This window comes from Rutidosis leptorrhynchoides, chromosome 8 (genome assembly GCF_046630445.1).
Source record: "Rutidosis leptorrhynchoides isolate AG116_Rl617_1_P2 chromosome 8, CSIRO_AGI_Rlap_v1, whole genome shotgun sequence".
NCBI classification, from domain to species: Eukaryota; Viridiplantae; Streptophyta; class Magnoliopsida; order Asterales; family Asteraceae; genus Rutidosis; species Rutidosis leptorrhynchoides.
Window position 1 is genome coordinate 63,064,432 of NC_092340.1, and position 72,089 is coordinate 63,136,520.

Consider the following 72,089-nt stretch of genomic DNA (forward strand, 5'->3'; position numbering starts at 1 on the left):
GCCATGTTTACAATGTGAACATGAGAAGATCATCGATCAACTCTTCTCTTCTTTTGATTGTAAAAGGGAAGAAGAAAAAAAGAAGAGTCCATAATCCCATGAAAAAATACTCTTGGGAAATTATGGAGAGAAAGAAAAAACAATGCCTTCTAGTTATCTTACTAAAAAGATAGTAAAAAAACCCCATGTTTATTTTATTATACATGAGAAATTGCATCTTCTTTTGTTTATGAAAGAAGATAGAGAAGAGAGAAAAAAAGTTGATGATTGGACTTCGTCAATCAAAGAAGAAAAAAAGTCTACTATGTATCTTTGTTTATTACAAATTAATAAAAGATTGCAGAAGAAAGCCCGTGTTTTATGCTTATATGATACTACATGAAGAAAGAATCATCCTTTTTTTATTCATAAAAGAGGGAAAAAAAAAAAAATTAAAGCCTTCCATTTGTTTGTTGTTTTTACAATAGCATGAAAGAGAATTGCCTAGAGAACAAAACCATTGTAATTGAAAAGAAAAGAAAAAAAACAATGGGAATTTTATGATCTCCAGAGAAAAAGATAAACCATCAATTGAAGACAGTTGTGAAAAAGAAGATCTACAGGAGTCGATCTTGCCGGAGAAGGGGAGGTATGATCCGAGACGATCTACTTGCCGAATCCGAGAAACAAGGAATACGAGTTGGATTCAAATTTGTGTTGGGTTCAACTTCAAACAATGAATATTACTTCTTGGAAAAGTAATAATAATAAAAAGGAATAAAACACTTCTATTTGTTTTAGGAGTCTAACCTTTTAAAAGTCCTAGTCATGTTAGGATTAGGATTAGTGGTTATATAAATAAATATTCATGCATGTAACCAAAAGGGGGAGGCCTCTACTTTTATATTTTCGTTATATGTAATAGTAGAGAGAAAAAGATCAAGGGATCTGACTTTACTATTATTTAATTGTGAAGAGAATTATAAACATATCTTGTTCCCATATTTGTTAATCAATTACGTGCAAACTCAAACCCCTATATTATTATTCCTATTCTTCTACGGAGTATTATTAACTCTTGTTTACGTTGTTTCGGTTACACCAACAACTAACCATAACAATCCCATTAGTTTATATCCTTACGAAGAGCGTCGTGTTCATCTTCTTTTCGTAATAGATCATTGCTCCACGAACTAGTTTTAAGATCAAAGACATCATACGTAAATAAGCAACGGTCACATCTCGCAAACCTAACAATTTTGAAGTCGTCAACACCAAATCCAAATACATACGAGTGTCTCAATGTGGGAGCTGGATCCATAACCGAAAGCAACTTTGATGCAGTAGTTAGGGGATTGTATAGATACATATGACTAGGTAATTTATACATAACATCATCAGCAACAACCAAAATCAGTATGCCGTCAAATGTTCCAACAATCGAGACCCTTGTACCTTTTGTAAGTTCTAATGGAGAATGGATCTTGAATATGGAGTGATCAGGGTTGTCTTCCTCCTCAACTTCATCAAGTACAGCATGGGGATGTTGGTTTGGAAGAAGAATCATTGGACGTGATCTCGACTTCATAAAATAAGGCCATTCCAGTGCTTTGATACGCTTCGAAAACGCAGTAAAGCTTTTCCGGAAAGCCGTGAAAGTATGTTTATAAGAATTTCGTCAGGTATATGGACATGCATCCTCTTCATCATCATCAGCATCGTATATATATCGATCGATCTGTATACATATATAAATAATTAAGCTAGTACTTGAGTATATATCTATCAACGAGTGAGATGAATTGAAGCAAATTAATAAATAAGAAACAGAGAGAAGAGAAAAACTTACATAAAATAAGAGAGACGGATGATCGTATTGATGGAAAACCGCGTGTACTTTTAAATTTTATAAACGCAGCGGAACATGAAAAATAAACATCTTTTATTAACTTTAAAATAAACATCATTTATTTTATTATAATAAACTTTCAAGTAAAACATTCACACGATTAACGACCCCAACAAGATCCAATTACACTACTAATAATTGTCAAGTAATAAATTCAAAAGAGGAGTTTAGATATACCTTTAGCGAGCGATGCAAGAACAGTAGAAAGAACTCTCTTTGTCTAGGATGAAACATATATTAAAAGTGTATGAATATCTCTATGGTTGATCCACACAACACGTCGAACAACACCAATCGGATGCTAGTCCGTTATAACGCGAAAATAATATCATATATTAATTTCACCTATTGAAAAGCATAATCACAAGAAAAAGGAATCTCCATGGTTTCCTATGTTTATTCTGACCAATTCATCAAAACCACATCCTTTGTATATCTTATTTAAATAATCAAACAACAATCGATTATTTAGACTTTTTAACAATAGCACATATGTGTTAGACTACCGATGAAGAGTAAATAATATTTTAGTTTCTTTTGTGATGCAGTGTCAATGACCCATCATGAGTTAACCTTTCATCACATATATATATTAGTATATATGTGCCATATCTTTTTGTATTTGATCACGGACCAAAAACTTTAGAAAGAAAACAACAATTATTTTAGTTCACGGGCCATAAAGTTTATTTATATTCTATTCCAAAAACTTTAGAAAGAAAACAACAAATAATTTAGTTCACGGGTCATAAAGTTTATTTATATTTTATTATTAAATTAAATTATAATTAAATCATATTTAATTAAATTAAATTATGCTTTCTTAAAACTATAGATTATATATCAACAATATATAATAATTGGTCTAAATGCTAAAGTGTGTGACCCCATAGGCCTGTATATAAGCGATATTATAGATTTGTGTTATGACGTGTACACTAAACCAACACGTATTAGGGGGGTTTTGATGGGAAAGGAGAAGATATAATTAATCATAGTATGGGTTTTTATCACTTTTTGCCCGTGGTATCTTAAAAATTTATTAAAAAATTAAAATATATAGGTAAAATGTTAAAAGAAAAACTAAAATAAAAAATGTAAAATGTAAACATAAGATGTAAAGCGTATACGTAAATACAACAACAACAACAACAACAATACCCAATCCCACACTTGTAGGGTATGGGGGAGGTGAGACGTAGACAATCCTTCCTCTACCCTAGGACAAAGAGAAGTCATTTCACCACCCCGAGTGAAACACTCACAAGAGTAGAGAAAGTCCTTCCTCTCTATGTTCGACGGATAAAGAGATTGCTTGCAACGGACCTCCGGCCAAAAAAAAAAAAATAAAATAAAATGCCAACGCCATGAAAATGGTGGGACAAATTTCCATGGGTTTTAAAATGTTGCCTGGAATTCGATTTAGGCTCTAAGCGACAGTCAAGTCGCCAATAAGTAGACGCTTGCTGATGGCTCCCGAAACAGCGCCGTATAAAAAAAAAACGTACCTTAGAGTGTACTGCGGAGCACATGACGAATAAAGTAAAGCTGCACTAAATGAGAAATAAACATATATGTCCACAAACAGATAAAATCACATCATAGCAAGCCAGTCTATAAAAATAAACATACAAACATACATAAAACCGTATCTACTCAAACCTACATAAACATACAAACGTACATTTATAGATATCCACCTACACGCATAGATACGGGAAAACCTACATACGCATACATAGATATAAAACATACAAACATACGAATATACATACCAACATACGGATATACATACAAACATACGAATATACATACAACCAAACATATAACAATACATACATATAAACATACAAACGTACATAAATACATAAATACAATCATAGGCAAGCAGAAATGCAAAACAAGCGTACATACAAACAAACATACATAAACCTGCGCACAAACTTAAATACATACATACAAACACGAACATCCATACATACACATTGAAACCCACATGACCACACTTACACCATCTATGCATGGGTCTAGGGGAAAAAAAAAAAAAAAGGTCGCACAACAAAAAAAGCATACAAAAAAAAAAACAAACCAGCAAAGAGCAAAGAACATAGTGAAAGAAGACACCCACACAGACCCACAAAACCACAAACACACAAACAAAACCAAACAACCTACTCATCTATTCTAATTCTAGTCCTCCACGCAACCCTATCAGAGGTCATGTCCTTGATCAATAAGAGCTCCTTCAAGTCTATCTTTATCCTATCTTCCCACCTACGCGTAGGTCTACCCCTTCTTCGTACGCCCTCAACCGTAAGTGTCTCGACCCTCCTAACAGGGGCAGTAGGAGGCCGTCTTCTCACATGCCCAAACTGTAGTGACCCGAACTTTTCCATGTTTATATATATTAATTGAGATTGATATTTACATGATTAAATGTTTCCAACATGTTAAGCAATCAAACTTGTTAAGACTTGATTAATTGAAATATGTTTCATATAGACAATTGACCACCCAAGTTGACCGGCGATTCAAGAACGTTAAAACTTGTAAAAACGACATGACGATATATATATAGATATACATATGGTTAACATGAGATTATGATAAGTAAGTATCTCCATAAGTATATTAACAATGAGTTATATACATATAAACAAGACTACTAACTTAAGGATTTCGAAACGAGACATATATGTAACGATTATCATTGTAACGACATTTAAATGTATATATATCATATTAAGATATATTAATATACCATAATATCATGATAATATAATAATTTAACATCTCATTAGATATAATAAACAATGGGTTAACAATATTAATTGAGATCGTTAACTTAAAGGTTTCAAAACAACACTTACATGTAACGACTAACGATGACTTAACGACTCAATTAAAATGTATATACATGTAGTGTATTTAGATGTATTAAAATACTTTTGTAAGACTTCAAGACATATATCAAAACACTCATACTTAACGAAAATGGTTACAGTTACTTTCCCATTCTTTTCTTTCATCAAGAATTCTAGTCGTATTCTTACCCGTATTATACACAGCTTCAAAACGTACTTACTATGGGTATATACCAATAGGAACTAGCATGGGATTCCACTCTTGATTATGTCATGTATGACTAATCAATTTTAACTTCTACCATGAGCTAGTCAACTAACTAGAACTCCTTTTAACCCCACTCACCACTCACCAATTACCACTCATCATTCACTCCATTTCACTTCCAATTCTCTTTCTAATTCTCTCTCAACACACACACACTATTATGAATGTATTTTTCCAGTAGTTAATCATCATCTTCATCAAAAATCACTTCAAGAATCAAGTTATAATCATCATAGGAAGAACACTTCAAGAACACTTCAAAAATCCCTTCAAGTTTACTAATTTACTTCCAAGCTTTCTAATCCATTCCAAGTAATCATCTAAGATCAAGAAACCTTTGTTATATACAGTAGGTTATCTTTCTTATTCAAGGTAATATTCATATTCAAACTTTGATTCAATTTCTATAACTATAAACTATCTTATTTCGAGTAAAAATCTTACTTGAACTTGTTTTTGTGTCATGATCCTACTTCAAGAACTTTCAAGCCATCCAAGATCCTTTGAAGCTAGATCATTTCTTGTCACTTTTAGTAGGTTTACCTACTAAACTTGAGGTAGTAATGATGTTCATAACATCATTCGATTCATATATATAAAACTATCTTATTCGAATGTTTAAACTCGTAATCACTAGAACATAGTTTAGTTAATTCTAAACTTGTTCGCAAACAAAAGTTAATCCTTCTAACTTGACTTTTAAAATTAACTAAACACATGTTCTATATCTATATGATATGCTAACTTAATGATTTAAAATCTGGAAACACGAAAAACACCGTAAAACCGGATTTACGCCGTCGTAGTAACACCGCGGGCTGTTTTGGGTTAGTTAATTAAAAACTATGATAAACTTTGATTTAAAAGTTGTTATTCTGAGAAAATAATTTTTATTATGAACATGAAACTATATCCAAAAATTATGGTTAAACTCAAAGTGGAAGTATGTTTTCTAAAATGGTCATCTAGACGTCGTTCTTTCGACTGAAATGACTACCTTTACAAAAACGACTTGTAACTTATTTTTTCGACTATAAACCTATACTTTTTCTGTTTAGATTCATAAAATAGAGTTCAATATGAAACCATAGCAATTTGATTCACTCAAAACGGATTTAAAATGAAGAAGTTATGGGTAAAACAAGATTGGATAATTTTTCTCATTTTAGCTACGTGAAAATTGGTAACAAATCTATTCCAACCATAACTTAATCAACTTGTATTGTATATTATGTAATCTTGAGATACCATAGAAACGTATACAATGTTTCGACCTATCATGTCGACACATCTATATATATTTCGGAACAACCATAGACACTCTATATGTGAATGTTGGAGTTAGCTATACAGGGTTGAGGTTGATTCCAAAATATATATAGTTTGAGTTGTGATCAATACTGAGATACGTATACACTGGGTCGTGGATTGATTCAAGATAATATTTATCGATTTATTTCTGTACATCTAACTGTGGACAACTAGTTGTAGGTTACTAACGAGGACAGCTGACTTAATAAACTTAAAACATCAAAATATATTAAAAGTGTTGTAAATATATTTTGAACATACTTTGATATATATGTATATATTGTTATAGGTTCGTGAATCAACCAGTGGCCAAGTCTTACTTCCCGACGAAGTAAAAATATGTGAAAGTGAGTTATAGTCCCACTTTTAAAATCTAATATTTTTGGGATGAGAATACATGCAGGTTTTATAAATGATTTACAAAATAGACACAAGTACGTGAAACTACATTCTATGGTTGAATTATCGAAATCGAATATGCCCCTTTTTATTAAGTCTGGTAATCTAAGAATTAGGGAACAGACACCCTAATTGACGCGAATCCTAAAGATAGATCTATTGGGCCTAACAAACCCCATCCAAAGTATCGGATGCTTTAGTACTTCGAAATTTATATCATATCCGAAGGGTGTCCCAGAATGATGGGGATATTCTTATATATGCATCTTGTTAATGTCGGTTACCAGGTGTTCACCATATGAATGATTTTTATCTCTATGTATGGGATGTATATTGAAATATGAAATCTTGTGGTCTATTGTTACAATTTGATATATATAGGTTAAACCTATAACTCACCAACATTTTTGTTGACGTTCAAAGCATGTTTATTCTCAGGTGAATACTAAGAGCTTCCGCTGTTGCATACTAAAATAAGGACAAGATTTGGAGTCCATGTTTGTATGATACTGTGTAAAAACTGCATTCAAGAAACTGATTTCGATGTAACATATTTGTATTGTAAACCATTATGTAATGGTCGTGTGTAAACAGGATATTTTAGATTATCATTATTTGATAATCTACGTAAAGCTTTTTAAACCTTTATTTATGAAATAAAGGTTATGGTTTGTTTTAAAAATGAATGCAGTCTTTGAAAAACGTCTCATATAGAGGTCAAAACCTCGCAACGAAATCAATTAATATGGAACGTTTTTAATCAATAAGAACGGGACATTTCAGTTGGTATCCGAGCGTTGGTCTTAGAGAACCAGAATTTTGCATTAGTGTGTCTTATCGAGTTTGTTAGGATGCATTAGTGAGTCTGGACTTCGACCGTGTTTACTTGAAAAATGATTGCTTAACAAATTTTGTTGGAAACTATATATTTTTAACATGTGAATATTATGTGATATATTAATCTCTTAACGCGTTTGATATTATGTGATAGATGTCTACCTCTAGAACAAGTCCCATTGACTCACCTAATAATAATGAAGAGTCAAATATAAATTGGAATGATTCGTGGACTGATTCACAAGTTCCCGAAGAGGAACCGGAAGAAGAGTCGGAACCGGAAGAAGAATCGGAACCGGAAGAAGAATCGGAACCGGATGAAGAAATAGAACCGGTGGGGGAAATAATAAAACAGTTAAGTAAAAGAAAATTCTCAACCAACCGACCAAGGTTAATTATGGTTAATGGTGTTTCCGCCAAGGAAGCAAAATATTGGGAGGATTACCAATTCTCCGATGAATCGGATTCCGACGAGAATTCTGATGATGTTATAGAAATTACCCCAACTGAATTTAAAAAGGCAAAAGAAAATAATAAGGGAAAGGGCATAAAAATAGAGAAATCTAATTCCAACCCCAATGAACTTTATATGTATCGTCAACCCCCGAAGTCCTTAAGTTGTAACAATGACCCGGGAACCTCTAAACCACCAGGTTTTTCTAAACCAATGTGGAAAACGACGGCTCATATTAGGGGAACATCATATATCCCTAGAAACTTGGTAAAACGAACCAAAACCGAAGAAGAAGAAACAAGCGAGTCGGAATAAGATAGTTGTATTCGTGTGGTGTAATATATGTAATATAGTGTGCTTATGCTTTATGATATATGTAAAAATTGCTTGTATTCATAAGTATTTTTTTTATGAATCTAACTCTTGTTCTATTTTACAGTATAAAAACACAAAATGGATAGACAACCCAATATTTTAAGAGACCTACCCGGAGACATGGTTGATGAAATCTTGTCTAGAGTCGGTCAGAATTCTTCGGCACAACTATTTAAGGCGAGATCAGTTTGTAAGACATTCGAAGAACGTTCCAAGAATGCCTTGATTTATAAAAGGCTTTCGTTTGAAAGATGGGGGATATCACATTGGGAAATCCATAAGTTACGATGTGTTTACTTTGACGCATATATTGCGGGGAACCCAAATGTTATTTTACGCAATGGGTTAAGAAATTATTTTGACTCAATATATCCGAATATTGGACTTCGTGATTTAGAAAAAGCGGCTAACATGCAACATAAAGAAGCATGTTATGCTTACGGATTAGTAATGTTCGCTTCTCACCAAAGTGAGAACAAGAACATCGGCCTACAACTATTAAACAAAACGTTCCCACAAGTGACGGAGTCGGTAATTGGGGTAAGAAATGAGGTTTTTAGATTGTTACGGGACTGTTGGACATTACGTAACCCTCGTCCCATTGACGACGTTACAACACGTTGTCTTATCAACGGCCATAACGGTTATGTTCCACAAGACCAAGGATGGGAAGTAATCCTAGTAAAACCAGAATGCATGACTTGTTTCTGGACGTATGAATTACGTGTCTTTAGTGCCTTTGCTGAACGACTTGTGTACTAGCTAGAATTATCTTCACAACCATCTTGTATCAAATTTATTGTGTGCTATATTTCATGCTATATGTAAAATAAGCGGTATTGTAAGTTTGTAAAATATTGTGTAAAAGTTTGAACGCGAAATATTATTATAATCAGTTTTTCATATAGAATTGTAGTAGTTGAATTGTATATTAGCTACTAAGTATGAACTTAACGGGTAGGTACTACCCGAATTTAAACTTATAAAACGCTAATATGAAGAAAAAGCTTTTATAAATGAGTTCATATTATGCTACGAAATACTATTAACTACTCTTAATATTCTGTATGATTAACTTGTTCCATTTGAGTATTTTGAAGGAAATGGCACCGACTACTCGACACACCGTGAATATGAATGAAGAGGAATTCCGTACTTTTCTAACTTCAAACATAGCCGCAGTACAGGCTGCGCTACATACCAACAATAACCTTGGATCTAGCAGTACAGGAAATCGTGTAGGATGCACCTACAAAGAATTCACTGCCTGCAAACCTTTGGAATTTAATGGAACCGAAGGACCGATCGGATTGAAACGGTGGACCGAGAAGGTCGAATCGGTGTTTGCCATAAGTAAGTGTACTGAAGAGGACAAAGTGAAGTACGCTACGCATACCTTCACAGGTTCTGCGTTAACATGGTGGAATACCTATCTAGAGCAAGTGGGACAAGACGATGCGTACGCACTACCATGGTCAGCATTCAAGCACTTGATGAACGAGAAGTACCATCCCAGAACCGAGGTCAATAAGCTCAAGACAGAACTTAGAGGGTTACGAACCCAAGGATTTGATATTACCACGTACGAAAGACGATTCACAGAATTGTGCCTATTATGTCCGGGAGCATTCGAAGATGAGGAAGAGAAGATCGACGCGTTTGTGAAAGGATTACCGGAAAGAATCCAAGAAGATATAAGTTCACACGAGCCCGCCTCCATACAACAGGCATGTAGAATGGCTCACAAACTAGTGAACCAGATTGAAGAAAGAATTAAAGAACAGACTGCTGAAGAGGCCAATGTGAAGCAAGTCAAAAGAAAGTGGGAGGAAAACGGTGATAAGAATCACCAATACAACAACAACAGCAATTACAACAATAATCGCAACAATTATCCCAACAATCGCAACATCAATCGCAACTACAACAAACGGCCCAACAACAACAACAACAACAACAACAACAACAACAACAACAACTACAACTACAACTACAACAATCATCCCAACAACAATAATAACTGCAACAACAACAACAACAATCAGAAGCAGCTATGCCAAAGGTGTGAAAAATATCACTCGGGGTTCTGCACCAAATTTTGCAACAAGTGTAAAAGAAATGGTCATAGCGCGGCGAAGTGTGAGGTCTACGGACCAGGGGTTAATAGAACGAAAGGAACAAATGGTGTCGGAACGAGTAATGGCGGAGCAAGTAGTGTCAGAGCAAGTTATGCCAATGTAGTTTGTTATAAATGTGGAAAACCAGGCCACATTATTAGAAATTGCCCGAACTGAAATGTCCCGTTCTTATTGATTAAAAACGTTCCATATTAATTGATTTCGTTGCGAGGTTTTGACCTCTATATGAGACGTTTTTCAAAGACTGCATTCATTTTTAAAACAAACCATAACCTTTATTTCATAAATAAAGGTTTAAAAAGCTTTACGTAGATTATCAAATAATGATAATCTAAAATATCCTGTTTACACACGACCATTACATAATGGTTTACAATACAAATATGTTACATCGAAATCAGTTTCTTGAATGCAGTTTTTACACAATATCATACAAACATGGACTCCAAATCTTGTCCTTATTTTAGTATGCAACAGCGGAAGCTCTTAATATTCACCTGAGAATAAACATGCTTTAAACGTCAACAAAAATGTTGGTGAGTTATAGGTTTAACCTATATATATCAAATCGTAACAATAGACCACAAGATTTCATATTTCAATACACATCCCATACATAGAGATAAAAATCATTCATATGGTGAACACCTGGTAACCGACATTAACAAGATGCATATATAAGAATATCCCCATCATTTCGGGACACCCTTCGGATATGATATAAATTTCGAAGTACTAAAGCATCCGGTACTTTGGATGGGGTTTGTTAGGCCCAATAGATCTATCTTTAGGATTCGCGTCAATTAGGGTGTCTATTCCCTAATTCTTAGATTACCAGACTTAATAAAAAGGGGCATATTCGATTTCGATAATTCAACCATAGAATGTAGTTTCAAGTACTTGTGTCTATTTTGTAAATCATTTATAAAACCTGCATGTATTCTCATCCCAAAAATATTAGATTTTAAAAGTGGGACTATAACTCACTTTCACAGATTTTTACTTCGTCGGGAAGTAAGACTTGGCCACTGGTTGATTCACGAACCCATAACAATATATACATATATATCAAAGTATGTTCAAAATATATTTACAACACTTTTAATATATTTTGATGTTTTAAGTTTATTAAGTCAGATGTCCTCGTTAGTAACCTACAACTAGTTGTCCACAGTTAGATGTACAGAAATAAATCGATAAATATTATCTTGAATCAATCCACGACCCAGTGTATACGTATCTCAGTATTGATCACAACTCAAACTATATATATTTTGGAATCAACCTCAACCCAGTATAGCTAACTCCAACATTCACATATAGAGTGTCTATGGTTGTTCCGAAATATATATAGATGTGTCGACATGATAGGTCGAAATATTGTATACGTGTCTATGGTATCTCAAGATTACATAATATACAATACAAGTTGATTAAGTTATGGTTGGAATAGATTTGTTACCAATTTTCACGTAGCTAAAATGAGAAAAATTATACAAACTTGTTTTACCCATAACTTCTTCATTTTAAATCCGTTTTGAGTGAATCAAATTGCTATGGTTTCATATTGAACTCTATTTTATGAATCTAAACAGAAAAAGTATAGGTTTATAGTCGGAAAAATAAGTTACAAGTCATTTTTGTAAAGGTAGTCATTTCAGTCTAAAGAACGACGTCTAGATGACCATTTTAGAAAACATACTTCCACTTTGAGTTTAACCATAATTTTTGGATATAGTTTCATGTTCATAATAAAAATCATTTTCTCAGAATAACAACTTTTAAATCAAAGTTTATCATAGTTTTTAATTAACTAACCCAAAACAGCCCGCGGTGTTACTACGACGGCGTAAATCCGGTTTTACGGTGTTTTTCGTGTTTCCAGGTTTTAAATCTTTAAGTTAGCATATCATATAGATATAGAACATGTGTTTAGTTGATTTTAAAAGTCAAGTTAGAAGGATTAACTTTTGTTTGCGAACAAGTTTAGAATTAACTAAACTATGTTCTAGTGATTAAGAGTTTAAACCATCATTACTACCTCAAGTTTAGTAGGTAAACCTACTAGAAGTGACAAGAAATGATCTACCTTCAAAGGATCTTGGATGGCTTGAAAGTTCTTGAAGTAGGATCATGACACAAAAACAAGTTCAAGTAAGATTTTTACTCGAATTAAGATAGTTTATAGTTATAGAAATTGAATCAAAGTTTGAATATGAATATTACCTTGAATAAGAAAGATAACCTACTGTATATAACAAAGGTTTCTTGATCTTAGATGATTACTTGGAATGGATTAGAAAGCTTGGAATTAAATTAGTAAACTTGAAGGGATTTTTGAAGTGTTCTTGAAGTGTTCTTCCTATGATGATTATAGCTTGATTCTTGAAGTGATTTTTGATGAAGATGATGATTAAATACTGGAATAATACGTTCATAAAAGTGTGTGGGTGTTGAGAGAGAATTAGAAATAGAATTGGAAGTGAAATGGAGTGAATGATGAGTGGTAATTGGTGAGTGGTGAGTGGGGTTAAAAGGAGTTCTAGTTAGTTGACTAGCTCATGGTAGAAGTTAAAATTGATTAGTCATACATGACATAATAAAGAGTGGAATCCCATGCTAGTTCCTATTGGTATATACCCATAGTAAGTACGTTTTGAAGCTGTGTATAATACGGGTAAGAATACGACTAGAATTCTTGATGAAAGAAAAGAATGGGAAAGTAACTGTAACCATTTTTGTTAAGTATGAGTGTTTTGATATATGTCTTTAAGTCTTCCAAAAGTATTTTAATACATCTAAATACACTACATGTATATACATTTTAACTGAGTCATTAAGTCATCGTTAGTCGTTACATGTAAGTGTTGTTTTGAAACCTTTAAGTTAACGATCTCAATTAATGTTGTTAACCCATTGTTTATTATATCTAATTAGATGTTAAATTATTATATTATCATGATATTATGATATATTAATATATCTTAATATGATATATATACATTTAAATGTCGTTACAACGATAATCGTTACATATATGTCTCGTTTCGAAATCCTTAAGTTAGTAGTCTTGTTTATATGTATATAACTCATTGTTAATATACTTATGGAGATACTTACTTATCATAATCTCATGTTAACCATATGTATATCCATATATATATCATCATGTCGTTTTTACAAGTTTTAACGTTCGTGAATCGCCGGTCAACTTGGGTGGTCAATTGTCTATATGAAACATATTTCAATTAATCAAGTCTTAACAAGTTTGATTGCTTAACATGTTGGAAACATTTAATCATGTAAATATCAATCTCAATTAATATATATAAACATGGAAAAGTTCGGGTCACTACAGTACCTACCCGTTAAATAAATTTCGTCCCGAAATTTTAAGCTGTTGAAGGTGTTGACGAATCTTCTAGAAATAGATGCGGGTATTTCTTCTTCATCTGATCTTCACACTCCCAGGTGAACTCGGGTCCTCTACGAGCATTCCATCGAACCTTAACAATTGGTATCTTGTTTTGCTTAAGTCTTTTAACCTCACGATCCATTATTTCGACGGGTTCTTCGATGAATTGGAGTTTTTCATTGATTTGGATTTCATCTAACGGAATAGTGAAATCTTCTTTAGCAAAACATTTCTTCAAATTCGAGACGTGGAAAGTGTTATGTACAGCCGCGAGTTGTTGAGGTAACTCAAGTCGGTAAGCTACTGGTCCGACACGATCAATAATCTTGAATGGTCCAATATACATTGGATTTAATTTCCCTCATTTACCAAATCGAACAACGCCTTTCCAAGGTGCAACTTTAAGCATGACCATCTCTCCAATTTCAAATTCTATATCTTTTCTTTTGATGTCAGCGTAGCTCTTTTGTCAACTTTGGGCGGTTTTCAACCGTTGTTGAATTTGGATGATCTTCTCAGTAGTTTCTTGTATAATCTCCGGACCCGTAATCTGTCTATCCCCCACTTCACTCCAATAAATCGGAGACCTGCACTTTCTACCATAAAGTGCTTCAAACGGTGCCATCTCAATGCTTGAATGGTAGCTGTTGTTGTAGGAAAATTCTGCTAACGGTAGATGTCGATCCCAACTGTTTCCGAAATCAATAACACATGCTCGTAGCATGTCTTCAAGCGTTTGTATCGTCCTTTTGCTCTACCCATCAGTTTGTGGATGATAGGCAGTACTCATGTCTAGACGAGTTCCTAATGCTTGCTGTAATGTCTGCCAGAATCTTGAAATAAATCTGCCATCCCTATCAGAGATAATAGAGATTGGTATTCCATGTCTGGAGACGACTTCCTTCAAATACAGTCGTGCTAACTTCTCCATCTTGTCATCTTCTCTTATTGGCAGGAAGTGTGCTGATTTAGTGAGATGATCAACTATTACCCAAATAGTATCAAAACCACTTGCAGTCCTTGGCAATTTAGTGATGAAATCCATGGTAATGTTTTCCCATTTCCATTCTGGGATTTCGGGTTGTTGAAGTAGACCTGATGGTTTCTGATGCTCAGCTTTGACCTTAGAACACGTCAAACATTCTCCTACGTATTTAGCAACATCGGCTTTCATACCCGGCCACCAAAAATGTTTCTTGAGATCCTTGTACATCTTCCCCGTTCCAGGATGTATTGAGTATCTGGTTTTATGAGCTTCTCTAAGTACCATTTCTCTCATATCTCCAAATTTTGGTACCCAAATCCTTTCAGCCCTATACCGGGTTCCGTCTTCCCGAATATTAAGATGCTGCTCCGATCCTTTGGGTATTTCATCCTTTAAATTTCCTTCTTTTAAAACTCCTTGTTGCGCCTCCTTTATTTGAGTAGTAAGGTTATTATGAATCACTATATTCATAGATTTTACTCGAATGGGTTCTCTGTCCTTCCTGCTCAAGGCATCGGCTACCACATTTGCCTTCCCCGGGTGGTAACGAATCTCAAAGTCGTAATCATTCAACAATTCAATCCACCTACGCTGCCTCATATTCAGTTGTTTCTGATTAAATATGTGTTGAAGACTTTTGTGGTCGGTATATATAATACTTTTGACCCCATATAAGTAGTGCCTCCAAGTCTTTAATGCAAAAACAACCGCGCCTAATTCCAAATCAGGCGTCGTATAATTTTACCCGTGAATCTTCAATTGTCTAGACGCATAAGCAATCACCTTCGTTCGTTGCATTAATACACAACCGAGGCCTTGCTTTGATGCGTCACAATAAATCACAAAATCATCATTCCCTTCAGGCAATGACAATATAGGTGCCGTAGTTAGCTTTTTCTTCAATAACTGAAACGCTTTCTCTTGTTCATCATTCCATTCAAATTTCTTCCCTTTATGCGTTAATGCAGTCAAGGGTTTTGCTATTCTGGAAAAGTCTTGGATGAACCTTCTGTAGTAACCAGCTAGTCCTAAAAACTGGCGTATGTGTTTCAGAGTTTTTGGGGTTTCCCACTTTTCAACAGTTTCTATCTTTGCCGGATCCACCTTAATACCTTCTTTGTTCACTATGTGACCGAGGAATTGAACTTCTTCCAACCAAAATGCACACTTTGAAAACTTAGCGTACAATTCTTCCTTCCTCAATACTTCTAACACCTTTCTCAAATGTTCACCGTGTTCTTGGTCATTCTTTGAGTAAATAAGTATGTCATCAATGAAAACAATGACAAACTTGTCAAGGTATGGTCCACACACTCGGTTCATGAGGTCCATGAACACAGCTGGTGCATTAGTTAAACCAAACGACATGACCATAAACTCGTAATGACCGTAACGCGTTCTGAAAGCAGTCTTTGGAATATCATCTTCTTTCACCCACATTTGATGATACCCGGAACGTAAGTCAATCTTTGAATAAACAGACGAGCCTTGTAGTTGATCAAATAAGTCGTCGATTCTCGGTAGTGGGTAGCGGTTCTTGATGGTAAGTTTGTTCAACTCTCGGTAGTCGATACACAACCTGAATGTACCATCTTTCTTCTTGACAAACAAAACAGGAGCTCCCCACGGTGATGTGCTTGGTCGAATGAAACCACGCTCTAAAAGTTCTTGTAATTGGCTTTGCAGTTCTTTCATCTCGCTGGGTGCGAGTCTGTAAGGAGCATGAGCTATTGGTGCAGCTCCTGGTACAAGATCTATTTGAAATTCAACGGATCGATGTGGGGGTAATCCCGGTAATTCTTTCGGAAATACATCGGGAAATTCTTTTGCGACGGGAACATCATTGATGCTCTTTTCTTCAGTTTGTACTTTCTCGACGTGTGCTAGAACAGCATAGCAACCTTTTCTTATTAGTTTTTGTGCCTTCAAATTACTAATAAGATGTAGCTTCGTGTTGCCCTTTTCTCCGTATACCATTAAGGGTTTTCCTTTTTCCCGTATAATGCGAATTGCATTTTTGTAACAAACGATCTCTGCTTTCACTTCTTTCAACCAGTCCATACCGATTATCACATCAAAACTCCCTAACTCTACTGGTATCAAATCAATCTTAAATGTTTCGCTAACCAGTTTAATTTCTCGATTCCGACATATATTATCAGCTGAAATTAATTTACCATTTGCTAATTCGAGTAAAAATTTACTATCCAAAGGTGTCAATGGACAACTTAATTTAGCACAAAAATCTCTACTCATATAGCTTCTATCCGCACCAGAATCAAATAAAACGTAAGCAGATTTATTGTCAATAAGAAACGTACCCGTAACAAGCTCCGGGTCTTCCTGTGCCTCTGCCGCATTAATATTGAAAACTCTTCCGCGGCCTTGTCCATTCGTGTTCTCCTGATTCGGGCAATTTCTAATAATGTGGCCCAGTTTTCCACATTTATAACAAACTACATTGGCATAACTTGCTCCGACACTACTTGCTCCGCCATTACTCGTTCCGACACCATTTGTTCCTTTCGTTCTATTAACCCCTGGTCCGTAGACCTCACACTTTGCCGCGCTATGACCATTTCTTTTACACTTGTTGCAAAATTTGGTACAGAACCCCGAGTGATACTTTTCACACCTTTGGCATAGCTACTTCTGATTGTTGTTGTTGTTGTTGTTGTTGCGGTTATTATTGTTGTTGGGATGATTGTTGTAGTTGTTGTTGTTGTTGTTGTTGTTGTTGTTGTTGTTGTTGGGCCATTTGTTGTAGTTGCGATTGATGTTGCGATTGTTGGGATAATTGTTGCGATTATTGTTGTAATTGCTGTTGTTGTTGTATTGGTGATTCTTATCACCGTTTTCCTCCCACTTTCTTTTGACTTGCTTCACATTGGCCTCTTCAGCAGTCTGTTCTTTAATTCTTTCTTCAATCTGGTTCACTAGTTTGTGATCCATTCTACATGCCTGTTGTATGGAGGCGGGCTCGTGTGAACTTATATCTTCTTGGATTCTTTCCGGTAATCCTTTCACAAACGCGTCGATCTTCTCTTCCTCATCTTCGAATGCTCCCGGACATAATAGGCACAATTCTGTGAATCGTCTTTCGTACGTGGTAATATCAAATCCTTGGGTTCGTAACCCTCTAAGTTCTGTCTTGAGCTTATTGACCTCGGTTCTGGGACGGTACTTCTCGTTCATCAAGTGCTTGAATGCTGACCACGGTAGTGCGTACGCATCGTCTTGTCCCACTTGCTCTAGATAGGTATTCCACCATGTTAACGCAGAACCTGTGAAGGTATGCGTAGCGTACTTTACTTTGTCCTCTTCAGTACACTTACTAATGGCAAACACCGATTCGACCTTCTCGGTCCACCGTTTCAATCCGATCGGTCCTTCGGTTCCATCAAATTCTAAAGGTTTGCAGGCAGTGAATTCTTTGTAGGTGCATCCTACATGATTTCCTGTACTGCTAGATCCAAGGTTATTGTTGGTATGTAGCGCAGCCTATACTGCGACTATGTTTGAAGCTAGAAAAGTACGGAATTCCTCTTCATTCATATTCACGGTGTGTCGAGTAGTCGGTGCCATTTCCTTCAAAATAGTCAAATGGAACAAGTTAATCATACAGAATATTAAGAGTAGTTAATAGTATTTCGTAGCATAATATGAACTCATTTATAAAAGCTTTTTCTTCATATTAGCGTTTTATAAGTTTAAATTCGGGTAGTACCTACCCGTTAAGTTCATACTTAGTAGCTAATATACAATTCAACTACTACAATTCTATATGAAAACTGATTATAATAATATTTCGCGTTCAAACTTTTATACAATATTTTACAAACTTACAATACCGCTTATTTTACATATAGCATGAAATATAGCACACAATAAATTTGATACAAGATGGTTGTGAAGATAATTCTAGCTAGTACACAAGTCGTTCAGCAAAGGCAATAAAGACACGTAATTCATACGTCCAGAAACAAGTCATGCATTCTGGTTTTACTAGGATTACTTCCCATCCTTGGTCTTGTGGAACATAACCGTTATGGCCATTGATAAGACAGCGTGTTGTAACGTCGTCAAAGGGACGAGGGTTACGTAATGTCCAACAGTCCCGTAACAATCTAAAAACCTCATTTCTTACCCCAATTACCGACTCCGTCACTTGTGGGAACGTTTTGTTTAATAGTTGTAGGCCGATGTTCTTGTTCTCACTTTGGTGAGAAGCGAACATTACTAATCCGTAAGCATAACATGCTTCTTTATGTTGCATGTTAGCCGCTTTTTCTAAATCACGAAGTCCAATATTCGGATATATTGAGTCAAAATAATTTCTTAACCCATTGCGTAAAATACAATTTGGGTTCCCCGCAATATATGCGTCAAAGTAAACACATCGTAACTTATGGATTTCCCAATGTGATATCCCCCATCTTTCGAACGAAAGCCTTTTATAAACTAAGGCATTCTTGGAACGTTCTTCGAATGTCTTACAAACTGATCTCGCCTTAAATAGTTGTGCCGAATAATTCTGACCGACTCTAGACAAGATTTCATCAATCATGTCTCCGGGTAGGTCTCTTAAAATATTAGGTTGTCTATCCATTTTGTGTTTTTATACTGTAAAATAGACAAGAGTTAGATTCATAAAAAAAATACTTATTAATACATGCAATTTTTACATATATCATAAAGCATAAGCACACTATATTACATATATTACACCACACGAATACAACTACCTTATTCCGACTCGCTTGTTTCTTCTTCTTCGGTTTTGATTCGTTTTGCCAAGTTTCTAGGGATATATGATGTTCCCCTAATACGAGCCGTCGTTTTCCACATTGGTTTAGAAAAACCTGGTGGTTTAGAGGTTCCCGGGTCATTGTTACAACTTAAGGACTTCGGGGGTTGACGATACATATAAAGTTCATCGGGGTTGGAATTAGATTTCTCTATTTTTATGCCCTTTCCCTTATTATTTTCTTTTACCTTTTTAAATTCAGTTGGGGTAATTTCTATAACATCATCGGAATTCTCGTCAGAATCCGATTCATCGGAGAATTGGTAATCCTCCCAATATTTTGCTTCCTTAGCGGAAACACCATTGACCATAATTAACCTTGGTCGGTTGGTTGAGGATTTTCTTTTACTTAACCGTTTTATTATTTCCCCCACCGGTTCTATTTCTTCATCCGGTTCCGATTCTTCTTCCGGTTCCGATTCTTCTTCCGGTTCCGACTCTTCTTCCGGTTCCTCTTCGGGAACTTGTGAATCAGTCCACGAATCATTCCAATTTACATTTGACTCTTCATTATTATTAGGTGAGTCAATGGGACTTGTTCTAGAGGTAGACATCTATCACATAATATCAAACGCGTTAAGAGATTAATATATCACATAATATTCACATGTTAAAAATATATAGTTTCCAACAAAATTTGTTAAGCAATCATTTTTCAAGTAAACACGGTCGAAGTCCAGACTCACTAATGCATCCTAACAAACTCGATAAGACACACTAATGCAAAATTCTGGTTCTCTAAGACTAACGCTCGGATACCAACTGAAATGTCCCGTTCTTATTGATTAAAAACGTTCCATATTAATTGATTTCGTTGCGAAGTTTTGACCTCTATATGAGACGTTTTTCAAAGACTGCATTCATTTTTAAAACAAACCATAACCTTTATTTCATAAATAAATGTTTAAAAAGCTTTACGTAGATTATCAAATAATGATAATCTAAAATATCCTGTTTACACACGACCATTACATAATGGTTTACAATACAAATATGTTACATCGAAATCAGTTTCTTGAATGCAGTTTTTACACAATATCATACAAACATGGACTCCAAATCTTGTCCTTATTTTAGTATGCAACAGCGGAAGCTCTTAATATTCACCTGAGAATAAACATGCTTTAAACGTCAATAAAAATGTTGGTGAGTTATAGGTTTAACCTATATATATCAAATCGTAACAATAGACCACAAGATTTCATATTTCAATACACATCCCATACATAGAGATAAAAATCATTCATATGGTGAACACCTGGTAACCGACATTAACAAGATGCATATATAAGAATATCCCCATCATTCCGGGACACCCTTCGGATATGATATAAATTTCGAAGTACTAAAGCATCCGGTACTTTGGATGGGGTTTGTTAGGCCCAATAGATCTATCTTTAGGATTCGCGTCAATTAGGGTGTCTGTTCCCTAATTCTTAGATTACCAGACTTAATAAAAAGGGGCATATTCGATTTCGATAATTCAACCATAGAATGTAGTTTCACGTACTTGTGTCTATTTTGTAAATCATTTATAAAACCTGCATGTATTCTCATCCCAAAAATATTAGATTTTAAAAGTGGGACTATAACTCACTTTCACAGATTTTTACTTCGTCGGGAAGTAAGACTTGGCCACTGGTTGATTCACGAACCTATAACAATATATACATATATATCAAAGTATGTTCAAAATATATTTACAACACTTTTAATATATTTTGATGTTTTAAGTTTATTAAGTCAGCTGTCCTCGTTAGTAACCTACAACTAGTTGTCCACAGTTAGATGTACAGAAATAAATCGATAAATATTATCTTGAATCAATTCACGACCCAGTGTATACGTATCTCAGTATTGATCACAACTCAAACTATATATATTTTTGAATCAACCTCAACCCTGTATAGCTAACTCCAACATTCACATATAGAGTGTCTATGGTTGTTCCGAAATATATATAGATGTGTCGACATGATAGGTTGAAACATTGTATACGTGTCTATGGTATCTCAAGATTACATAATATACAATACAAGTTGATTAAGTTATGGTTGGAATAGATTTGTTACCAATTTTCACGTAGCTAAAATGAGAAAAATTATACAATCTTGTTTTACCCATAACTTCTTCATTTTAAATCCGTTTTGAGTGAATCAAATTGCTATGGTTTCATATTGAACTCTATTTTATGAATCTAAACAGAAAAAGTATAGGTTTATAGTCGGAAAAATAAGTTACAAGTCGTTTTTGTAAAAGTAGTTATTTCAGTCGAAAGAACGACGTCTAGATGACCATTTTAGAAAACATACTTCCACTTTGAGTTTAACCATAATTTTTGGATATAGTTTCATGTTCATAATAAAAATAATTTTCTCAGAATAACAACTTTTAAATCAAAGTTTATCATAGTTTTTAATTAATTAACCCAAAACAGCCCGCGGTGTTACTACGACGGCGTAAATCCGGTTTTACGGTGTTTTTCGTGTTTCCAGGTTTTAAATCTTTAAGTTAGCATATCATATAGATATAGAACATGTGTTTAGTTGATTTTAAAAGTCAAGTTAGAAGGATTAACTTTTGTTTGCGAACAAGTTTAGAATTAACTAAACTATGTTCTAGTGATTACGAGTTTAAACCTTCGAATAAGATAGTTTTATATATATGAATCGAATGATGTTATGAACATAATTACTACCTCAAGTTTAGTAGGTAAACCTACTGGAAGTGACAAGAAATGATCTAGCTTCAAAGGATCTTGGATGGCTTGAAAGTTCTTGAAGTAGGATCATGACACAAAAACAAGTTCAAGTAAGATTTTTACTCGAATTAAGATAGTTTATAGTTATAGAAATTGAATCAAAGTTTGAATATGAATATTACCTTGAATAAGAAAGATAACCTACTGTATATAACAAAGGTTTCTTGATCTTAGATGATTACTTGGAATGGATTAGAAAGCTTGGAAGTAAATTAGTAAACTTGAAGGGATTTTTGAAGTGTTCTTGAAGTGTTCTTCCTATGATGATTATAGCTTGATTCTTGAAGTGATTTTTGATGAAGATGATGATTAACTACTGGAAAAATACGTTCATAATAGTGTGTGGCTGTTGAGAGAGAATTAGAAAGAGAATTGGAAGTGAAATGGAGTGAATGATGAGTGGTAATTGGTGAGTGGTGAGTGGGGTTAAAAGGAGTTCTAGTTAGTTGAATAGCTCATGGTAGAAGTTAAAATTGATTAGTCATACATGACATAATCAAGAGTGGAATCCCATGCTAGTTCCTATTGGTATATACCCATAGTAAGTACGTTTTGAAGCTGTGTATAATACGGGTAAGAATACGACTAGAATTCTTGATGAAAGAAAAGAATGGGAAAGTAACTGTAACCGTTTTTGTTAAGTATGAGTGTTTTTATATATGTCTTGAAGTCTTCCAAAAGTATTTTAATACATCTAAATACACTACATGTATATACATTTTAACTGAGTCGTTAAGTCATCGTTAGTCGTTACATGTAAGTGTTGTTTTGAAACCTTTAAGTTAACGATCTCAATTAATGTTGTTAACCCATTGTTTATTATATCTAATGAGATGTTAAATTATTATATTATCATGATATTATGATATATTAATATATCTTAATATGATATATATACATTTAAATGTCGTTACAACGATAATCGTTACATATATGTCTCGTTTCGAAATCCTTAAGTTAGTAGTCTTGTTTATATGTATATAACTCATTGTTAATATACTTATGGAGATAATTACTTATCATAATCTCATGTTAACCATATGTATATCCATATATATATCATCATGTCATTTTTACAAGTTTTAACGTTCGTGAATCGCCGATCAACTTGGGTGGTCAATTGTCTATATGAAACATATTTCAATTAATCAAGTCTTAACAAGTTTGATTGCTTAACATGTTGGAAACATTTAATCATGTAAATATCAATCTCAATTAATATATATAAACATGGAAAAGTTCGGGTCACTACACGAACCAGGAGAACACGAATGGACAAGGCCGCGGAAGAGTTTTCAATATTAATGCGGCAGAGGCACAAGAAGACCCGGAGCTTGTTACGGGTACGTTTCTTATTGACAATAAATCTGCTTACGTTTTATTTGATTCGGGTGCGGATAGAAGCTATATGAGTAGAGATTTTTGTGCCAAATTAAGTTGTCCATTGACGCCTTTGGATAGTAAATTTTTACTCGAATTAGCAAATGGTAAATTAATTTCAGCAGATAATATATGTCGGAATCAAGAAATTAAACTGGTTAGCGAAACATTTAAGATTGATTTGATACCAGTAGAGTTAGGGAGTTTTGATGTGATAATCAATATGGACTGGTTGAAAGAAGTGAAAGCAGAGATCGTTTGTTACAAAAATGCAATTCGCATTATACGAGAAAAAGGAAAACCCTTAATGGTGTACGGAGAAAAGGGCAACACGAAACTACATCTTATTAGTAATTTGAAGGCACAAAAACTAATAAGAAAAGGTTGCTATGCGGTTCTAGCACACGTCGAGAAAGTACAAACTGAAGAAAAGAGCATCAATGATGTTCCCATTGCAAAAGAATTTCCCGATGTATTTCCGAAAGAATTACCGGGATTACCCCCACATCGATCCGTTGAATTTCAAATAGATCTTGTACCAGGAGCTGCACCAATAGCTCGTGCTCCTTACAGACTCGCACCCAGCGAGATGAAAGAACTGCAAAGCCAATTACAAGAACTTTTAGAGCGTGGTTTCATTCGACCAAGCACATCACCGTGGGGAGCTCCTGTTTTGTTTGTCAAGAAGAAAGATGGTACATTCAGGTTGTGTATCGACTACTGAGAGTTGAACAAACTTACCATCAAGAACCGCTACCCACTACCGAGAATCGACGACTTATTTGATCAACTACAAGGCTCGTCTGTTTATTCAAAGATTGACTTACGTTCCGGGTATCATCAAATGCGGGTGAAAGAAGATGATATTCCAAAGACTGCTTTCAGAACACGTTACGGTCATTACAAGTTTATGGTCATGCCATTTGGTTTAACTAATGCACCAGCTGTGTTCATGGACCTTATGAACCGAGTGTGTGGACCATACCTTGACAAGTTTGTCATTGTTTTCATTGATGACATACTTATTTACTCAAAGAATGACCAAGAGCACGGTGAACATTTGAGAAAGGTGTTATAAGTATTGAGGAAGGAAGAATTGTACGCTAAGTTTTCAAAGTGTGCATTTTGGTTGGAAGAAGTTCAATTCCTCGGTCACATAGTGAACAAAGAAGGTATTAAGGTGGATCCGGCAAAGATAGAAACTGTTGAAAAGTGGGAAACCCCGAAAACTCCGAAACACATACGCCAGTTTTTAGGACTAGCTGGTTACTACAGAAGGTTCATCCAAGACTTTTCCAGAATAGCAAAACCCTTGACTGCATTAACGCATAAAGGGAAGAAATTTGAATGGAATGATGAACAAGAGAAAGCGTTTCAGTTATTGAAGAAAAAGCTAACTACGGCACCTATATTGTCATTGCCTGAAGGGAATGATGATTTTGTGATTTATTGTGACGCATCAAAGCAAGGTCTCGGTTGTGTATTAATGCAACGAATGAATGTGATTGCTTATGCGTCTAGACAATTGAAGATTCACGAACAAAATTATACGACGCATGATTTGGAATTAGGCGCGGTTGTTTTTGCATTAAAGACTTGGAGGCACTACTTATATAGGGTCAAAAGTATTATATATACCGACCACAAAAGTCTTCAACACATATTTAATTAGAAACAACTGAATATGAGGCAGCGTAGGTGGATTGAATTGTTGAATGATTACGACTTTGAGATTCATTACCACCCGGGAAAGGCAAATGTGGTAGCCGATGCCTTGAGCAGGAAGGACAGAGAACCCATTCGAGTAAAATCTATGAATATAATGATTCATAATAACCTTACTACTCAAATAAAGGAGGCGCAACAAGGAGTTTTAAAAGAGGGAAATTTAAAGGATGAAATACCCAAGGGATCGGAGAAGCATCTTAATATTCGGGAAGACGGAACCCGGTATAGGGCTGAAAGGATTTGGGTACCAAAATTTGGAGATATGAGAGAAATGGTACTTAGAGAAGCTCATAAAACCAGATACTCAATACATCCTGGAACGGGGAAGATGTACAAGGATCTCAAGAAACATTTTTGGTGGCCGGGTATGAAAGCCGATGTTGCTAAATATGTAGGAGAATGTTTGACGTGTTCTAAGGTCAAAGCTGAGCATCAGAAACCATCAGGTCTACTTCAACAACCCGAAATCCCGGAATGGAAATGGGAAAACATTACCATGGATTTCATCACTAAATTGCCAAGGACTGCAAGTGGTTTTGATACTATTTGGGTAATAGTTGATCGTCTCACCAAATCAGCACACTTCCTGCCAATAAGAGAAGATGACAAGATGGAGAAGTTAGCACGACTGTATTTGAAGGAAGTCGTCTCCAGACATGGAATACCAATCTCTATTATCTCTGATAGGGATGGTAGATTTATTTCAAGATTCTGGCAGACATTACAGCAAGCATTAGGAACTCGTCTAGACATGAGTACTGCCTATCATCCACAAACTGATTGGCAGAGCGAAAGGATGATACAAACGCTTGAAGACATGCTACGAGCATGTGTTATTGATTTCAGAAACAGTTGGGATCGACATCTACCGTTAGTAGAATTTTCCTACAACAACAGCTACCATTCAAGCATTGAGATGGCGCCGTTTGAAGCACTTTATGGTAGAAAGTGCAGGTCTCCGATTTGTTGGAGTGAAGTGGGGGATAGACAAATTACGGGTCCGGAGATTATACAAGAAACTACCGAGAAGATCATCCAAATTCAACAACGGTTGAAAACCGCCCAAAGTCGACAAAAGAGCTACGCTGACATTAAAAGAAAAGATATAGAATTTGAAATTGGAGAGATGGTCATGCTTAAAGTTGCACCTTGGAAAGGCGTTGTTCGATTTGGTAAACGAGGGAAATTAAATCCAAGGTATATTGGACCATTCAAGATTATTGATCGTGTCGGACCAGTAGCTTACCGACTTGAGTTACCTCAACAACTCGCGGTTGTACATAACACTTTCCACGTCTCGAATTTGAAGAAATGTTTTGCTAAAGAAGATCTCACTATTCCGTTAGATGAAATCCAAATCAACGAAAAACTTCAATTCATCGAAGAACCCGTCGAAATAATGGATCGTGAGGTTAAAAGACTTAAGTAAAACAAGATACCAATTGTTAAGGTTTGATGGAATGCTCGTAGAGGACCCGAGTTCACCTGGGAGCGTGAAGATCAGATGAAGAAGAAATACCCGCATCTATTTCCAGAAGATTCGTCAACACCTTCAACAGCTTAAAATTTCGGGACGAAATTTATTTAACGGGTAGGTACTGTAGTGACCCGAACTTTTCCATGTTTATATATATTAATTGAGATTGATATTTACATGATTAAATGTCTCCAACATGTTAAGCAATCAAACTTGTTAAGACTTGATTAATTGAAATATGTTTCATATAGACAATTGACCACCCAAGTTGACCGGCGATTCACGAACGTTAAAACTTGTAAAAACGACATGACGATATATATATGGATATACATATGGTTAACATGAGATTATGATAAGTAAGTATCTCCATAAGTATATTAACAATGAGTTATATACATATAAACAAGACTACTAACTTAAGGATTTCGAAACGAGACATATATGTAACGATTATCGTTGTAACGACATTTAAATGTATATATATCATATTAAGATATATTAATATATCATAATATCATTATAATATAATAATTTAACATCTCATTAGATATAATAAACAATGGGTTAACAACATTAATTGAGATCGTTAACTTAAAGGTTTCAAAACAACACTTACATGTAACGACTAACGATGACTTAACGACTCAATTAAAATGTATATACATGTAGTGTATTTAGATGTATTAAAATACTTTTGGAAGACTTCAAGACATATATCAAAACACTCATACTTAACGAAAATGGTTACAGTTACTTTCCCATTCTTTTCTTTCATCAAGAATTCTAGTCGTATTCTTACCCGTATTATACACAGCTTCAAAACGTACTTACTATGGGTATATACCAATAGGAACTAGCATGGGATTCCACTCTTGATTATGTCATGTATGACTAATCAATTTTAACTTCTACCATGAGCTAGTCAACTAACTAGAACTCCTTTTAACCCCACTCACCACTCACCAATTACCACTCATCATTCACTCCATTTCACTTCCAATTCTATTTCTAATTCTCTCTCAACACACACACACACACACTATTATGAACGTATTTTTCCAGTAGTTAATCATCATCTTCATCAAAAATCACTTCAAGAATCAAGCTATAATCATCATAGGAAGAACACTTCAAGAACACTTCAAAAATCCCTTCAAGTTTACTAATTTACTTCCAAGCTTTCTAATCCATTCCAAGTAATCATCTAAGATCAAGAAACCTTTGTTATATATAGTAGGTTATCTTTCTTATTCAAGGTAATATTCATATTCAAACTTTGATTCAATTTCTATAACTATAAACTATCTTAATTCGAGTAAAAATCTTACTTGAACTTGTTTTTGTGTCATGATCCTACTTCAAGAACTTTCAAGCCATCCAAGATCCTTTGAAGCTAGATCATTTCTTGTCACTTCCAGTAGGTTTACCTACTAAACTTGAGGTAGTAATGATATTCATAACATCATTCGATTCATATATATAAAACTATCTTATTCGAAGGTTTAAACTGGTAATCACTAGAACATAGTTTAGTTAATTCTAAACTTGTTCGCAAACAAAAGTTAATCCTTCTAACTTGACTTTTAAAATTAACTAAACACATGTTCTATATCTATATGATATGCTAACTTAATGATTTAAAATCTGGAAACACGAAAAACACCGTAAAACCGGATTTACGCCGTCGTAGTAACACCGCGGGCTGTTTTGGGTTAGTTAATTAAAAACTATGATAAACTTTGATTTAAAAGTTGTTATTCTGAGAAAATGATTTTTATTATGAACATGAAACTATATCCAAAAATTATGGGTAAACTCAAAGTGGAAGTATGTTTTCTAAAATGGTCATCTAGACGTCGTTCTTTCGACTGAAATGACTACCTTTACAAAAACGACTTGTAACTTATTTTTCCGACTATAAACCTATACTTTTTCTGTTTAGATTCATAAAATAGAGTTCAATATGAAACCATAGCAATTTGATTCACTCAAAACGGATTTAAAATGAAGAAGTTATGGGTAAAACAAGATTGGATAATTTTTCTCATTTTAGCTACGTGAAAATTGGTAACAAATCTATTCCAACCATAACTTAATCAACTTGTATTGTATATTATGTAATCTTGAGATACCATAGACACGTATACAATGTTTCGACCTATCATGTCGACACATCTATATATATTTCGGAACAACCATAGACACTCTATATGTGAATGTTGGAGTTAGCTATACAGGGTTGAGGTTGATTCCAAAATATATATAGTTTGAGTTGTGATCAATACTGAGATACGTATACACTGGGTCGTGGATTGATTCAAGATAATATTTATCGATTTATTTCTGTACATCTAACTGTGGACAACTAGTTGTAGGTTACTAACGAGGACAGCTGACTTAATAAACTTAAAACATCAAAATATATTAAAAGTGTTGTAAATATATTTTGAACATACTTTGATATATATGTATATATTGTTATAGGTTCGTGAATCAACCAGTGGCCAAGTCTTACTTCCCAACGAAGTAAAAATCTGTGAAAGTGAGTTATAGTCCCACTTTTAAAATCTAATATTTTTGGGATGAGAATACATGCAAGTTTTATAAATGATTTACAAAATAGACACAAGTACGTGAAACTACATTCTATGGTTGAATTATCGAGATCGAATATGCCCCTTTTTATTAAGTCTGGTAATCTAAGAATTAGGGAACAGACACCCTAATTGACGCGAATCCTAAAGATAGATCTATTGGGCCTAACAAACCCCATCCAAAGTATCGGATGCTTTAGTACTTCGAAATTTATATCATATCCGAAGGGTGTCCCGGAATGATGGGGATATTCTTATATATGCATCTTGTTAATGTCGGTTACCAGGTGTTCACCATATGAATGATTTTTATCTCTATGTATGGTATGTATATTGAAATATGAAATCTTGTGGTCTATTGTTACAATTTGATATATATAGGTTAAACCTATAACTCACCAACATTTTTGTTGACGTTTAAAGCATGTTTATTCTCAGGTGAATACTAAGAGCTTCCGCTGTTGCATACTAAAATAAGGACAAGATTTGGAGTCCATGTTTGTATGATACTGTGTAAAAACTGCATTCAAGAAACTGATTTCGATGTAACATATTTGTATTGTAAACCATTATGTAATGGTCGTGTGTAAACAGGATATTTTAGATTATCATTATTTGATAATCTACGTAAAGCTTTTTAAACCTTTATTTATGAAATAAAGGTTATGGTTTGTTTTAAAAATGAATGCAGTCTTTGAAAAACGTCTCATATAGAGGTCAAAACCTCGCAACGAAATCAATTAATATGGAACGTTTTTAATCAATAAGAACGGGACATTTCACAAACCATCGAAGCCGTTCTTCTCTAAGCTTGTCGATGATGCTTCTAACTTTCAGGTTCTCCCTAAAAACACTATTAGGAATCATATCTAACATGGTTTTACCACATGTCCACCTAAGCATCCTCATCTCTGCCACCTCCATCCTCCTCTCTTGTGCTTTCGTCATAGGCCAACACTCTGATCCGTATAACATGGCAGGTCTAATTGCCACCTTGAAGAATTTCCCTTTCAGCTTAAGGGGGATCTTCTTATCGCATAAGACTCCAGTCGCTGCTCTCCACTTCACCCACCCTACCTTAATTCGGTGCGACACGTCTTCATCTATCCTCCCCGATTTGTGGAGCACCGAGCCCAGGTATCTAAACGAAATTTGTGGATGCAAGATCTGGTCTCCAATACAGATGTTCACTCCATCACTTTGTTCATCAACATTCCTATCAAAATCGCAACTAAGATATTCTGTCTTTTGTCTACTAATGTATAGACCATTACTTTCTAAGGCCACCCTCCATTGCTCCAGTCTTCTATTAAGCTCCTCCTTAGAGTCCGAAACGAGCACAATATCATCGGCAAAAATCAGGCACCAAGGGATGCACTCTTGTATCCCTCGAGAAAGTTCATCAACGATCAAAGCGAAAAGGAAAGGGCTAAGGGCCGATCCCTGGTGCAGGCCTACTTCTATTGGGAAAACTTCAGTATTTCCCACCGGTGTTCGAACACAAGACTTCGCCCCTTCGTACATATCCGTAATAACATTAATATACCTACTCGAGATACTTCTACCCTTAAGGGTCTTCCAAATCAAGTTTCGTGGCACGCAATCGTAGGCCTTTTCTAAGTCTAAGAAGACCATCTCTAGGTTCTTTTGCTTTTCTCTATACTTCTCCATAAGGTTCCTAATAATATGGATTGCCTCTATCGAAGAGCACTTTGGCATAAAACCAAATTGGTTCTCCGAAACATTAGTTTCGCGTCGAAGTCTAGTCTCAATCACTTTCTCCCAAAGCTTCATAGTATGACTAAGTAATTTTATGCCTCTATAGTTACCGCAACATTGAGCATCCCCCTTGTTCTTATAGATGGGAATAGTCTCACTCAGTCTCCATTCCATAGGCATTTTAGAGCTTCGAAACGTCTTGTTAAAAAGGCAAGTCAGCCACCTAACACCAGTGTCGCCCAGGCACCGCCACGCCTCAATAGGGATCTGATCCGGTCCCACTGATTTATTTCTCCCCATCTTTCGTAGTGCCAATCTTACTTCCTCTTCGCTAATCCTCTCACAATCTATGTTGTTATGGGATTGTTCTATATCAGCGTCTTGTAAGTCCTCGTGGCGCTCTGGTCTTCCCCCTACAAAGAGAGATGAGAAATACTCTTCCCATCTTTTCCTAATTTCGTCTTCCTTAACTAAAGTTTGACCATCTTCATTTTTGATAAACTTGATGTTATCAAGATCCATACGTCTTCGCTCCCTAGCTTTGGCTATCTTGTAAATATCATTAGCTCCCTCTTTGGAGTCAAGTTTCTTATACCGATCTTCATATGCATTTTCTTTTGCTAGGGCTACAACCTTCTTAGCTTCTCTTTTGGCTTCTTTATATCTCTCTACAGCCCTAATTCTATCCGTCGGAGTCCCCTCCCCACCAGTGATGAGCTCTCTAAACCTTAATTGCTTAAGCGCAACTTTGCTTTGAATCTCGTCACTGAACCACCATGATTCTCTAACAGCCCTATGGTCTCTAGATGTACCTAGAGCCACACCTAGGGTTTCCTTGGCTACCTCTCTAATGGAGGACGCCAGACAATTCCACATCTGATCCGTGTCATCATTGGATACCATTTCTAATTCAGCATCCACTCTACCTACAACCGAGGTTTTAAAGGTCTCTGCCTTCTCTCCGTTCAACTTCTTCCACAAGATCTTAGGTTGGACTTGTCTCACTCTCTTGGTGGTCCGTCTCTGGAGAACCAAATCCATGACCAACAAGTAAAACGTTTTCAACGAAAATCGTGAATGAAAAACGTAAATATAAAATGTAAGCGAAAAACGTAAAACACAAATCGTAAACGTAAAATGTAAAACTTAAACGTAAAATGTAGCAAAAAATGCTAAACGCAAACGAAAAATAAAAAGACAAAACATAAATCTATTTCGACGTGTGACCCAACATGTCCAATCCGTTTGCATGTATTGTCATTTTGTTCGATTCATAGAGGTTCTGTTTTAAATATTAATCTCTAACATCAAAAAGTGAAAGTTTACCTTCGTAACAAAACGTATTTTTAAATACTTATTGAATAAAAATGCATTGCTATATTAAATTATTATAAATAATGATAGTAAATATATGTATTTATATCATGGTATATGTAAACAAGTAAAAATAATATTATTAGCTGTAACGACCCAACCCAATATATAATCGAACACGTGTAATAAATTTTTTTTTTATTTCAGAAGAGTGCGCCACGCGCATCACCTCAGGGTGCGCGGCGGGCACAGGCCCAAATTCAGTTCTGTCCGGTTTTGTCAATTTTCAATTGAAGATCTCCCACTTCCCGACATATTTAGACGAAACACTTTTCACAACATGTTATAATGGTTAAAACTCACATGATTCAATAATAAAATCAGTTTTACAAAACGGGGACCACATCGGCCGTTTTACGAGTTTCATACAAAAATTCGAGTTTCGACCACACTAGTTTAAATTCCAAACGACACTATGAGCATGGTGTTTGGGGTTAAACTACCCAAATCTCGGTCAAACTCCAAAAGCTATCACATCCCAAAAGCGTCCCCTAAACAACAAGCGGGATCTCTAATCCAATCGAAGTCCCTTACCCCTGTCAACGCCGGCTCCTATAAAAAGATAAACAACGAGAGGGTAAGCAAAGCTTAGTGAATGCAATAATTATACCCATATATATATAATATACCTACTTGCAATCACTTACATATATACCGCATACACGCTAGCAATACAATTAGCATACCATCTCAAGTACAAAGCTAATAATCTCCAACAAATCGCTACTAGCGAAATCAATAACATATAATCGACATAATATAATATGCTACAAAACAAATACATAACCATGGTTAACCATTCTCGCATCATGGTGCTACCGGCTCTTTGGTTCACACCATACGCATTTGTCATGATGCTACCGGCTCTTTGGTTCACATCACAACTCGAGTCATACTCACGCTAGAGTGCTACCGGCTCTTTGGTTCACACTCTAACAACGCTAAGGTGCTACCGGCTCTTTGGTTCACACCCTAACAAATCGTGCTATAGCTCTACCGGCTCTTTGGTTCACACTATAACACACGTACTATGATGCTACCGGCTCTTTGGTTCACATCATAGCACGCTCGCACATACTATGGCACTACCGTCTCTTTGGTTCATACCATAGCATACAAATAAATACATTACATACATATGCATATAATCATTCCACTCACCTTAACGTTTTGGTGACGATTTATACTTCCACAAGCTTCAAAGCAAGGTACCTAATATAATAAGTACTTCAATCAACACACAAAACTAGTTGGACTAAATACCAACAATTTCACTTATGTGCATTTAATGACCTAAATGCATTAAATGCCCCATTTTCACTAAAACTGCCCCTTAAGGGTCAAGACCATCATTAATCACTTAAAAGCTAGTGATTAAGGTCCAACAACACTAACTATTACACAATTAGGGTATTTCATACCCATATTTCCCAACTAGGTCAATCATTAGTCCTTTGACTAATTTAAAGTCAACACACCCATTTCGGGTCATCCACTAACCCATCTAACACCCATTTACTAGTTTACTAGGTGTGCTAGTGATTAACTAACCAATTAGGACTCATAAACCTCAATTAACACTTTGAAACTCTAGGTTAGTTACCATTGAGTCTTCATGACTCCATCTTTCCCAAGAACACCCAAAATCACTAAATATGGGTTTTTTGTTCTTAATTTACCCAAACCCTAACCCATACATAAATCAAAGTAAGGAAATCCAAGTTAGAACATACCACTACAACCAAAACGTAGCTAGAGAGGAGATGAACAACTTTAGAACTCGAGCTAAGACCCAAAACTAGCTCCTCCTTCCTTGGCTTGAGCTTTCTCACACAAGAATCTCACTCTCTCTCTCTAAAATTAAAGTGGATAGGATGAGGTTGTTGGAAATGGAGTGAATGACACCCCAAGATCTGCCCTACTGGCCTCCAACTCGTCCACAAGTGAAATTACCAAAAAGTCCATCAAAATATCTAATTAAAACAAGCAGAACCCGGCTACAGTAGGAGTGCGCCACGCGCACCCCTATGTGTGCGCTGAGCGCACCCAGCCCAGATCCCTCTCTGACCTCAGTTTTAATATACAAAGTCACCCACACTTCATGTACCATAATTACACTGCTGTACAATTATTATTAGGGTCTTACAACTCTCTCCCACTTGAATCGGAGCGCGTCCTCGCGATCCAAGCCGCGTGACAAGAGGGAAGGTAAACCAACACGAATTCTTCGGGCTCCCAAGTAAACTCGGAACCTTTACTACGACGCCATTGAACTTTAAAAGTTCTCACTTCTTTATTTTTCAACCTTTTGACCTTCTCATCGAGTATGGCAATCGGCTCCTCAGTATACTCTAACTTATTGTTTAGCTCAATCTCGTCTAACGGTACCCAAGATGAATCATCCGCAAGACACTTGTGGAGATGGGAAACATGAAATGTATTATGGATCCCCGCAAGCTCTTCGGGTAATTCCAAACGATACGCGACTTCACCAACACGAGCTAAAACCTTAAATGGCCCAATAAACCGAGGAGCTAATTTTCCCCGTTTTCTAAACCGAATAATGCCTTTCCATGGCGAAACCTTAAGCATCACCATATCACCTTCTTGAAATTCAATCATTCGTCTACGCTTGTCGGCATACGACTTTTGTCTATCTTGAGCCTTTTTCAAATGATACCGAATCATATTGTGACGATCGCTCCAAATCCATATGGACGAAAACGTCATTCATTGATTTCATTGCGAGGTATTTGACCTCTATGTGATACGTTTTGTAACATTGCATTCATTTGAAAAGGTATTTCATAAATGAATATATAAATTCCAGGTTTTTAACATCTGATGATTCCTACGTATAGACAATCACCATTTAAATGGTTTACAATAATACATCTGTTGACAATACAGTCAAAATAAGATACATGGTAATGGTTTGGTGAATGCAAGTTTCTTGTATATAGCATGTATGACTCCATAACTTGTATCACGTATGAGCAAACAGCGGAAGACTTCTAGAAACCTGAGAATAAACATGCTTCAAGTGTCAACACAAAGGTTGGTGAGTTCATAGTTTTAGTGTTTCGCATAATCCGTATATCAATGTGGATTACAAAAGTTCAGTTGTTTCATTCAAAACGTTTATCATTATGTTTTAAATAAAAGGTGGACCACAAGATTTCAGTTGTTTCATCCGAAACGTTTATCAATCGGTTCTACAAAATTGAGCACCCTGGTAACTAAACTTAATGTATATATAATTTATACCCTTTGTATAATCATCTTAATAATACACGCAAACCAACGTGTACGCTTCTCAAATAGCATACGTCCGTTAAAAGGCTAGTGCTCTAGCTCGGACGGGGATATCAAGCCCTATGGATCCATATATAACTACTTGCGCCCACCAGTTCTTATAACCGGTAGTTACTAGTTACCAAAGCTAAGGGATTTTCGGTTCAAACTCGGTGTAGAATTTAGTATGTACTTGTATCCATTGCGTTTAAAATAAAGTGCATGTATTCTCAGCCCAAAAATATAGATTGCAATTGCAAAAGCATTTAAAAAGGGAGCAAATGAAACTCACACATATAAATATTGTAAATCAGTTAATAAAGCATTTGCATGTATTCTCAGCCCAAAAATGTAGAGAGTAAAAGGGATCATATGAAACTCACACATATAAATATTGTAAATCAGTTAATAAAGCATTTGCATGTATTCTCAGCCCAAAAATGTAGAGAGTAAAAGGGATCATATGAAACTCACTCAAATCAGTTTTAGTTTTTGTATTCATTTTATAAAACAACGCATGTATTCTCAGCCCAAAAATATGTATAAAAAGGGATCAATGAAACTCACTGTTTAATATTGATATACAATATTGCAGGAAAGCACATAGACGCATCGGAGATGATAAACACGAGGTTTGATTCACAAAAATACCCCCGAACATTACCCATAACCTCCTTGGCAATAACCCATAATTTCCTTAGCTCTAGCTTGCTCGAAAACTCTTTTTGAAAATTACTTGGACAGCACTCCGTCGTAATATTTTATGTACATTATTATTTTTGTATCGCAAAAATAATAACATTAATAATAAAAATAATAAGATTAATAATAATCTTATTAATAATAATAATAATAATAATAATAATAATAATAATAATAATAATAATAATAATAATAATAATAATAATAATAAATAAATACGGAGTAATATATGTTAAAACAGAAGCAGAATGATCGAGTTTTTATAGGTGTGGCCTGTCCCCAGACCCCATGCGATCGCATGTTTCTGAAGGCCATTGGCCATGCGATCGCATGGCCCATTTTTCCAGCTCACATAATTTTGTCCTAATGCTTGTCGACATAATTAAATAATATATATATAATATATAATTTAAATTAATTAATTATATATTATATTTTATTCCCGTGCATAGTTGATTTGTAATTTTTGTTCCGATAAGTCGTACGTCATCACTTGACTTATGTCCCGGTTCCGGTTTTTCGAATGTCCTTTCGTACCTTTAGAAAACTTGCATTTTACGTTTCGTGTCACGTACCTTTGTCAAAATATAGCCTTAAGTTATCCATAAACTATACCACTCAAAGTATATCTTAAACTTTAGAGTGTTTTGGTCATTTACTTCTATAAATCATCGTCTCACTATTTGTTAAAATACATTTTTAAAATAGTGTTTTAATGTAGCAAGTTACTGTAGCAAAGTCAATTTTTACTGTAGCAATTCACTGTAGCAAAGTAAATTTTACTGTAGCAAATAGTGATTTTCGAAAACACTGTAGCATTTTGGGTACTGTAGTAATTTGAAAATACTGTAGCAAATTAGTATTTTACTTGTTCATCTTAAACGTTTTAGTTAACTTATCTAAATATCAATCGAATCAATAATCGAATGTTACTATCATTTACTAAATAACTTGAAATCATATATATTCAAATAGATATATAAACCAATAAGTTTAATGTACGGTAACATGCAATTAAAACTTTGTTACGTTTTCAAGTTATAGTGTATATATGTATCTATTTACATATAATGGTTCGCGAATCGTTGAGAACAACTGAAGGGTATTTGAATAGTTTATAATTTTTGAGATTCAGTTTTACAGACTTTACTTATCGTGTCGAAATCATTAATCATTTAAGATTAAGTTTAAATTTAGTCGAAATTTCCGGGTCATCACACATATCAATCTTGCTATTCATTTCTAAGACCAAATCGGTACTCCCGATTTCTTTTTGACCAATCTCACCCCAACAAATCAGAGTTCGACATCTTCGCCCATAAAGCATCTCATAAGGTGGCATCCCGATACTAGTATGATAACTATTATTGTACGAGAATTCCACCAAAGGTAAGTGCTCATCCCAAATACCACCAAAATCAATATTACACGCCCGTAGCATATCCTCCAATGTTTGATTTGTACGTTCGGTTTGACCGTCCGTTTGAGGATGATACGCCGTGCTCAATTTTAATTGTGTACCCATATCTTCGTGATACTTTTCCCAAAACCGAGATGTGAAACGGGTATCTCGATCCGAAAAGATAGATATAGGAACCCCATGTCGAGCAACTATCTCCTTGATAAACAATTTAGCCAAGGTCTCCGACGATATCGCTTCCCGAATGGAAGAAACAAAGCACTTTTAGTCAATCGGTCAACTATCACCCAAATTGAATCAAATTGGGTTCTCGCCGTCTTTGGTAACTTTGTGATAAAATCCATGGTAATGTGCTCCCATTTCCACTTCGGGATTTCTAACGGTTGTAATTTATCATACGGCTTTTGGTGTTCGACTTTAACTTGCAAACACGTGACACATTGCTCAACATACTTAACAACATCACGTTTCATGCCCGGCCACCAATACTCTTTCCTCAAATCAAGATACATTTTCGTTGCACCCGGATGAATGGAATACTTTGACTTATGTGCTTCATCAAGTAGCACTCGTCGATAATCCCCCATCTTAGGCACTGATGTTATGCGAGGTGTATACAAAATAGTTTATATAATAGTTATATATTTATTATGAAATACTATTAAATACGATACAATTTTACACAATATATTTATTTATTTATAGAATGGATATACCTAAACCTTGCTACAACACTTATAGGCAGTGTACCTAATCGTATAGTAGTGTAGTTTTTAGTAAGTTCGGTTCGTTCCACTGGGATATTTTAAACAAGCTTAACGCTATATTTTTAAAAACTATATTTGTAAAAATACAAAAATATATAAGTAATATTATTATTATAAAAAGGGGGTTTTTATCGTTTAATGACCGATTTGTCGATTTTAAAACTTTAGTCGCAGTTAAAACCTAATGTAAAATATTAAAAATAAATATAACTTAATTTAAAGCGTAAAGTAAATAACGATAATGAAATTGCGATAAATAAAAATGCGATAAATAAAAAGTACGATAATTAAAAGTGCAATTAAATACGAAATAAAGGAAATTAAATATGAAATAAAGGAATTATGCTTATTTAAACTTCCGTAATCATGATGTTTGACGTGTTGTTTTTAGTTTATTCCCATGGGTTAATTGTCCTTTGTCCTGGATTATTCAATATGTCCGTCTGGTTTTTGTCCATAACAGTCCATCAGTCATAAATATAAAGTGCGAGTGTCCTCGTCAAATTATCCTTATATCCGAAGTCAAATATTCCAACTAATTGAGGACTTAAACAATAATTACACCAATTTTCCTTGTATATAATTCACCCATGTTTTAATAAGTCCATAGACTATTAATCCATTCCCGTGTTCGGTTAAATGAACGATTATTAGTACTTATAAATATCCCGCCCATCGTGTCCGATCGAGTGTATATGGTTATTTATAGGTACGTCCAATTGTAAATCTTTATATTAAATTAACAAACTATCATTTAGTTAAACAAATATAAAGCCCATTAATAGCCCATAGTCTAATTTCCACAAGTGTCGTTCTTTTATCCAAACCCCAATTATGGTACAAAGCCCAATTACCCAATTTTAATATTTAGCCCAACATCACGATTACTTCGGCATTAAATAAGCATAATAATAACTTAGCTATGAGACATTAATTTAAAAAGGTTGAACATAACTTACAATGATTAAAAATAGTGTAGCGTTACACGGACAGAATTTCGACTTACACCCTTACAACATTCGCTAACATACCCTTATTATTAGAATTAAAATTAAAATTATAATATATATATATATATATATATATATATATATATATATATATATATATATATATATATATTTACGTATGAGTAAGAAGAAGGAAAAAGATGGTGTAAAAGATCGCTCAAAACCGCGAAATTTATAGGCATGTGGCCACAAAAAGTGGCTCATGCGATCGCATGGAGAATAAGCCTACAGGCCATGCGATCGCATGGAGGTAGGTACCAGCTCACAGCATTTTGTTTTCAAGCTTGTCGACGTTATTTTTAAATATATATAATATATAAATAATTTATATAATTATTTAAATATTATATTATATTCTTGTGCATAGTTGACTCATAATTTTTAGTCCGTTGCGTCGAGCGTTGAGAGTTGACTTTGGTCCCGGTTCTGGTTTTTCGAAGGTCCTTGCGTATAATTTAATATCTTGTATTTTGCGTTTCGTGTCTTGTACTCTTGTAATTTTGAGACGTTTCTTATCAATAATTGGAACCACTTTGATTGTATTTTGTACTTTTGAGCTTTTTGGTCGTTTGCGTCTTCAATTCGTCGAATCTGTCTTTTGTCTTCACCTTTTATTATTTAAACGAATATCACTTGTAAATAGAACAATTGCAACTAAAAGCTTGTCTTTCTTGAGGGATAATGCTATGAAATATATGTTTGTTTTTAGCATTATCAAATATTCTCACACTTGAGCGTTGCTTGTCCTCAAGCAATATAGTCTTGAAATAAAAATACGAGAATCACTTCTTTATTCTACACACTTTGTACATCAGTGATTTCTATACGGCGGTATAAACAATGAAAGTAACGTTGTGGTTTACAGTCCCACATGACTATGAAAATTTAGATCCTTAAGGAAATTGGATCTTTATGAAAACATTTGATCTTTTGAAAATACGATCTAGCTTTTACCCTATATAAGTTTTCCAGAATAACCCTTCACCGGTGTTTGCAAATTGTTTTTGTGGGTTTTGTGGGTTTCAGATTTGAAAATTTTTAGCTCAAAACTTATGGTTTTGTGTCACCCACTTGCTAACCTTGTATTGGGAAAGCAACACATCCAGTTTACTTGCTTCGTATATTACCTTTCGGTACACTACCGTCCGGTTGTAAAGGAAAGCGTTGAACAAGCAACTGTTAAGGCAATGTCCCCTGACATGCTTTTAATTATGGTCTATAACGTGTTGGATGCAATTACTATCCTAGTAAAGCTCACCGTTCTTACGGTCTATAGTTTTTCGGTCTGGCACAAGGTCCTGTCTTCGACCATGCTATGCAACCACCGTTCTTACGGTTGACACCCGATTTGGTTCAGGTGACCTAATGAATTCCATGTGAATTCCTAGGATTTTACGTTCAATGGTAATGAACGCATTAAAAATGGGTTTTCAGAAAACAAATCGGTTTGTAATTTGATCAAAATATTTTCTCGTTCAAGCTCGATTTTAGATATCATCGAATTTCATGAGTTTGTAATTCTCAATCTTTAAAGTCAATCTCAAGGATTGAGTAATATCAGGCTTAAATGCTGATTTTTTAATCTTTAAGGAGATTATCCTTTCTGGGGGTCTGATTCATTAGTCTTATCAAGCTAATTTGCACGGCGCCCTCCCCATTTTACGAGACAGATCCTCTCATGGTTAGGATAAGTCTGACCACTTGGCGACCCTGTTTGATGCTGAGGTCCGTGGATTTCCAGCTGATTTTCGAGAAAACTTTTCAAGGTTTTTCGTAGACTCTACAACTGGTCTGGACGACAACTTCCTGACCTAAATCAAGAAGCGCGTGTCTTTTTCGGAAGACTTTACTTACTTTTAATGATGGAATTGATTCATCGTGTAGATCCATCTTTCTTTCAAATATATTCCAATAAATTGGGTAAAACTGATTAAATTGTCCAAAGCAAAAGTATCTTTAATTATTTGTACAAAAATATGTGACATATGTTCTAAATAACTTGGTAAATTTTTCCCACACTTGGCTTTTAGTTATATTTTTCTTTCTTTGCCTTTTTATTGTCCTCTATTCCATTTTAAATGAATTCTAACATTTTGGGTTGTTTCTCAATTTATGTCCTTTCCGAGGTAACAATAATTTCGGTGTTTAACACCTAGTTTTATCGTTCATAAATATGTATAAACATGATTTTGAGTTCATTTAATTAAAAATTTTGAAAATTTTTACTAGAATTGGGTAGTCAGTATATAAGACTAGGGCTGTTCTTTATTATCAGAGAGCACTAGATTCTAATACAACTACTGCGTTACTAGTATTTTTAATGGTAACCAAGTGTTTAAATTTAAAATTTTAAAAATCCGAAAGAATTTAACCCCTTCCCACACTTAAGATCTTGCAATGCCCTCATTTGCAAGAAATCAGTAACAATTTAAATTATTGAGGGTGATTAGCGTAGAAAAATGATTAAATTTTACCAAAGATTCCAAACATATTCGCGTTTGTTTGCTGAATGATAAATGGTGCACATCATTTGTTCATTCCGTCTTGTTGTTACATCACATTTATTTTTCGTTTTGTCATCAAAATTAGTAGCTTTTGCTGAACTTAATGCCAGTCTTTGAAAATGCGCTGTTTTACCCTGTTGTGTACAATTGACAATATACATACATACAAATATAAACATGCATGGTAATTTGAAATGGGACTATAAATCCCATTTTCAAATCAAATATGAAATATTAGTACAACATAATAGAAATATTAAACTTACATAAAAGTATCAAAATATAATGTGTTTAAACATAAATAAATAGAAATAATAAAAAGATAAAAATCATAGAAATCACCAACAGGAACTATATCAATCTGGATAGGGGTTCCAGTTCATGTCGTCGTCCGGGTTCCATGGTTGGTGATAGGTGTACAGGTAGGCCTGGTTAGGGTCGTAGAGAGTATATGGTGGTCTCATCTCGGGCTGGTGTGGAGGATAGTAAGCGGGTCGGGTCGGTACGTAGTGATCATGAGGTGACAGCCGGCTCATGATCTGACGCTGATGATAGTCCCATCTATCATGCTGTCATTGCCTAGAATGCTCGTAATCATTCCGGGCTTGCCACTGCTCCATCCGACTAAATCTCTCCCCGTTTTTCATATCTACCTCATCTACACGCTGGTAGACGTCAGTCATAGCCTCCCTAATGACATCCCTAATGTCATCCGCTTCCTCCATTTCCTCATCTGATCCTCTCTCTACCTGTGAATGACGACCTTCATAGGGTACTGCCTGGTTTCGTCTGCTCTTTAATACCTTAGCACCCTGATAGACCTTCAATCCTAAAGGCTCAATCTGTTCCCTACATTCCAAAAGTGGACCCCCTTGGTCCCTATCTACACCCAAATACTCTCCAATGACAGTAACAAAAACACCTCCTCCTATTATCCCCCCTTCCTGTATTCCTTCCACCATCTTAGACAAATAAAAACCAACACAGTAAGGGATATTAACAAAGCCTCTTGGGTCTCGAATGCACTTTAGGTAAAATAAATCATGTAAGGTCATTTTCTCCTTATTGTGACCTCTCTGTGTAATCGAGTTAGCCAAAAATCAATGAATTATACGAAGCTCGGCTTTGTTAATATGTAATAGGAGTGTTTTCCTCCCAGTGTCAAAACATTATAATCTGACATACGCCTCGAGACGGCGTTCGCGTCAAAATTCCTATCTACCCTTTCACCACGATAAATCAAATTCATACAATCGGGTAGTAGTAATTCACTAGGAGTATATATATGCAAAGCCCTGACCATGTCCAGCATGGACATCCTGTACATCCTACGGCCAAGTATAAATCTAAGAAAACTTCAATCATCTAATCTATCTGCATATACATTTAATGCTATAGTACTCATGAGCTCAACACACCATTCCTTATATACATGCCTATGAATGGTGAATAGACGTTCCCAATCGGTAAAAGAAGAACTGCCATACTGATGTGGTAGCGTGGGGGTACGTGATAGTACTATATTTTACTACGAAATACGTTACAAATTACACAAGTTTTAATTATTTATTTACAAATGGGATATACCTAAACTTTGCTACAACACTATAGGCAGTGTACCTAATCGTAGAGTAGTATAGTTTTTAGTAAGTCCGGTTCGTTCCACAGGGAGCTGGCTTATTTCACACTATATTTTAAACAATTATATTCGTACAAAATATATTATATTAATAATATATAAAAGGGGGTTTTACCGTTTAATGACCGGTTTGTCGATTTTATATTTTAAGCGAAGCGTAAAGTAAATGACGATATTTAACTAACAATATAAAATAAATAACAATAATTAAAATGACAATAAATAAAAGTACGAGGAAAAATGAAATAAAATATATTATGCTTATTTAAACTTCCGTAATCATGATGTTTGACGTGTTGATTTTAGTTTTATGCCCATGGGTTAATTGTCCTTTGTCCTGGATTATTTAATATGTCCATCTGGTTTTTGTCCATAACAGTCCATCGGTCATAAATTTAAAGTGCGAGTGTCCTCGTCAAATTATCCTTATACCCGAAGTCAAATATTCCAACTAATTGGGGACTTAAACTGTAACAAGGTTTTAATACTTTGTTTAATAATTACACCAGGTTATCGACTGCGTGTAACCCAAGGTTTTAATACTTTGTTATCAATTATGCCAAGTGTCCTTGTACATAATTTCACCCCTGTTTTAATAATTCCATAGACTATTAATCCATTCCCGTATCCGGTTAAATGAACAATTATTCGTACATATAAATATCCCGCCCATCGTGTCCGATCGAGTGTATGTGGTTATTTATAGGTACGTCCAATTGTAAATCTTTATATTAAAATTAACAAACTATCATTTAGTTAAACAAATATAAAGCCCATTAATAGCCCATAGTCTAATTTCCACAAGTGTCGTTCTTTTGTCCAAACCCCAATTATGGTACAAAGCCCAATTACCCCGTCTTTAATATTTAGTCCAACATCATGATTACTTTGGCTCAAATAAGCATAATAATAACTTAAGTACGAGACATTAATTTAAAAAGGAGAACATAACTTACATTGAGTATTTATCGCGTAGTGTTACACGGACAGAATTTCGACTTCAAAAACCCGTAAAAATAACTTTTACATAACCCGAACTAATCTAATATAAAACTACCCTATACTATATATATTATATATGTATATATTTATTTATTTATTACAGAGTATTATTATTATTATTATTTATTATATATAAACTCGGCAGAATGCATGGCCTTTTATAGGCGTTTTGATTTCTGACGGCTCCGCGAGTCGTGGAGTTTTTGGCCTTCAAACTTCGCGAGTCGTGGAGTTTGAAAATCCAGCTCAGGATCCTTTATCTCATAGCTTGTCGACATGATTATATATATATTTATAATATATAAATAATTTATATAATTATTTATATATTATATTTTATTCTTATGCATAGTTGACTCATAATTTTTGGTCCATTGCGTCGGGCGTTGATAGTTGACTCATGTCCCGGTTCCGGATTTTCGAACGTCCTTGCGTACAATTTAATATCTTGTACTTTGCGTTTTGTAACTTGTACTCTTGTCATTTTTAGACGTTTTTCATCAATAAATTGAACCTTTTGAATTGTATCTTGAACATTTGAGCTTTTTGGACGTTTGTGTCTTCAAATCTTCGTTTTCGCATTTTGTCTTCGCACTTATTTATTTAAACAATTACAATGAAAATATAATACAATTACATATGAAAACTTATTATTTAGGAGGGATATTGCTATGAAATATATGTTTCTTTTTATCCTTATCAAACATCCCCACACTTGAGCGTTGCTTGTCCTCAAGCAATACAGAACTTGAAATAAAAACATACATGAATCACTTTTTTATTCATCACACTTTGTGCATCAGTGATTTTGATATGGTGGTATAAACAATGATAGTAACGATAGAACCATGGTTAAAGGTGGGTGTGTCATCCACAGTTGCCTCGGGTTTAGGTCAACGACACTTGCAATCAAATAGCCGATTTACTTTCGGTTTCCAAAGCAAAGTGCACATTTGAAAGGCGGTTTACAGTCCCACATGACTATGAAAATTTAGATCCATTAAGAAATTGGATCTTTATGAAAACATTTGATCTTTTGAAAATTCAATCTAGCTTTTACCCTAGACAAGTTTTTCGGAATAACCCTTCACCGGTGTTTGCAAAATATTTTTATGGGTTGTGTGGGTTTCAGATTTGAAAATTTTAGCTCAACACTTGTGGTTTTGTGTTACCCACTTGCTAACCTTGTATTAGGAAAGCAACACGTCCAGTTCACTTGTCCCGTATATTACCTTTCGGTAAACTACCGTCCGGTTGTAAAGGAAAGCGATGAACAAGAAACTGTTAAGGCAATGTCTAATGACATGCATTTAATTATGGTCTATAACGTGTCGGAGGCAATTACTATCCTTTGTAGGAGCAATAATAAAGATCATCCTATAATTTTTTTGGTCTGGCACAAGGTCCTGTCTTTGACCATGCTATGCAACCACCGTTCTTACGGTTGACACCCGATTTGGTTCAGGTGACCTAATGAATTCCAGGTGAATTCCTAGGATTTTACGTTCAATGGTAATGAACGCATTGAAAATAGGTTTTCAGAAAACAAATCGGTTTGTAACTTTTGATCAAAATATTTTCTCGTTCAAGCTCGAGTTTAGATATCATTGAATTCCATGAGTTTGAATTCTCAATCTTTAAGGTCAATCTCAAGGATTGAGTAATATCAGTCTTAAAAGCTGATTTTTGATCTTTTAAGGAGATTATCCTTTCTGGGGATCTGATTCATTAGTCTTATCAAGCTAATTTGCACGGTGCCCCCCATTGTACGAGATAAATCCTTCTCATGGTTAGGATAAATCTGACCACTTGGCGACCCTGTTTGATGCTGAGGTCCATGGATTTCCTGCTGATTTTAGAGATGACTTTTCTAGATTTTTCGTCAACCTACAGCTGGTCTGGACGACAACTTCTTGACCTAAACCAAGAAGCGCGTGTCTTTTTCGGAAGACTTTACTTCCTCTTAATGATGGAATTGATTCATCGTGTAGATCCATCTTTTCTTTTCTTTCATCGGGTAAAACAGTTAATTTAGTCCAAAACAAAAACACCTGCAATAACTTTGCACAAACATGTGATAGATAGTTTTTAATTAACTTGGTACATTCTCCCCACACTTAGTTTCTTTCTTTACCTTTTTATTCTCCTTTATTCCATTTTAAATGAATTCAAGCGTTTTTGGTTGTTTCTCAATTTATGTCCTTTTCGAGGTAACGATAATTTCGGTATTAACACCTAGTTTTCATCGTTCATAAATATGTATAAACATGATTTTGACTTCATTTAGTTGAAAAATTTTCAAATTTTCACAAAATTTGGCAAATAAACCAAGTGTAAACCCGAGAGAATTTATAACCCTTCCCCACACTTGAGATCATGCAATGCCCTCATTTGCATGAAATCAGACTATAATTATAAACTCATGAGGGTGATTAGTGTAGAAAAGTAATTAAAAATACCCAGTTTGTAATTAAAAAGCTCGTCGAATGATAGATGGCGCGCCTCATCGTTCATTCCTTTTATTGTTTTATCACACATGTTTTTCTTCAAAAACGATTGCTTTTCTGGACTGTTTGCTAATCTTTGAAAATGCGTCTTTTACCCTAACTTATTATGCATGTTTATTAACGAGTTATGCACTAACCCGAACCCCTAATTTAACGTTAAGTGGGGTTAGACTTCCCCACACTTAGCTGACGACATGTGAAGTCGGTAGAATAAGTTCCACGAATTAGAATAGTGAGCCAGTTATTTACATCTCGGGTGGTGTATAATATATCAATGGGTTTAAAGTTTAGACTCTCCCGATCGACACTACTTAATTCTTTTTTAAGTGTAGCTTTTAGTAAATGGATATGTCTCTTTTCTGGTTCTTGGTCAAATGGATCGATATACATCGACATACATATTTCTATAGGGTGGATAATGTAGTGACCCGAACTTTTCCATGGTTATATATATTAATTGAGATTGATATTTACATGATTAAATGTTTCCAACATGTTAAGCAATCAAACTTGTTAAGACTTGATTAATTGAAATAGATTTCATATAGACAATTGACCAACCAAGTTGACCGGTGATTCACGAACGTTAAAACTTGTAAAAACTATATGATGACATATATATGGATATATATATAGTTAACATGATACTATGATAAGTAAACATATCATTAAGTATATTAACAATGAACTACATATGTAAAAACAAGACTACTAACTTAATGATTTTTAAACGAGACATATATGTAACGATTATCGTTGTAAAGACATTTAATGTATATATATCATATTAAGAGATATTCATACATGATAATATCATGATAATATAATAATTTAAAATCTCATTTGATATTATAAACATTGGGTTAACAACATTTAACAAGATCGTTAACCTAAAGGTTTCAAAACAACACTTACATGTAACGACTAACGATGACTTAACGACTCAGTTAAAATGTATATACATGTAGTGTTTTAATATGTATTTATACACTTTTGAAAGACTTCAATACACTTATCAAAATACTTCTACTTAACAAAAATGCTTACAATTACATCCTCGTTCAGTTTCATCAACAATTCTACTCGTATGCACCCGTATTCGTACTCGTACAATACACAGCTTTTAGATGTATGTACTATTGGTATATACACTCCAATGATCAGCTCTTAGCAGCCCATGTGAGTCACCTAACACATGTGGGAACCATCATTTGGCAACTAGCATGAAATATCTCATAAAATTACAAAAATATGAGTAATCATTCATGACTTATTTACATGAAAACAAAATTACATATCCTTTATATCTAATCCATACACCAACGACCAAAAACACCTACAAACACTTTCATTCTTCAATTTTCTTCATCTAATTGATCTCTCTCAAGTTCTATCTTCAAGTTCTAAGTGTTCTTCATAAATTCCAAAAGTTATAGTTTCATAAAATCAAGAATACTTTCAAGTTTGCTAGCTCACTTCCAATCTTGTAAGGTGATCATCCAACCTCAAGAAATCTTTGTTTCTTACAGTAGGTTATCATTCTAATACAAGGTAATAATCATATTCAAACTTTGGTTCAATTTCTATAACTATAACAATCTTATTTCAAGTGATGATCTTACTTGAACTTGTTTTCGTGTCATGATTCTGCTTCAAAAACTTCGAGCCATCCAAGGATCCATTGAAGCTAGATCCATTTTTCTCTTTTCCAGTAGGTTTATCCAAGGAAATTAAGGTAGTAATGATGTTCATAACATCATTCGATTCATACATATAAAGCTATCTTATTCGAAGGTTTAAACTTGTAATCACTAGAACATAGTTTAGTTAATTCTAAACTTGTTCGCAAACAAAAGTTAATCCTTCTAACTTGACTTTTAAAATCAACTAAACACATGTTCTATATCTATATGATATGCTAACTTAATGATTTAAAACCTGGAAACACGAAAAACACCGTAAAACCGGATTTACGCCGTCGTAGTAACACCGCGGGCTGTTTTGGGTTAGTTAATTAAAAACTATGATAAACTTTGATTTAAAAGTTGTTATTCTGAGAAAATGATTTTTATTATGAACATGAAACTATATCCAAAAATTATGGTTAAACTCAAAGTGGAAGTATGTTTTCTAAAATGGTCATCTAGACGTCGTTCTTTCGACTGAAATGACTACCTTTACAAAAACGACTTGTAACTTATTTTTCCGACTATAAACCTATACTTTTTCTGTTTAGATTCATAAAATAGAGTTCAATATGAAACCATAGCAATTTGATTCACTCAAAACGGATTTAAAATGAAGAAGTTATGGGTAAAACAAGATTGGATAATTTTTCTCATTTTAGCTACGTGAAAATTGGTAACAAATCTATTCCAACCATAACTTAATCAACTTGTATTGTATATTATGTAATCTTGAGATACCATAGACACGTATACAATGTTTCGACCTATCATGTCGACACATCTATATATATTTCGGAACAACCATAGACACTCTATATGTGAATGTTGGAGTTAGCTATACAGGGTTGAGGTTGATTCCAAAATATATATAGTTTGAGTTGTGATCAATACTGAGATACGTATACACTGGGTCGTGGATTGATTCAAGATAATATTTATCGATTTATTTCTGTACATCTAACTGTGGACAACTAGTTATAGGTTACTAACGAGGACAGCTGACTTAATAAACTTAAAACATCAAAATATATTAAAAGTGTTGTAAATATATTTTGAACATACTTTAATATATATGTATATATTGTTATAGGTTCGTGAATCAACAGTGGCCAAGTCTTACTTCCCGACGAAGTAAAAATCTGTGAAAGTGAGTTATAGTCCCACTTTTAAAATCTAATATTTTTGGGATGAGAATACATGCAGGTTTTATAAATGATTTACAAAATAGACACAAGTACGTGAAACTACATTCTATGGTTGAATTATCGAAATCGAATATGCCCCTTTTTATTAAGTCTGGTAATCTAAGAATTAGGGAACAGACACCCTAATTGACGCGAATCCTAAAGATAGATCTATTGGGTCTAACAAACCCCATCCAAAGTACCGGATGCTTTAGTACTTCGAAATTTATATCATATCCGAAGGGTGTCCCGGAATGATGGGGATATTCTTATATATGCATCTTGTTAATGTCGGTTACCAGGTGTTCACCATATGAATGATTTTTATCTCTATGTATGGGATGTGTATTGAAATATGAAATCTTGTGGTCTATTATTATGATTTGATATATATAGGTTAAACCTATAACTCACCAACATTTTTGTTGACGTTTTAAGCATGTTTATTCTCAGGTGATTATTAAGAGCTTCCGCTGTCGCATACTTAAATAAGGACGAGATTTGGAGTCCATGCTTGTATGATATTGTGTAAAAACTGCATTCAAGAAACTTATTTTGTTGTAACATATTTGTATTGTAAACCATTATGTAATGGTCGTGTGTAAACAGGATATTTTAGATTATCATTATTTGATAATCTACGTAAAGCTTTTTAAAACCTTTATCTATGAAATAAAGGTTATGGTTTGTTTTAAAAATGAATGCAGTCTTTGAAAAACGTCTCATATAGAGGTCAAAACCTCGCAACGAAATCAATTAATATGGAACGTTTTTAATCAATAAGAACGGGACATTTCAGTTGGTATCCGAGCGTTGGTCTTAGAGAACCAGAAAATTTGCATTAGTGTGTCTTATTGAGTTTGTTAGGATGCATTAGTGAGTCTGGACTTCGACCGTGTTTTCTTTAAAAATGATTGCTTAACATTTTTGTTGGAAACTATATATTTTTAACATATGAATATTATGTGATATATTAATCTCTTAACGTGTTTGATATTATGTGATAGATGTCTACCTCTAGAACAAGTTCCATTGACTCACCTAATAATAATGAAGAGTCAAATGTAAATTGGAATGATTTGTGGACTGATTCACAAGTTCCCAAAGAAGAACCGGAAGAAGAGTCGGAACCGGAAGAAGAATCGGAACCGGAAGAAGAATCGGAACCGGATGAAGAAATAGAACCGGTGGGGGAAATAATAAAACGATTAAGTAAAAGAAAATCCTCAACCAACCGACCAAAGTTAATTATGGTCAATGGTGTTTCTGCCAAGGAAGCAAAATATTGGGAGGATTACCAATTCTCCGATGAATCGGATTCCGACGAGAATTCCGATGATGTTATAGAAATTACCCCAACTGAATTTAAAAAGGCAAAAGAAAATAATAAGGGAAAGGGCATAAAAATAGAGAAATCTAATTCCAACCCCGATGAACTTTATATGTATCGTCAACCCCCGAAGTCCTTAAGTTGTAACAATGACCCGGGAACCTCTAAACCACCAGGTTTTTCTAAACCAATGTGGACAACGACGGCTCGTATTAGGGGAACATCATATATCCCTAGAAACTTGGCAAAACGAACCAAAACTGAAGAAGAAGAAGAAACGAGCGAGTCGGAATAAGATAGTTGTATTCGTGTGGTGTAATATATGTAATATAGTGTTCTTATGCTTTATGATATATGTAAAAATTGCTTGTATTAATAAGTATTTTTTTTTATGAATCTAACTCTTGTCTATTTTACAGTTTAAAAACACAAAATGGATAGACAACCCAATATTTTAAGAGACCTACCCGGAGACATGATTGATGAAATCTTGTCTAGAGTCGGCCAGAATTCTTCGGCACAACTATTTAAGGCGAGATCAGTTTGTAAGACATTCGAAGAACGTTCCAAGAATGTCTTGGTTTATAAGAGACTTTCGTTTGAAAGATGGGGGATATCACATTGGGAAACCCATAAGTTACGATGTGTTTACTTTGACGCATATATTGCGGGGAACCCAAATGCAATTTTACGCAACGGGTTAAGAAATTATTTTGACTCAATATATCCGAATATTGGACTTCGTGATTTAGAAAAAGCGGCTAACATGCAACATAAAGAAGCATGTTATGCTTACGGATTAGTAATGTTCGCTTCTCACCAAAGTGAGAACAAGAACATCGGGCTACAACTATTAAACAAAACGTTTCCACAAGTGACGGAATCGGTAATTGGGGTAAGAAATGAGGTTTTTAGATTATTACGGGACTGTTGGACATTACGTAACCCTCGTCCCTTTGATGACATTACAACACGCTGTCTTATCAACGGCCATAACGGTTATGTTGCACAAGACCAAGGATGGGAAGTAGTCCTAGTAAAACCAGAATGCATGATTTGTTTCTGGACGTATGAATTACGTGTCTTTATTGCCTTTGCCGAACGACTTGTGTACTAGCTAGAATTGTCTTCACAACTATCTTGTATCAAAGTTATTGTGTGCTATATTTCATGCTTTATGTAAAATAAGCGGTATTGTAAGTTTGTAAAATATTGTATAAAAGTTTGAACGCGAAATATTATTACAATCAGTTTTTCATATAGAATTGTAGTAGTTGAATTGTATATTAGCTACTAAGTATGAACTTAACGGGTAGGTACTACCCGAATTTAAACTTATAAAACGCTAATATGAAGAAAAAGCTTTTATAAATGAGTTCATATTATGCTACGAAATACTATTAACTACTCTTAATATTCTGTATGATTAACTTGTTCCATTTAACTATTTTGAAGGAAATGGCACCAACTACTCGACACACCGTGAATATGAATGAAGAGGAATTCCGTACTTTTCTAGCTTCAAACATAGCCGCAGTACAGGCTGCGCTACATACCAACAATAACCTTGGATCTAGCAGTACAGGAAATCGTGTAGGATGCACCTACAAAGAATTCACTGCCTGCAAACCTTTGGAATTTGATGGAACCGAAGGACCGATCGGATTGAAACGGTGGACCGAGAAGGTTGAATCGGTGTTTGCCATAAGTAAGTGTACTGAAGAGGAAAAAGTGAAGTACGCTACGCATACCTTCACAGGTTCTGCGTTAACATGGTGGAATACCTATTTAGAGCAAGTGGGACAAGATGATGCGTACGCACTACCGTGGTCAGCATTCAAGCACTTGATGAACGGGAAGTACCGTCCCAGAACCGAGGTCAATAAGCTCAAGACAGAACTTAGAGGGTTACGAACCCAAGGATTTGATATTACCACGTACGAAAGACGATTCACAGAATTGTGCCTACTGTGTCCGGGAGCATTCGAAGATGAGGAAGAGAAGATCGACGCGTTTGTGAAAGGATTACCGGAAAGAATCCAAGAAGATATAAGTTCACACGAGCCCGCCTCCATACAACAGGCATGTAGAATGGCTCACAAACTAGTGAACCAGATTGAAGAAAGAATTAAAGAACAGACTGCTGAAGAGGCCAATGTGAAGCAAGTCAAAAGAAAGTGGGAGGAAAACGGTGATAAGAATCACCAATACAACAACAACAGCAATTACAACAATAATCGCAACAATTATCCCAACAATCAAAACATCAATCGCAACTACAACAAACGGCCCAACAACAACAACAACAACAACAACAGCAACTACAACAATCATCCCAACAACAATAATAACCGCAACAACAACAACAATCAGAAGCAGCTATGCCAAAGGTGTGAAAAGAATCACTCGGGGTTCTGCACCAAATTTTGCAACAAGTGTAAAAGAAATGGTCATAGCGCGACGAAGTGTGAGGTCTACGGACCAGGGGTTAATAGAACGAAAGGAACAAATGGTGTCGGAACGAGTAATGGCGGAGCAAGTAGTGTCGGAGCAAGTTATGCCAATGTAGTTTGTTATAAATGTGGAAAACCAGGCCACATTATTAGAAATTGCCCGAACCAGGAGAACACGAATGGACAAGGCCGTGGAAGAGTTTTCAATATTAATGCGGTAGAGGCACAGGAAGACCCGGAGCTTGTTACGGGTACGTTTCTTATTGACAATAAATCTGCTTACGTTTTATTTGATTCGGGTGCGGATAGAAGCTATATGAGTAGAGATTTTTGTGCTAAATTAAATTGTCCATTGACGCCTTTGGATAGTAAATTTTTACTCGAATTAGCAAATGGTAAATTAATTTCAGCAGATAATATATGTCGGAATCGAGAAATTAAACTGGTTAGCGAAACATTTAAGATTGATTTGATACCAGTAGAGTTAGGGAGTTTTGATGTGATAATCGGTATGGACTGGTTGAAAGAAGTGAAAGCGGAGATCGTTTGTTACAAAAATGCAATTCGCATTATACGAGAAAAAGGAAAACCCTTAATGGTGTACGGAGAAAAGGGCAACACGAAGCTACATCTTATTAGTAATTTGAAGGCAAAAAAACTAATAAGAAAAGGTTGCTATGCTGTTCTAGCACACGTCGAGAAAGTACAAACTGAAGAAAAGAGCATCAATGATGTTCCCATTGCAAAAGAATTTCCCGATGTATTTCCGAAAGAATTACCGGGATTACCCCCACATCGATCCGTTGAATTTCAAATAGATCTTGTACCAGGAGCTGCACCAATAGCTCGTGCTCCTTACAGACTCGCACCCAGCGAGATGAAAGAACTGCAAAGCCAATTACAAGAACTTTTAGAGCGTGGTTTCATTCGACCAAGCACATCACCGTGGGGAGCTCCTGTTTTGTTTGTCAAGAAGAAAGATGGTACATTCAGGTTGTGTATCGACTACCGAGAGTTGAACAAACTTACCATCAAGAACCGCTACCCACTACCGAGAATCGACGACTTATTTGATCAACTACAAGGCTCGTCTGTTTATTCAAAGATTGACTTACGTTCCGGGTATCATCAAATGCGGGTGAAAGAAGATGATATTCCAAAGACTGCTTTCAGAACACGTTACGGTCATTACGAGTTTATGGTCATGCCGTTTGGTTTAACTAATGCACCAGCTGTGTTCATGGACCTTATGAACCGAGTGTGTGGACCATACCTTGACAAGTTTGTCATTGTTTTCATTGATGACATACTTATTTACTCAAAGAATGACCAAGAACACGGTGAACATTTGAGAAAGGTGTTAGAAGTATTGAGGAAGGAAGAATTGTACGCTAAGTTTTCAAAGTGTGCATTTTGGTTGGAAGAAGTTCAATTCCTCGGTCACATAGTGAACAAAGAAGGTATTAAGGTGGATCCAGCAAAGATAGAAACTGTTGAAAAGTGGGAAACCCCGAAAACTCCGAAACACATACGTCAGTTTTTAGGACTAGCTGGTTACTACAGAAGGTTCATCCAAGACTTTTCCAGAATAGCAAAACCCTTGACTGCATTAACGCATAAAGGGAAGAAATTTGAATGGAATGATGAACAAGAGAAAGCGTTTCAGTTATTGAAGAAAAAGCTAACTACGGCACCTATATTGTCATTGCCTGAAGGGAATGATGATTTTGTGATTTATTGTGATGCATCAAAGCAAGGTCTCGGTTGTGTATTAATGCAACGAACGAAGGTGATTGCTTATGCGTCTAGACAATTGAAGATTCACGAACAAAATTATATGACGCATGATTTGGAATTAGGCGCGGTTGTTTTTGCATTAAAGACTTGGAGGCACTACTTATATGGGGTCAAAAGTATTATATATACCGACCACAAAAGTCTTCAACACATATTTAATCAGAAACAACTGAATATGAGGCAGCGTAGGTGGATTGAATTATTGAATGATTACGACTTTGAGATTCGTTACCACCCGGGGAAGGCAAATGTGGTAGCCGATGCCTTGAGCAGGAAGGACAGAGAACCCATTCGAGTAAAATCTATGAATATAATGATTCATAATAACATTACTACTCAAATAAAGGAGGCGCAACAAGGAGTTTTAAAAGAGGGAAATTTAAAGGATGAAATACCCAAAGGATCGGAGAAGCATCTTAATATTCGGGAAGACGGAACCCGGTATAGGGCTGAAAGGATTTGGGTACCAAAATTTGGAGATATGAGAGAAATGGTACTTAGAGAAGCTCATAAAACCAGATACTCAATACATCCTGGAACGGGGAAGATGTACAAGGATCTCAAGAAACATTTTTGGTGGCCGGGTATGAAAGCCGATGTCGCTAAATACGTAGGAGAATGTTTGACGTGTTCTAAGGTCAAAGCTGAGCATCAGAAACCATCAGGTCTACTTCAACAACCCGAAATCCCGGAATGGAAATGGGAAAACATTACCATGGATTTCATCACTAAATTGCCAAGGACTGCAAGTGGTTTTGATACTATTTGGGTAATAGTTGATCGTCTCACCAAATCAGCACACTTCCTGCCAATAAGAGAAGATGACAAGATGGAGAAGTTAGCACGACTGTATTTGAAGGAAGTCGTCTCCAGACATGGAATACCAATCTCTATTATCTCTGATAGGGATGGCAGATTTATTTCAAGATTCTGGCAGACATTACAGCAAGCATTAGGAACTCGTCTAGACATGAGTACTGCCTATCATCCACAAACTGATGGGCAGAGCGAAAGGACGATACAAACGCTTGAAGACATGCTACGAGCATGTGTTATTGATTTCGGAAACAGTTGGGATCGACATCTACCGTTAGCAGAATTTTCCTACAACAACAGCTACCATTCAAGCATTGAGATGGCGCCGTTTGAAGCACTTTATGGTAGAAAGTGCAGGTCTCCGATTTGTTGGAGTGAAGTGGAGGATAGACAGATTACGGGTTCGGAGATTATACAAGAAACTACCGAGAAGATCATCCAAATTCAACAACGGTTGAAAACCGCCCAAAGTCGACAAAAGAGCTACGCTGACATTAAAAGAAAAGATATAGAATTTGAAATTGGAGAGATGGTCATGCTTAAAGTTGCACCTTGGAAAGGCGTTGTTCGATTTGGTAAACGAGGGAAATTAAATCCAAGGTATATTGGACCATTCAAGATTATTGATCGTGTCGGACCAGTAGCTTACCGACTAGAGTTACCTCAACAACTCGCGACTGTACATAACACTTTCCACGTCTCGAATTTGAAGAAATGTTTTGCTAAAGAAGATCTCACTATTCCGTTAGATGAAATCCAAATCAACGAAAAACTTCAATTCATCGAAGAACCTGTCGAAATAATGGATCGTGAGGTTAAAAGACTTAAGCAAAACAAGATACCAATTGTTAAGGTTCGATGGAATGCTCGTAGAGGACCCGAGTTCACCTGGGAGCGTGAAGATCAGATGAAGAAGAAATACCCGCATCTATTTCCAGAAGATTCGTCAACACCTTCAACAACTTAAAATTTCGGGACGAAATTTATTTAACGGGTAGGTACTGTAGTGACCCGAACTTTTCCATGGTTATATATATTAATTGAGATTGATATTTACATGATTAAATGTTTCCAACATGTTAAGCAATCAAACTTGTTAAGACTTGATTAATTGAAATAGATTTCATATAGACAATTGACCACCCAAGTTGACCGGTGATTCACGAACGTTAAAACTTGTAAAAACTATATGATGACATATATATGGATATATATATAGTTAACATGATACTATGATAAGTAAAGATATCATTAAGTATATTAACAATGAACTACATATGTAAAAACAAGACTACTAACTTAATGATTTTTAAACGAGACATATATGTAACGATTATCGTTGTAAAGACATTTAATGTATATATATCATATTAAGAGATATTCATACATGATAATATCATGATAATATAATAATTTAAAATCTCATTTGATATTATAAACATTCGGTTAACAATATTTAACAAGATCGTTAACCTAAAGGTTTCAAAACAACACTTACATGTAACGACTAACGATGACTTAACGACTCAGTTAAAATGTATATACATGTAGTGTTTTAATATGTATTTATACACTTTTGAAAGACTTCAATACACTTATCAAAATACTTCTACTTAACAAAAATGCTTACAATTACATCCTCGTTCAGTTTCATCAACAATTCTACTCGTATGCACCCGTATTCGTACTCGTACAATACACAGCTTTTAGATGTATGTACTATTGGTATATACACTCCAATGATCAGCTCTTAGCAGCCCATGTGAGTCACCTAACACATGTGGGAACCATCATTTGGCAACTAGCATGAAATATCTCATAAAATTACAAAAATATGAGTAATCATTCATGACTTATTTACATGAAAACAAAATTACATATCCTTTATATCTAATCCATACACCAACGACCAAAAACACCTACAAACACTTTCATTCTTCAATTTTCTTCATCTAATTGATCTCTCTCAAGTTCTATCTTCAAGTTCTAAGTGTTCTTCATAAATTCCAAAAGTTATAGTTTCATAAAATCAAGAATACTTTCAAGTTTGCTAGCTCACTTCCAATCTTGTAAGGTGATCATCCAACCTCAAGAAATCTTTGTTTCTTACAGTAGGTTATCATTCTAATACAAGGTAATAATCATATTCAAACTTTGGTTCAATTTCTATAACTATAACAATCTTATTTCAAGTGATGATCTTACTTGAACTTGTTTTCGTGTCATGATTCTGCTTCAAAAACTTCGAGCCATCCAAGGATCCATTGAAGCTAGATCCATTTTTCTCTTTTCCAGTAGGTTTATCCAAGGAAATTAAGGTAGTAATGATGTTCATAACATCATTCGATTCATACATATAAAGCTATCTTATTCGAAGGTTTAAACTTGTAATCACTAGAACATAGTTTAGTTAATTCTAAACTTGTTCGCAAACAAAAGTTAATCCTTCTAACTTGACTTTTAAAATCAACTAAACACATGTTCTATATCTATATGATATGCTAACTTAATGATTTAAAACCTGGAAACACGAAAAACACCGTAAAACCGGATTTACGCCGTCGTAGTAACACCGCGGGCTGTTTTGGGTTAGTTAATTAAAAACTATGATAAACTTTGATTTAAAAGTTGTTATTCTGAGAAAATGATTTTTATTATGAACATGAAACTATATCCAAAAATTATGGTTAAACTCAAAGTGGAAGTATGTTTTCTAAAATGGTCATCTAGACGTCGTTCTTTCGACTGAAATGACTACCTTTACAAAAACGACTTGTAACTTATTTTTCCGACTATAAACCTATACTTTTTCTGTTTAGATTCATAAAATAGAGTTCAATATGAAACCATAGCAATTTGATTCACTCAAAACGGATTTAAAATGAAGAAGTTATGGGTAAAACAAGATTGGATAATTTTTCTCATTTTAGCTACGTGAAAATTGGTAACAAATCTATTCCAACCATAACTTAATCAACTTGTATTATATATTATGTAATCTTGAGATACCATAGACACGTATACAATGTTTCGACCTATCATGTCGACACATCTATATATATTTCGGAACAACCATAGACACTCTATATGTGAATGTTGGAGTTAGCTATACAGGGTTGAGGTTGATTCCAAAATATATATAGTTTGAGTTGTGATCAATACTGAGATACGTATACACTGGGTCGTGGATTGATTCAAGATAATATTTATCGATTTATTTCTGTACATCTAACTGTGGACAACTAGTTATAGGTTACTAACGAGGACAGCTGACTTAATAAACTTAAAACATCAAAATATATTAAAAGTGTTGTAAATATATTTTGAACATACTTTAATATATATGTATATATTGTTATAGGTTCGTGAATCAACAGTGGCCAAGTCTTACTTCCCGACGAAGTAAAAATCTGTGAAAGTGAGTTATAGTCCCACTTTTAAAATCTAATATTTTTGGGATGAGAATACATGCAGGTTTTATAAATGATTTACAAAATAGACACAAGTACGTGAAACTACATTCTATGGTTGAATTATCGAAATCGAATATGCCCCTTTTTATTAAGTCTGGTAATCTAAGAATTAGGGAACAGACACCCTAATTGACGCAAATCCTAAAGATAGATCTATTGGGTCTAACAAACCCCATCCAAAGTACCGGATGCTTTAGTACTTCGAAATTTATATCATATCCGAAGGGTGTCCCGGAATGATGGGGATATTCTTATATATGCATCTTGTTAATGTCGGTTACCAGGTGTTCACCATATGAATGATTTTTATCTCTATGTATGGGATGTGTATTGAAATATGAAATCTTGTGGTCTATTATTATGATTTGATATATATAGGTTAAACCTATAACTCACCAACATTTTTGTTGACGTTTTAAGCATGTTTATTCTCAGGTGATTATTAAGAGCTTCCGCTGTCGCATACTTAAATAAGGACGAGATTTGGAGTCCATGCTTGTATGATATTGTGTAAAAACTGCATTCAAGAAACTTATTTTGTTGTAACATATTTGTATTGTAAACCATTATGTAATGGTCGTGTGTAAACAGGATATTTTAGATTATCATTATTTGATAATCTACGTAAAGCTTTTTAAAACCTTTATCTATGAAATAAAGGTTATGGTTTGTTTTAAAAATGAATGCAGTCTTTGAAAAACGTCTCATATAGAGGTCAAAACCTCGCAACGAAATCAATTAATATGGAACGTTTTTAATCAATAAGAACGGGACATTTCAGATAATTCCTAACATTTCCTTCCGTTCATTCTCGGGATCAAAGGTTTCACCTCTATTACCCAATTGGGTGAAATTCGAGGTGTCATTATCTATTAAAGCTCGTAGTTCATCTTCGGTAGATGACTCGTCTATTGAGAATATTGGGTTGGAAGGTTGTGGAATGGTGAATTTCGGGATTGGAGTAGATTCTTCTTCATTAACGGTACTTATTGGTCTCACCATTTTGGTCTCGGGGGTAAAATTTTCAACGTTATCGTTTTCCCAAGAGTACCAATTTGTCACCCTTACTTCTTCTTTATCCATTGATGGATCGATGATTTCATCGGTAGAGGCTAATGTGTCGATATGTTGTGAAATTGGTAAGACTGAATAAAAAGTATCATCGGGATAGTAGGTAATTTCGGAGCTCTCGAATTCATCAAAATTCGATGATATGAGATTTTCTTGCACAATACTCCTCAGATCAACAGGTGTGTAGTCTGATAGAGTTTCAGCTTGCCGGTTTACAAACTCTCTCATTTGTTCATTTTGAGCATTGAGTTCTTCGAGTTTGATTTTCATATTGTCTAATAAATTTTCAGATACGTAATATTCCTCGTCTACTGGTTGTTGAGTTTGGATATATTCTTGGGAATAATCCCAATTTGAATTGTAATCTTCATAATCATTCCATTCAGGTTCCGTGGGTGCGTAATTTTCCATAGGAACGTAATAATAACATTCCCATGTTGAGTGATAATCTCCACAGATTTCACAACCAGTTATTGTTTCGTCATTCGTGATCCAAGATTGACCGAACGAATTGTCATCAACACTCGTTTGAGAGTATTGATTTAATTAATTTTGGATATCAAAAAGGGTTTCCATAGCCTTGTTTTCAAAATTTTCCATTTTATTGCGATGACCAAATTTTAGCTACAATGTGGTGTATTTACTAATTATCCTATTAGTTATAAAAATAGAAAAACTTATATAAGTTGTCCAATTAATAGGCTTTTCTGCTTTTGCCCACGTTTCGAATAGCCAAAAGATGCAGCAGGGAGCCAGAACCCTTTAAATCGGAAGCTCACAACTCAGCCACTAACAAATCCAACTATTACTACGAAGCAGAATATTGTCAACGTCCATTAATTTAACCACTTAAATAATTTTTCTTTCCATTTGAGATATTAGATAAAAAATAGAGAAAATTTCTAAGTCCTAAAAACTAAAGCGTCGAGAAATAAGAAAGAAAAAGAATGCGCGTCGAAAAACGTCAAAAAATAAAAATAAGAAAATAGCGCGTCGTAACTTAAAAGTCTAAAAATTATATCTAAAAAGTTGCGCCTAAAGGTCTAAAGGTAAATGCAATTTTATTCAGAAAACGGCAATTACTTAAAGGCACTAAAATCTATTTAAAACTAAAGCGAAAAACGGCGTCGCAAAATTCTAAAGCACCTAAATCTTAGTCTAAAGAAAAAGCACTTAAGGGATTTTACGGCAAAGCCTAAAAATCTAGAAAATAAAAATAAGCTACGGCAAAAACTATATCTTAAAATTAGCTACGAACGAAAAATATACAAATATTACGCTAAAACAAATGAAAAGATACAAAATATAAAAATAAACTTAAAGTTATAAAAATTATTTATTTTTATAAAAATATTATTTTTATATTATTTATTTTATAAAAGTATTAATTTATATATATATTTAATAATACTAATTAATATTTAAAATACAAATTAATTTAAAAACTAAAACTAAATATTAATATAAACCTAATTAAGTTTTAATAATAATAATTAAATTATACTCGTAATAAATGCCAAATTAGGGTTCTGGGTGCGTCTGTCAGGGTGGCTCCGCGAGTCGTGGAGTTTTAAGCCTGCAAACTCCGCGAGTCGTGGAGTTTGCATTTTCGGTTTTTTTTTATTTTTAAATTTTATATTGTTTTTCTAAAATGATATATAAATATATTTATACAAAAATAAATTAAAAATCTAGCGTTTCGCCAAGTTCCCCTGCAGCGGCGCCAAAAACTTGATGTGGTAGCGTGGGGGTACGTGATAGTACTATATTTTACTACGAAATACGTTACAAATTACACAAGTTTTAATTATTTATTTACAAATGGGATATACCTAAACCTTGCTACAACACTATAGGCAGTGTACCTAATCGTAGAGTAGTATAGTTTTTAGTAAGTCCGGTTCATTTCACAGGGAGCTGGCTTATTTCACACTATATTTTAAACAATTATATTCGTACAAAATATATTATATTAATAATATATAAAAGGGGGTTTTACCGTTTAATGACCGGTTTGTCGATTTTATATTTTAAGTGAAGCGTAAAGTAAATGACGATATTTAACTAACAATATAAAATAAATAACAATAATTAAAATGACAATAAATAAAAGTACGAGGAAAAATGAAATAAAATATATTATGCTTATTTAAACTTCCGTAATCATGATGTTTGACGTGTTGATTTTAGTTTTATGCCCATGGGTTAATTGTCCTTTGTCCTGGATTATTTAATATGTCCGTCTGGTTTTTGTCCATAACAGTCCATCGGTCATAAATTTAAAGTGCGAGTGTCCTCGTCAAATTATCCTTATACCCGAAGTCAAATATTCCAACTAATTGGGGACTTAAACTGTAACAAGGTTTTAATACTTTGTTTAATAATTACACCAGGTTATCGACTGCGTGTAACCCAAAGTTTTAATACTTTGTTATCAATTATGCCAAGTGTCCTTGTACATAATTTCACCCCTGTTTTAATAATTCCATAGACTATTAATCCATTCCCGTATCCGGTTAAATGAACGATTATTCGTACATATAAATATCCCGCCCATCGTGTCCGATCTAGTGTATGTGGTTATTTATAGGTACGTCCAATTGTAAATCTTTATATTAAAATTAACAAACTATCTGTAGTGACCCGAACTTTTCCATGTTTATATATATTAATTGAGATTGATATTTACATGATTAAATGTTTCCAACATGTTAAGCAATCAAACTTGTTAAGACTTGATTAATTGAAATATGTTTCATATAGACAATTGACCACCCAAGTTGATCGGTGATTCACGAACGTTAAAACTTGTAAAAACTATATGATGACATATATATGGATATATATATATAGTTAACATGATACTATGATAAGAAAACATATCATAAAGTATATTAACAATGAACTACATATGTAAAAACAAGACTACTAACTTAATGATTTTTAAACGAGACATATATGTAACGATTATCGTTGTAAAGACATTTAATGTATATATATCATATTAAGAGATATTCATACATGATAATATCATGATAATATAATAATTTAAAATCTCATTTGATATTATAAACATTGGGTTAACAACATTTAACAAGATCGTTAACCTAAAGGTTTCAAAACAACACTTACATGTAACGACTAACGATGACTTAACGACTCAGTTAAAATGTATATACATGTAGTGTTTTAATATGTATTTATACACTTTTGAAAGACTTCAATACACTTATCAAAATACTTCTACTTAACAAAAATGCTTACAATTACATCCTCGTTCAGTTTCATCAACAATTCTACTCGTATGCACCCGTATTCGTACTCGTACAATACACAGCTTTTAGATGTATGTACTATTGGTATATACACTCCAATGATCAGCTCTTAGCAGCCCATGTGAGTCACCTAACACATGTGGGAACCATCATTTGGCAACTAGCATGAAATATCTCATAAAATTACAAAAATATGAGTAATCATTCATGACTTATTTACATGAAAACAAAATTACATATCCTTTATATCTAATCCATACACCAACGACCAAAAACACCTACAAACACTTTCATTCTTCAATTTTCTTCATCTAATTGATCTCTCTCAAGTTCTATCTTCAAGTTCTAAGTGTTCTTCATAAATTCCAAAAGTTATAGTTTCATAAAATCAAGAATACTTTCAAGTTTGCTAGCTCACTTCCAATCTTGTAAGGTGATCATCCAACCTCAAGAAATCTTTGTTTCTTACAGTAGGTTATCATTCTAATACAAGGTAATAATCATATTCAAACTTTGGTTCAATTTCTATAACTATAACAATCTTATTTCAAGTGATGATCTTACTTGAACTTGTTTTCGTGTCATGATTCTGCTTCAAAAACTTCGAGCCATCCAAGGATCCATTGAAGCTAGATCCATTTTTCTCTTTTCCAGTAGGTTTATCCAAGGAAATTAAGGTAGTAATGATGTTCATAACATCATTCGATTCATACATATAAAGCTATCTTATTCGAAGGTTTAAACTTGTAATCACTAAAACATAGTTTAGTTAATTCTAAACTTGTTCGCAAACAAAAGTTAATCCTTCTAACTTGACTTTTAAAATCAACTAAACACATGTTCTATATCTATATGATATGCTAACTTAATGATTTAAAACCTGGAAACACGAAAAACACCGTAAAACCGGATTTACGCCGTCGTAGTAACACCGCGGGCTGTTTTGGGTTAGTTAATTAAAAACTATGATAAACTTTGATTTAAAAGTTGTTATTCTGAGAAAATGATTTTTATTATGAACATGAAACTATATCCAAAAATTATGGTTAAACTCAAAGTGGAAGTATGTTTTCTAAAATGGTCATCTAGACGTCGTTCTTTCGACTGAAATGACTACCTTTACAAAAACGACTTGTAACTTATTTTTCCGACTATAAACCTATACTTTTATGTTTAGATTCATAAAATAGAGTTCAATATGAAACCATATCAATTTGATTCACTCAAAACGGATTTAAAATGAAGAAGTTATGGGTAAAACAAGATTGGATAATTTTTCTCATTTTAGCTACGTGAAAATTGGTAACAAATCTATTCCAACCATAACTTAATCAACTTGTATTGTATATTATGTAATCTTGAGATACCATAGACACGTATACAATGTTTCGACCTATCATGTCGACACATCTATATATATTTCGGAACAACCATAGACACTCTATATGTGAATGTTGGAGTTAGCTATACAGGGTTGAGGTTGATTCCAAAATATATATAGTTTGAGTTGTGATCAATACTGAGATACGTATACACTGGGTCGTGGATTGATTCAAGATAATATTTATCGAATTATTTCTGTACATCTAACTGTGGACAACTAGTTGTAGGTTACTAACGAGGACAGCTGACTTAATAAACTTAAAACATCAAAATATATTAAAAGTGTTGTAAATATATTTTGAACATACTTTAATATATATGTATATATTGTTATAGGTTCGTGAATCAACAGTGGCCAAGTCTTACTTCCCGACGAAGTAAAAATCTGTGAAAGTGAGTTATAGTCCCACTTTTAAAATCTAATATTTTTGGGATGAGAATACATGCAGGTTTTATAAATGATTTACAAAATAGACACAAGTACGTGAAACTACATTCTATGGTTGAATTATCGAAATTGAATATGCCCCTTTTTATTAAGTCTGGTAATCTAAGAATTAGGGAACAGACACCCTAATTGACGCGAATCCTAAAGATAGATCTATTGGGCCTAACAAACCCCATCCAAAGTACCGGATGCTTTAGTACTTCGAAATTTATATCATATCCGAAGGGTGTCCCGGAATGATGGGGATATTCTTATATATGCATCTTGTTATTGTCGGTTACCAGGTGTTCACCATATGAATGATTTTTATCTCTATGTATGGGATGTGTATTGAAATATGAAATCTTGTGGTCTATTGTTACGATTTGATATTGATGTCAAAGCAGAGGGGTATAAAATACTATTAAATTTTAGCAGAAAATACTATTAAATACGATACAATTTTACACAAGATATTTATTTATTTATAGAATGGATATACTTAAACCTTGCTACAACACTTATAGGCAGTGTACCTAATCGTACAGTAGTGTAGTTTTTAGTAAGTCCGGTTCGTTCCACAGGGAAATCTTTAAACAAAGCTCAACGCTATATTAGTTTACTTTTATAAAAATACAAATATATATATAAGTGATATTATTATTATAAAGGGGGGTTTTTACCGTTTAATGACCGGTTTGTCGATTTTAAAACTTTAGTCGCAGTTAAAACCTAATGTAAAATATAAAATAAATACAAGACTTTAAATTAAAGCGTAAAGTAAATAACGATAATGAAATTGCGAATAATAAAAATGCGATAAAATTAAATTGCGATAATTAAAAGTACGATAATTAAAAGTGCGATTAAATAAAATAACAATAAATAAAAGTGCGATAATTAGAAGTGCAATTAAATATAAAATAAAGGAATTTAAATATGAAATAAATGAATTATGCTTATTTAAACTTCCGTAATCATGATGTTTGACGTGTTGATTTTAGTTTTATGCCCATGGGTTAATTGTCCTTTGTCCTGGATTATTCAATATGTCCGTCTGGTTTTTGTCCATAACAGTCCATCAGTCATAAATATAAATTGCAAGTGTCCTTGTCAAATTATTATTATACCCGAAGATAAATATTCCAACTAATTGGGGATTCGAATTGTAACAAGGTTTTAATACTTTGTTTAATGAATACACCAGGTTATCGACTGCGTGTAAACCAAGGTTTTACTACTTTGTTAACAATTACACCAATTACCCTTGAATGTAATTTCACCCCTGTTTTAATTATTCTAGTGGCTATTAATCCATTCCCGTGTCCGGTTAAATGAACGATTATTCGTACATATAAATACCCCGCCCATCGTGTCCGATCGAGTGTATATGGTAATTTATAGGGACGCCCAATTGTAAATCTTTATATTAACATTAACAAACTTTCATTTAGTTAAACAAATATAAAGCCCATTAATAGCCCATAGTCTAGTTTCCACAAGTGTCGTTCTTTTGTCCAAACCCCAATTATGGTACAAAGCCCAATTACCCAATTTTAGTAATTAGCCCAACATCATGATTACTTCGTTTTAAATAAGCATAATAATAACTTAGCTACGAGACATTAATATAAAAAGGTTGAACATAACTTACAATGATTAAAAATAGCGTAGCGTTACACGGACAGAATTTCGACTTACACCCTTACAACATTCGCTAACATACCCTTATTATTAGAATTATAATTAAAATTAAAATATAAATTATAAATATAAATATATATTACTTCGTATGAATGAGAAGAAAAAATGATGATGATTTTGATCAGAATTCGGGTTGATTTATAGCCAGACTTGAAATTTGGGGCTCCGCGACTCGCGGCCAAATACCCTTAAAACTCCGCGAGTCGCGGAGAGGTATTTACAGTTTACACCCTTGGAGTTTCCTGCTGCCGACGGTTTTAAATATATATATATAATATATATATAATTAATATAATTAATTATATATTATATTATATTTATATTTATAGTTAACTTGTAATTTTTAGTCCGTTGCGTCGAGCGTTAAGAATTGACTCTGGTCCCGGTTCCGGATTTTCGAACGTCCTCGCGTACAATTTAATATCTTGTACTTTGCGTTTTGAATCTTGTACTCTTGTGATTTTGAGACGTTTCTTATCAATAATTGGAACCTTTTTGATTGTCTTTTGTTCTTTTGAGCTTTTTGGTCGTTTGCGTCTTCAAATCGTCGAATCTGTCTTTTGTCTTCACCTTTTATTATTTAAACGAATATCACTTGTAAATAGAACAATTGCAACTAAAAGCTTGTCTTTCTTGAGGAATAATGCTATGAAATATATGTTCGTTTTTAGCATTATCAAATATTCCCACACTTGAGCGTTGCTTGTCCTCAAGCAATATTGTCTTGAAATACTAGAATCACTTCTTTATTCTTCACACTTTGTACATCAGTGATTTCTATACGGCGGTATAAACAATGGTAGTAACGATATGGTTTACAGTCCCACATGACTATAAAAATTTAGATCCATTAAGGAAATTGGATCTTTATGAAAACATTTGATCTTTTGAGAATTAAATCTAGTTTTTTTTTTTTTTTTTTTTTTTTTTTTTTACCCTAGATAAGTTTTCCGGAATAACCTTTTACCGGTGTTTGCAAAATATTTTTGTGGGTTTGGTGGGTTTCAGAATTGAAAATTTTAGCTCAAAACTTGCGGTTTTGTGTCACCCACTTGCTAACCTTGTATTAGGAAAGCAACACGTCCAGTTTACTTGTTCCGTATATTACCTTTCGGCAAACTACCGTCCGGTTGTAAAGGAAAGCGTTGAACAAGCAACTGTTAAGGCAATGTCCCGTGACATGCTTTTGATTATGGTCTATAACGTGTCGGACGCAATTACTATCCTTGGTAGGAGCAATAGTAAAGCTCACCCTTATAATTTTTCGGTCTGGCACAAGGTCCTGTCTTTGACCATGCTATGCAACCACCGTTCTTACGGTTGACACCCGATTTAGTTCAGGTGACCTAATGAATTCCAGGTGAATTCCTAGGATTTTACGTTCAATGGTAATGAACGCATTGAAAATAGGGTTTTCAGAAAACAAATCAGTTTGTAATTTTGATCAAAATATTTTCTCGTTTAAGCTCGAGTTTAGATATCATCGAATTCCATGAGTTTAAATTCTCAATCTTTAAGGTCAATCTCAAGGATTGAGTAATATCAGTCTTAAAAGCTGATTTTTAATCTTTAAGGAGATTATCCTTTCTGGAGATCTGATTCATTAGTCTTATCCAGCTAATTTGCACGGTGCCTCCCCATTGTACGAGATAAATCCTTCTCATGGTTAGGATAAATCTGACCACTTGGCGACCCTGTTTAATGCTGAGGTCCGTGGATTTCCAGCTGATTTTAGTGATGACTTTTCTAGATTTTTCGTCAACCTACAGCTGGTCTGGACGACAACTTCATGACCTAAATCAAGAAGCGCGTGTCTTTTTCGGAAGACTTTACTTCCTTTTAATGATGGAATTGATTCATCGTGTAGATCCATCTTTTCTTTTCTTTCATCGGGTAAAACAGTTTAGTTTAGTTCAAAGCAAAAGTATTTTCAGTTATTTGTTACAAATATATGTGACATATGTTTAAAATAACTTGGTAAATTTTCCCACACTTGGCTTTTTATTTTTCTTTTTATCGTCCTCTATTCCATTTTAAATGAATTTTAACATTTTAGTTTGTTTCTCAATTTATGTCCTTTCCGAGGTAACAATAATTTCGGTGTTAAAACCTAGTTTTATCGTTCATAAATATGTATAAACATGATTTGAATTCATTTAATTGAAAAATTTTACTAGAATTGGGTAGTCAGTATATAAGACTAGTGCTGTTCTTTTTTATCAGAGAGCACTAGATTCTAATACAACTACTGCTTTACTAGTATTTTAATGATAACCAAGTGTTTAATAAAAATTTTTAAAATCCGAAAGAATTTAACCCCTTCCCACACTTAAGATCTTGCAATGCCCTCATTTGCAAGAAATCAGTAACAATTTAAATTATTGAGGGTGATTTGTGTGAAAATGATTAAATTTTTACCAAAGTTTCCAAATATATTGGCGTTTGTTTGCTGAATGATAAATGGTGCACATCATTTGTTCATTCCGTCTTGTTGTTATTTCACATGTATTTTGCATCTTGTCGTCAAAATTAGTTGCTTTTGCTGAACTTAATGCCAGTCTTTGAAAATGCGTTGTTTTACCCTGTTTTGTACATAAGATAAACTGCAAACATATATACATATTTTTGAAGTTTGGTTTATTACCCCACATTCAAAAATTATTAAAATCTAAGAATAAAAGTTAGAAATTATAAAAATGATTACAATATTAACAAAAGTATTAAACATATCAATAATTACAAATTACAAAATAATAAAAAAAAATAAAAAAATAAACTAAGGATGATATTGGTACCAATAGGGGTTCCACGCATAACCATAAGTGCTATAGAATGCTTCGGCAGGGTCATACGTAGGATATGGTGGCTGCATCTCTATCGACCAAGGAGGGAAGACGGGTTTCGGTGTAGGAATATAGTTTCTACCTATATGTTGGCAATGCGCTATGATCTGGTTCTGATGAACTTGCCAATCTTCAAATGCTCTCTGTCTAGCATTTTCGTATTCCTGAGAAGCTATAAACCTATGCATTTCTTGCATCTCATTCCCCCCTCCTACATTACCTTGTTCCTGGTTTCTCTCTACCTGTGGATGTCTACCATTGTATCGTACTGCGGCGTTATTTCGCCGCTTCAACACTTTCGCACCATGGTATACATTTAAACCTATAGTGTCGCGGGGTTCCGGCTCTTCTACTAATAATCCCCCCCGACTTATATCCACACCGAGATATTCACCAATCAAAGTAATAAAAATACCACCTCCTATTATGCTATGTGGACGCATCCCTCGAACCATAGCTGATAAATAATAACCCACACAATATGGTATACTTACAGCGCTGTGTGGGTCTCGAATACACATATGGTAAAACAAATCTTGTTCATTTACCTTTTCTTTGTTTTTACCCCTTTGTGTAATCGAATTAGCTAAAAACCTATGTATTACTCTTAATTCGGCTCTATCTATATCCAAATAAGAGTAGTTTCCCCCTTTGAAACGGTGGTGGCTTGTCATTTGACTCCACACACCGTGTGTATCAAAATTCTCATCTATTTTCCTACCGTTTAGTATCAATCCTCTACAATCGGCAGACGCTAATTCCTCAGGCGTATATATACGTAAAGCCTGAGCCATGTCCAGTAAAGACATGTGGCGCATCGAACCGCCTAACAAAAATCTAATAAAAGAACGATCGGTTAAACTAGCTACCCGATCATTCAACTCTATACTACATAACAACTCTTCACACCATACTTTATATACAGGTCTGCGTATGGTGAATAAACATATCCAGTCATTAAAAGAAGAATTACCATACCTCTGTACCAGTAATTCCCTAATTGGCCCGGCCAATTCTACAGCT

General features: G+C 34.4%; 1 protein-coding gene across 1 annotated transcript; it reads right to left on the reverse strand.

The window, feature by feature from the left end:
• Nucleotides 1-3,482: 3,482 nt before the first annotated feature.
• LOC139863487 (uncharacterized) lies at nt 3,483-32,444 on the reverse strand. The gene is made up of 2 exons (XM_071852116.1): nt 31,514-32,444; nt 3,483-3,550 (listed from the first exon to the last, which is right to left on the reverse strand). Exons 1-2 carry the CDS (start codon nt 32,442-32,444, stop codon nt 3,483-3,485), a joined length of 999 nt encoding a protein of 332 aa, XP_071708217.1.
• Between the last annotated feature and the right edge of the window lie 39,645 nt (nt 32,445-72,089).

What these genes read in the sequence shown, in the direction of transcription:
- LOC139863487 (XM_071852116.1), bottom strand. Translation starts at nt 32,444, where the DNA reads ATGGATTTGGTTCTCCAGAGACGGACCACCAAGAGAGTGAGACAAGTC. An exon ending in GGGGGATGCTCAATGTTGCG is followed by an intron (nt 3,551 to 31,513) that starts GTAACTATAGAG and finishes ATGTTTATGTAG; the next exon opens with GTTTGAGTAGATACGGTTTT.